General features: G+C 42.0%; 1 protein-coding gene across 1 annotated transcript; it reads left to right on the top strand.

Moving 5' to 3' along the window:
• Positions 1-24,618: 24,618 nt before the first annotated feature.
• On the top strand, positions 24,619-25,946 carry POU4F3 (POU class 4 homeobox 3; the record flags this gene model as incomplete). The annotated part of the gene is made up of 2 exons (XM_081291450.1): positions 24,619-24,738; positions 25,050-25,946. The coding sequence occupies 2 exons, from the start codon at positions 24,619-24,621 to the stop codon at positions 25,944-25,946; spliced, it is 1,017 nt and encodes a 338-aa protein (XP_081147576.1).
• Positions 25,947-65,949: the final 40,003 nt, after the last annotated feature.

Here is a 65,949-nt window from a genome sequence, read left to right as displayed (position 1 = left end):
CTGAGTATGTCTGCTCCTCTTGATTCACTTACTTCTTTCCAATGAAAAGAAATATTTTGTATGTACAACTTAATTTTGGATCATGTCTTCTCTCTCTCATTTTTTCTATAATAGCTTCCTGGTTTATTCTCTATTTAGGTTTCTCAAAGATCATTGTCCTCTAAAATATTAATCAATTACTTTAAAATAATTTTAGCACTCAAGTAATTTATGTTCACTGCAGAAAAATCAGAAACAGACAAAAAAGAAACAAAAATGAAAATCCACAGACAACCATTTGATAATTTTTACATGTCTTCCTCTAGATTTTCCCCTATGTATAATGCATTACATAGACGTGCTCACAATTTTTTAAAAAGGAAATGTACTGATCACATTGCTCTCTTTATCTTTTTCATTCAACAATGTTGTCTTTTCCCATAATTATAAATATTTCTTCTATATTGTCTTCATACTTTCAACGAATATCATACGTCAATATTATTTTGTTTTACTTGTTCATTTTGAGACAAAGAAAAAACAAGTAACCACATTTCTTATTTCCCATTTAGTGCCTTCATTTTGATATCCCTCTTTACATGACCGTTAAATCTAGATTTTTCTGAAGTAAGTGATAACAACAAAATGATAGGGCTGGGGATATAGTTCAGATGGTAGAGTGCTTGCCTTGTAGGCTCAAGGCCCTGGGTTCAATTCCCAGCACCACAAACAAACAAAAAATGATAAACACAATAGTGGTTTTAAAAAAATTAATTTTCTTGAGCAGTAAAATTTCCTTTGTGGATGTCCAGATGTGTTAAAGATCTTCAAGCACTTGGATGCATTTTTTTTTTTTTTTATGTGGAAGAAGCTAGCTTTGCTGTTCCATTTTACTCTTAAGAAAAAGGAGGCAGACAGTATTAAGGCCATAGGAGAAGTCATTGGAAGAGCCCAAAAGAGAACTTGAAGTTCTAATGGCCCAGTCCTCTGATCAAACCACAAAGCCACACTGCTTCCCTTTCCGCTGCTTTGGGGCTGGGCTTGGAACAGAAAGTGCTGCCTCCCAGCAAGAGCTGAATGGTGATTTGCCATTCACAGTCCTGGTTGCTCAGTCAAGAGAGCACAGACTCCCCAGCTCTCAATTGTGGGTGAAAGCTTCTTATCATGTGAAGGACCCATTGATCTGTTTCGACAATGACTCCTGAATTATATGGCCCCTAAATGTTTGCTGCCAGAGAGATCTATACTGTGGATGCAGTGATGGGTACTTACTGGAAACTATTGCCTGATAGATGAGTTTTGCTGTTTTGTCTCAATGAAATATCCCTGCGTGCTTACAGATTGCTTTCCTTCCAACTCTTTCCCTTGTCTCCAGTATAATGAATTGTAATAGAAAACAGTGAACTCAAATGATTTTTACATGTCATAATGTTGAAAGTAAAGCCGTGCTTGTATGTGAGGACAGAACAGCAAAAGTTTTTCTGAGGATGATTTGTCAATTCATGGAAAAGAAATAAAGAGATTTAAAAATGTGCACACCCATTTACCCAGAAATTGTGCTTTAAGTAATTTATTGAAATCAAACAGTGGTGGAGGAATTCAAAGATTGAATTACAAAGGTCTTCTCTTTAGTGTTATTCACTTCAGTTAAAAAAAAAAGAAGCCATTTCAAAGTTAGATAATAGGAGATTGCTTAAATGAGTTGTACTTGACTGTATAATGGTGTTATATACTATCATTAAAATTAACCTGTACTAGAGTTCATAATGACAAGGAAAGTTGTTTATGCTATTGTATTAATTTTTTAATTATTAGACAATTTGGGTTTGATACATGCTTTACAAAAATAATATGTGTAGACATACTATACATACACACACACAAACACACACATAATGCAGAACGTTGTTCCTTCCTATCTTACTCAGTCTCCAACTATTCTCCCCCTTGATTCTCTTGATTTCTTCTCTCTGTTATCGCAAGTCCATTGTCCAAGAAGTTCCCTCTTCCTGAAACATCTTTCTTCTTTTTCAGGGACACATCTTTCAGATACCAGCTCAAACATGCTTCCTCAGGAAAGCCTTCTCTGACCCCACATAGGGCTTGAATCTCTAATGTTCTTAGAGTCACCATATCTGAGACAGACATTTTCTGAATAGACAGTGATCGACACTAATCTATCTTGACACTACAGGGTAGCCTAAACTCTGGAAGCAATATCAGTCTCTCACAAATTGTAATATTAATAAACTAATTGTTATATATTTTCTTATGTTTTCAGGCTCTGTGGACTTTTTCAAAGTTCACAAAGGTACTTTTTAAAAGACAGTTGCTAGAAATTTAGTCACATTAAGAAATTATTGATAAATTTTTTAGGTATGATATTTTGTGATTATATTTTAAAATATTATTTTTTTTAGGTGTAGATGGACACAACACAATGCCTTTATTTTTATATGGTGCTGAGGCTTGAACCCGGGTCCCACCCATGCTAGGCGAGTGCTCTACCACTGAGCCACAATCCCAGCCCCTTGTGATTATATTTTAAGGAGCCCTTGTCCTGGAGAAATAAATTCTAAAATGCTTACAGAAATAACCCAATCACTATTTGTCCCCAAATAACACAGGAGATAGGTTGTGGGCAGTGGTGACCAGGACTGCTACTATATTCTGCATATAGGGGAAATACCCAGTACCAGGTATATGGGGGTTCACTGTACTAATCTGGACTGTTGAGTATGTTTGAAATTCTTCCTAATTCAAAAACCGAAAATGGAATTTGCCAATGTCTGACCTGCCACTTTCCCTTATAGGCTCAGTGGAACTCTTTCCCCTGGGTTAATCCCACAATTTGGGGAGCACTCATTTATAAGTCATCCTGTTCCCTAGCACATGGCAAAAACAGGACTAGGCAGAGTCAGGGGTGAAGGAATTCTTTGATGCAAATCCCCATCCCATAGTTAGGTCATTCTCCTCAATGGCTCAGTAACTTGTGGCCTTGAGCATTCCATAAGGATGACCTGGACTTTGGTAGGTCTGAGCACTCAAGGGCCAGTTCCACTCTTGTTTGTGCTTATGTTTGCTCCTGCTTGACTGACCCTTGTTTCTGAATGCCCTGCTCTGGGGCTGCTGCAGGTCAGGGAGGCCACAGGCATCCACGAGTCCCAGCCAGGCCAAGGCTGGAATCAATCGCTAGCCAGCAACACTGCTGATGTGTGAGTGGGACTCAAAAGAAGATCCAGGGATCTGGCTAGCAAAGCTGTGTCCAGCCCCTGATCATACCATCTCAGCTGTTCCACCCTGTACACTTGATTATTCTTCCAGGCACATGACTGGATCATGCTTCCTTGCTTCCTAAAGTTATGTGGTCACATACCTTGTTCTGGTCTATGAAACAGGAGCAGAAACGACAAGTATCTGTTTGTTGTAGAAACCTTTAAGAAAACCTTTAAGACTCTTCCCCCTGCACCTGAACTGCAAACTGTCTTATGGGAGAGACTCCTTCACTTATCACTGAGTGAAGGTGACCTGGGCAGAGACCACTTCCTGCCCCCACTGACACATGATGTGCATGCATTGTGAGAAACGACTGTTGGTTTGTACAGGCCATTCAGATTTGGTGGACACGACCTCTACATAACCCAGTCTGCCTTGCCCCATGCACACACTTATCATAGCTGTAGCTTTATATCTGCTATTGTAATTCCCCCTGTCTGTCTCAACTGTGGTGCCTGGGTTTTAGGGGACAGACATTGTACTAGAACCTGGAGGCACAGCAGCAAACAAAGTCAATAAAGCCTCTGCTCTCATGAAGTTATCTGCCCACACACCAAAAAAATATAAATAAATAAGTAAATATGCAGAGACCCGCATGAAAACGAGTCATATGCCATCTTCGGAGCAGACTTCCTGACAGAGGGATGAGTAACCTCCTGTGGGGCCCTGCTCTCCTGTGTCCCAGTGGGAATGGGTAATAGTAAGGAGATAGTATTGCAGGGGCAGGGCTTTGTAGGCCCTGGGAAAGTCTTGGGGTTTTGTTTTGACATGATGGGAAGTTACTAAAAGATTTTGAACAGGGGTATGTTGTGATGAAACTCTTTAAAAAGATCACTCTGGCTAATGATTTAAGAATTGACTAGGCAGGACTAGGCTATAGCTCAGTGGTAGAGTGATTGTTTAGCATGTGCAAGGCCCTGGATTCAATTCCCAGAACTAGGAGGGGGCGAGAATTGACCTTGGAAATAAGGAGGTAAGGGCAGATGTTGGGAGGTCAGTTTGAAGGCAAGAGAAGTTGGAGACCTGGCCCCAGGCAGTGGCCTTGAAAGTACTGAGATTTTGGAAATATATTGAAAGTGGGAATGTCAAGATTTGGCAATGGATTGAACGTGGAATATGAAAGAGAAGAATCAAACATGATTCTGATACTGTCCTGAGTAAATGGACCAGTGGTAGTACCACTGGGGACAATAAACATTGAGAGCAGAGAGAACTTAGGGGAAAGGTAGTGGAAATTAATAGTTATATGAACAAATAGGAATATTCAGAAAACTATATTGGAATGATATATACTAAAATATTAGAGTAATTGTGGGGTGCAAATTACTTTTCTTACCTCTTCTCTGAGGCTTCATAATTTCTGATGTTTTTGTAATAAACATGCAAAGAGAAAAAATATTTTTATGGAGAGAAGTTGTATTTCTCTAGCTATAACTTAGGGCTATGGAAGTCCAGCAAAGTTCTCTGGTGGTCTCATATAATTAAAAAAACAAACAAACAAACAACAACAAAACCCCACAATTTTCTTTTTACAGCAGCACAGTTATGGCTGTGGTTTTATTACATATGATTTGGTGGGACAAACAAGCACCAATTTTAAAAGATACATTATTACTTTTGTGACATTTAAAAATTCAGAAAATACAAATGAATAAAAAAATCATGAAACATTCTTATAATGGTATAATATATAGACATTTAAAGGCTAAGGAAGAGCTCTATGTATTGATATGGCAAGGTGCCCATCATGGCCCCTGTCCCACCCCAATGATGACAATTTGCTGGTGGTCTAAATGTTTCAGATACCAAGCTCTTTGCAAGTACTCATTACTTTTTTTTTTTAACTCTTAAAACAACTCTATTATCAGGTATGAAATATTATACTATGAATACAGACAAATTATTCTTTGTAATTTTCCTTCTCAAGGATAGGACTTTCTGGCCCTTAAACTTGACCTGAATTTGGTACTGAATAAGTGAGCTCCATCTGGCCATACTGTCCATTTAAAAGTCCCTGTAATTGTATGGAGGTTCCTCAAAAGACTAGGAATGGAACCGTCACATGACCCAGTCATACCACTCCTTGGTATTTATCCTAAAGAATTAAAGTCAGTATATTTAGGGATAACGTGTACTCTTATTTAGAACAGCGCAATTCACAATAGCCAATTTATGAAACAAGCCTAGGTGTTAATGGATGAATGGATAAAGAAAATGTGGCATATACACACAACTGTTTTATTCAGTCATAAAGAAGAAGGGAATTATGTCCTATGCAGGAAAATGGATGGAACTTGAGCATTATATCAAGTGAAATATGCCAAACTCAGAAAGGCAAGGGCCGTGTTCTTAATTTCATATATGGAGGCTAGAGAGAAAAAAGGACAAAAAGGGTGGGGCAGATCTCATGAAAATAGAAGGGAGGCCAGAAGAATAGAGGAAAGAGGGAGGGAGGGGAGAAGGGAAAGGGAAGGTTCTAGGGAATGAAACTGACTTATATTGTTACCTTGTGCCATGTAGAGATATATAACAACAAATCACTATTATGCTATGGTATATAATTATAATGCACCAATAAAAAAGAAAAGGAAAAACATGAAAAAATGCTCTATCATTACTTTGTGGACAAAAAAAAATGACAATTTTTTTTCCAGTACTGGTGATTGAACCCAGGGGTGCTCTACCACTGAACTACATCCCCAGTCCATTTTTTATTTTTATTTTGAGACAGGGTCTTACTAAGTTGTCTGGGCTGGCCTCAAACCTGCAATCCTACCTCAGCCTCCCAAATTGCTGGGATTACAGGTGGGCACCACTGTGCCTGGATCAAAAGGACAATTTAAGTTGTGAAACTGCAACACAATGTTTTGAAAACTGTAAATATAATGGGGCTGACAGTTCAACACATTTTATACCAATGCTCTATGGCAGAACAGTTCTTTTTGGTGGTCTAGACGGGCCCAAGCGTTTGCACTATATATAGACTGTAGCTAGTTCTTAAGAAGCATATGATGGGAACTTCTTAAAATTAATGTTATTTACCTGCTAGGATGTAAATGCTAAAAGGATGTGGTCTACATTATGGACAAGGGCTCTGTAAAATGTGATATTAGAAAATGGAAATTTTATGAGTTCTGGGAACAGAAACAGGTGATGAGAGTGAAATGAGGGAAAACTATAATTTTTGCTGCATTGTTAGAACTTAATAATCCAAAATACATACTTTTAAAATCATGAATAATAGAGCTACCACATTTCAGGGTTAATTGTGCTTATTTGGTTCTATCAAGTTGCCTGTTCCTGAAAAATAAACCTTCTGCTTAAAACAAAGCAGGTTCATACCAGTGTTTGTGGGGCTGTAATCACAGAATGCCAAGCTACAGAGGCACTCAAGGCTGTCAAATCCAACTTCTAGACTGGGTAGGAATTCTCTCTTGTTGGGTGGTTATATCTTCTCGGGAGAGATTCTGGGGAATGAAATTGGCCAGATGATTGGCATCAGAGTGTAGTGGAAGAGACCCCCATAGACCGACCATGCCCTCAAACGGCCCTCAATATCCTAGCTCTGTGGCCTTGGATATTGCTTGGCCCCTTAAGACTTGGCTCAACTCATCTCTAAATGAGAAGAATTGAAGTTCCTACCCAGAGGACTGTTGGAAGGAGTAAATCTGAAGAAATCTCAGTAAAGTCTTTGGCCCAACACCTGATACAATATTATAACTACATCTTCATCATTATCATCATCAATGTCACAGAAAAGAATAACTACAAGAGAGCTGTCATAATGTAGGGGACCAAGGAATCCTGCTCTTGAAGAAGGATCAAGGTCTCTAGGCTATGTTTGATCATAAGGCACTCACCTTTTCTTGAACTGAATTCTCATGAGCATTCTGTTCTCACTTTTAAGAAATTCTTATGATATTCTCCTATTTTGAATATCCATTGACATTGGAAAAGCTCACTTCATGCAAGTGTTTCTTTCATTAAGATGGACAAAACAGAAAGATAAAATCCTCAATAAAGGAAAATAAGTTGATTGGCCACCTCCCTGATTAAAGCCCTATTTTTTGAGTGCAAAAACCCACATAATAGTTGTAACATTCTCTTAATACATATATGGAAATTTACAGTGTTTTAAATACTTTCTCATACTTTATCTCATTTAATACCAGCAAACTTGAGCAAAAGGTAGAGCAAAGCACATATTATTGTTCGTGTTCAATAGATAGGGAAACAGAGAGAGGGAAAGCAACGAACTTGCCTAAAGTGTTTCATTATTAATGACAGAAACCAAACCAGCATATCTATGTGTTAGTCAACTTTTCATCACTGTGACCAAAATATCTGACAAGAACAGCTTAGAGGAGGAAAAATTTAGTTTGGCTCAAGGTCAGTGGACTCCACTGTTCTCAGCCCGAGTCATGGCCAAAGGGTTTGGCAGAGGAGTGTTGCTCCATTCTTGGCGACCATGAAGCAAAGAGAGAAAGGGGAAGGAGCCACAGGGAAGACGCACCTTTCTAAGGCACACTGCTAGTGACCCACTTCCTCCAGGCAGTTTCCACCAACCAACAGTTACCACCCAGTCAGTCCATTCAAACTAGGACCGACTGAGTCAGCGACAGCTCTTAAAACCCAATCATTTCACCTCTCACATGGACACGGATGCTTTTTGGGGACACCTTGTATCCAAACCATAATACTTTGTGTATAGGTTTCTGTTGTCTTTTCACCACATAACAGAAAACAAATATGTGCAGCCACTCTCTCTTTCTTCTTCTGTAACAGTCATTACTAATCAGTTACAACGGTCTTTCCCACCACCTGAACCCATGCTCGGGATCATTCTCATCACAATGCTCCAGATAGCCATGGCTAGTTGAATACAAGTAGCTCAGGAGTCATAACTTAATTACTGGCCATTTCTGGATGAGGCTATCTGTCCTTCATCATTGATAGTATTATCTAGTCAATTTAGTATATCAAAGCTGGAAAAAAAATCTTTCTCTTAGAACATTATACCAGATCCTGTTTCTAGTGGGTATGTGGTCAACATCGATTGTGTACCCCTCCAGGGAAGAATATGAGTCATTTTCATATTCCACAACCTAGAATGGAACCTGACACAGATAGATACGAAACTATGTTTTGATGGATGGATGGATGGATGGATGGACGAATGGATGGATGAATGGATGGATGAATGAATGGAGTTAGTGATTGAATAGGCTATTAGAGGAAAGTTCTCAGTGGAAAAGAGCCTCCTCCTCTGCTTTTGGTTTTATAGACCTTTCACTTCAGATGATGGCTTGATGCCTTTCTGTCTCCTAGGATTGGACTTTAAATCTGGAAAGCACCGTCCACCTTCCAAACACCATTTATCTCCATTAATCAGAGGATATTATTAGACATTGTACTGCTGAGGTAGCAAGTTAGTTAGGGCTTTTAGTTCTGGGTCTGTGATAAGGACTTAGGGAAGTATATGCTGCTAAGGGAGAAGGAACATGGTTTCTGTATTACTCTGGACTGATGACAGCTGCTAGCACTCTGCTGAATGATCAATAACTGGCTGCCAGTCCAGTTACTCCTCACTGGCTATTTTAAGGAGTGCCACAGAGACCTACCATGGACTCATGAGAAAATATTCTGAAACGTTGAAGTCCATCATTCCTCCTCTGGATGGGGGTCTTAGTTTTGACCTTGGTCATGGAACCTAGACATGCATGCACATCCAGGCATCCCTCAAAGGGGTACTATTGAAAGCCATTTATGACAAGGCAAAGGATCAGCCACTCTCTGCACTTTACCATTGACTGGGGACCAGGTTCACTGGTGCCCAGACTTCGATATTATTGGTGAGAATCTGAGGTTCTAGATATTTCTGCCTTCCCTGCATTGCTTTCCATTTTAGTTGCCCTTTCTCAAATAAAGATAAAGGGACAGTTCATGGGGGCCAACTAGCTATCAAATGGTCCTAATTAAGGAAAGGAGTTCCTTTCACAAGCTCAGACTAATAGAAAGAAAAAAAAATCATTTCCTTTCTTCACTTTTTTGTTTTATATTCAGAATCCCTAGGAAGAACTTATAGGACTGGGGAAAGTTTTTGACCCAATAAAATTTTTTATGAGCTTGGGGGTTTATTTACCCTGCAAAAATGTGATAGAATTGGTTCCACAATTCACTCCATTTCCTGTACTTTCTTGGAGAATGGGTGTTAGAAACTCTTTTATGGTAATGATGGCTAATAAAAGGTACTCAGTGTAGACTTCAGTTGACTTTTTAAAAATGTGAAATATTTCTAATATATAAACATTTAGAGGGCTGGGGATGTAGCTCAATATTAGAGACTTTGTCTGGCATGTGTGAGGCCCTGGGTTTGATACCCACCATCCCCCTCCCAAAAAAAGCACATATGTGTGTGTGTGTGTGTGTGTGTGTGTGTGTGTGTGTGTGTGTATGTGTGTAGAGACAGAGAGAGCAGAGTGGGAGACTAAGCCCATGTAAATTACCATAAAAGTATCTCATGAATAAAGGAGCCAAATTATGTTGGCCAGGAAAGAACCTAAGTTATCAAACTGACAACAACAGTCCTACCTCACATGACATATTCACATCACCAAAAATCAGGTCCCTCTCAGGTGTCGACAGATGTGGGGAGAAAGGAATCTTACTGAAGATTCCTTGGTAGGCCAGGTGATACCCAAGTGCAGAGAAAGGGGGATTTGTGTCATTTGGAGTATGCATTCTTCTATTGAAGTTACCCCGTGCAGACGCTTAGGACCAGGCTTGGTGCAGACCGGCCCCATAGTCACTAAATTATCACTAACATTTCCATAGAATTAAAGATAATTATTCCTAATGGTTTGGTTAGTATGTTCCAGGCATGGTCTCACTTAATCTTCTCAAAACCTGAGTTTTGGAAATGGAGATGGAGCAAGAATGACAGCTAATAAGGGTGAAGCTAAGGCTTACACCCACCTGTGTCTCACTCGGAAGTCCAGCTCCTAATCACCCACACCACATGACCAGCTTTGGGCACCAGACCTGTGCAGTTGCATGAGGTCCTGTGCTGAGAAGGGCCCTGCATTTGGTCAGGTGCTTCAGTTTGCTATCTGGAAATTTTTGGTAAGTTTGGGCAAAGGTTTCCACATTTTTCTAATGCACTAGACTATGCAGGGCATGAGCTGTTCCTGCCTGCACCCCTGTGTCTGGTACCAGCAAAACAGATGTAGTGAGCATCCTGATTTTTCATTGGCCCTGTGTGAAATGCTGTAGGCAGCAAATGCCAGAACAAACTCCTTTTCTTAAGATTTGTATCCTAAAGTCTAAATATATGTAAGTCTTTTTCCCGATGATAAAAGGCACACAGACAAGCATTGATGGTGGTTGTGAAGGTTGTTTAATATACATATATTTTAGTTGCAGTTGAACACAATACTTTTATTTTATTTATTTATTTTTATGTGGTGCTGAGGATAGAACCCAGTGCCTTGCACATGCTAGGTGAGCGTTCTACTGCTGAGCCACAACCCCAGCCTGTATTATACATCATTTTATACATAGTAGAGTGAGATTTTCTGAGGAGAAAGTTATTTGTTTTGAGTATATAAAGTTCTGTTTTCTGTATAAATGCTTGTATTCTGTTGAGAATTTCCCCTATCTTTAGAATAATTTTTTTCTGACTCATTCTAAAATAGATGCCTGAACAGAAAATCCAAGAATTTGTATCACCCAGGGAAATCTTGTTATTCTAGTATTTCACTTTTATTCAATTTTATGCTACATAAGCATCTCTGAATTTTTACAAAAATATTCGTATATATCACCTGTGAGCTCTCCCTAGACTATAGGATCTATAATAGCAGATGAGGTTAACCCTATGTGTCATGGAATCTCCAGAGCCTGGCATACAGGTGGTCCTCTAAATACATACTAAGTGAATGAATAAATGAATGAGTTAGATAACTAGGGTTGGCCTAGAGCTGAAGAGTAACCGATTGGCACTGCCCCAGAAACCCAATTCCAAGTCCCCTCCTCCAAGTGAAATATTTTAATTCTTCCTGATAAATGTCCACCTCATTAAGGAAGGGTGACTTAGTCGGGAGTAGGGTGTAGTTCAGTGCTAAACAGGGCCCTGGGTTTGATCTAGCTTAGTGTATACAGGCCCTGAGTTTGATTTCCAGCACTGCAGAAAAAACAAAAAGTGACTTAGTTTATATCTTGTTCATTACTTCTGCCTTCTCCAAATCCAGCCCATCCACCCTCAGCCTCCTTCCTTGAGCTAACGCTGAAATTAGCCCAAGTGCAGTTTACCACTTGATCTCTCGTGCTGGTGATCCCGGGGCCCTCTCTTGCCATCAAAGGACTCATATTGTGGAGGTTGCAGTATTGTGGCTGGTCAGGTAACTTCTGTTACTTAGCAACTTTCTCCAGCTTTGTTAAGTTGGACTGTTCAATCTCCTTAATGAATAAGAGCATCAAGCCAGGTAATTGATGCCTGGACGTTTAGCTCATGAATAATTGACTGTCTGGGTAATCCTAGATACATTTCCTCGATCAGATTGTACAATGGAACAGTCATGTCATAGCCAGTGTCAAGTTTTTTTTTTTCTTTTCATCTTAATCAGTTTTATGATGTCAGAAATCTGCTTTCTTGACCCAAAGTCTCAGGTGAACAATGGAAGCAGTGATCCTCCCAAAGCCAGGACATGCTTTCTCTTTTCTCCACGAGAGCTCAGCATTTCCCCCTTCGATGGGCTTAGAAAAGTTCCAGCTCTTCTTGTTAATCGTTTCAGGTATCTTTTCCCACATACATCGGGAAGGCAATGTGGTCTAAAGGGGAGGAGGGGAGGGGGAATTAGGTTTCCCAGGCAATGCCAATCATTTACTCTGCAGCTCCAGGCTAACCTCGCTTGTCGGCTGCCCTCATTCACTTTTGCGTTCATTGGGTGCACATTTTGAGCACTCCTTCTGCCAGGTACTGAGGATCCCATGGCACAGGGGATTAACCTTGGCTGCTTTTATAAAACTCATATTCTAGGGAGATAAGTCAAGCAGTAAAGGAACAAGTTGTTTTCAGGTAGTGATAAGTACTATGCTGAAAAAAAATAAGAGTGGTGTCATGGGGTAGGCATGACTGATGGGAGAGAAGGGCCAGATGGAAATAATTTTAATTGGTGGCCAGGGAAGTCCTCTCTAATGAGGTGACATTTGAACTAAGAATTGAATGTCAAAGAGAAGTCAGTCATGTGAGGGATTGGAGAAAAGAAGATACGAGACAGCAGAACATAAAGACAGAGGTTTTGAGATGGGAATGGGCTTAGCAAGAATGATGGGGACCAAGGTATGATAAGACGCAGATGTCCACATTGGCACTCACCTTTGACACCTTCCAAGACCAAAAAACAAACAAACACCCCTTCAACTGTAACCTCCTGTCAGTTGTTGAGGGTGTGAATGAGAAGATATGAATAGAGCTAAACTTTAAAAAAAAAAATACCTCCCCAATGGTACAGGCAGTGACACTCTTCATGTATGAAAATCACATGATACCAAAGCTCAACTCAGGTGAACTCATTTATTCAGCACATACTGATTGAGCCCTGGTCAGAATTTGTGGCAGAAGGTATACAGTGATGATTAAAGTCAAGTCTCTTTCTCACTGGGCTTGGGTTGTGTTAGGAAAATAGACAGTAGACTAATCAATAAATAAGATAGAGACTGGGCATGGTGGCACATGCCTGTAATTCCAGCGGCTTGGGAGGCTGAGGTAGGAGGATTGAGAGTTCAAACCCAGCCTAGCAAAAGTGAGGATGCTAAGCAACTGAGTGAGACCCTGTCTCTAAATAAAATATAAAATCTGTCTGGGGATGTGGCTCAGTGGTTGAGTGCCCTGAGTTCAATCCCTGGTACCAAAAAAAAAAAAAAAAAAAAAAAACAAATAAAAATTTAAAATAAATAAATAAATAAAATAGAGCTATAAGGTATGTAACATGATAAGTACTATGGAGAAAAAATGAAACAGTAGGAAAAATCGGAAATATGGGAGGGGAGATGACTGCAGAATTTAAACACTCAGGGAAGACTGCACTGAGGTGGCATTTGAGTTGAAATGAGCCCTACGGCTATCTGGGAGAAGAACATTGTAGAGAGAGGGAATGGCAAGAGTGCCATTTTTTTTCCCTTGGAAAACCTCTCTGCCACCTACCTGCCTAAGTCTGAGATTTATCCCTTTGGGTGAAATTTTTATCAAAATTTTTATCACTCTCCTATTTAAAACCTTCCACTGCAAAGAAAAATGAAGGGAAGGGAGAGGAGATGGGAATAGAAAACACCGTAGAATGAATTGGACAGAACTTTCCTATGCTTATGTATGAATTCACAACTAATGAAACTCCACATCATGCACAACCACAAAACGGGATCCAAATTAGAATAAGCTACACTCCCTGTATGTATAATATGTTGAAATACATTCTACTGTCATGAATATCTAAGAAGAAGAAGAACAACAACAACAAAACCTTCTGTGGTGTACGGTGACACATGCCTGTAATCCTGTCTGCTTGGGGGGCTGAGGCAGGAGGATCTCGAGTTCAAAGCCAGCCTCAGCAAAAGCAAGGCGCTAAGCAACTCAGTGAGATCCTGTCTGTAAAAAAATTATAAAATAGGACTGGGGATGTGGCTCAGTGGTACAGTGTCCCTGAATTTAATCCCTGGTACCCCCGCCAAAAACCCTCCAAAAACCCTTCCACTGTACTTGGAGTTAAACATATATTACATGCACTGGCTTATAAGGTCACACTTAATTTCTTCACCTCTCAAAATTCACCTTTGCTTCCCACTGTTCCAATGGCTCCAGCCATAGCAATCTTCTTCCTTCTTCTTGAACATGCAAACCCATTTCTATCCAGGACTCTGCCTAGATTGTTCTTCCCAGAGCTTATCATGTGGCTAGTCCCTTCTTCCCATAGGTCTCAGCAACCCCCAGATGGCTTCCTTGACTCACTCAGACCCCAAGGCCACTCTCCACCGCATAGCCACTTCCACTCAGGGCAGCCATCAAGGTCTCTCTGAATAGGACCTAGGGCCACTTGCCACTTACTCACAGATGATGCAGGCATTTCCTTCTGCAGTGAAACTGCCTGGTTATGTGTAATGTGCTCTTTGTAGAAAAAGATTTTAAATGTGAAACGTAACAGAGGACACATCTCCCATGTTGTGAGTCTTGCAGCCCACTTAGAATATGACATTCATTTCAGGATTCGTCTATTTACCTTCAGATCTGGCTTTAAATTTTGAAAGATTCAGTTGTCATGGTTAATGAAAAGGAATTTTCTATTTCAAAGCAGTTAGTAGAGAAGATTTTGAATATTCTGAACATAAAGAAATGATAAGTGTCTAAGTAATGGATATAACAATTACCCTGATCTAATCATAACACATTATAGACATGGAGTGAAATGTTATGCTGTATCCAAACTAAAATTTAAAAAATATATTTAAAAGACTCAGTTGCAAGTACATGAATAAGTTTCTACACTGCTCAGGAAGTAAAATGAAAGAGCAAAGAAGTGGATGAGGACTCAGTGGCAGAGCGCTTGCCTAGCATGTGTGCGGCATTGGGTTCAAATCTCAGCACCATATGAAAATGAACAGATAAAATAAAGGCATTCTGTCCATCTACAACTACAAAAAAAATTAAAAAAAAAAAACAAAAGAAAAGAAATGGATGAGCTGGGCATGATGACACATGTCTGTAATCCCAGCGGCTTGGGAGGCTAAGGCAGGAGGATCACAAGTTCAAAGCCAGCCTCAGCAAAAGCAAAGCACTAAGCAACTTGGTGAGACCCTGTCTCTAAAAAAAAAATGTAAAATAGGACTGGGGATGTGGCTTAGTGGTCGAGTGCCCCTGAGTTCAATCCCCAGTACCTCCCTCCCCCCAAAAAAGAGCCTCCAGGTTCTCCGTATTCCCACTGTAGTAGAACTCATATGTTAAACCCAATGATAGGGCCCTATCGGCACTGTCCTGTTTGTTAGATTAAAAATAAAGAGAGAGAGAGAGAGAGAGAGAGAGAGAGAGAGAGAGAATAAATTCTAGATAAATATACCTGGGAAGGAATGGGTTAGGGTAGTAGTTGCTTATAGTATTTTGCTTTGTTTGTAAGGAGACAGTAACTGTAAAACCCTACCAAGTAATGGTATGCCCTTGTATGTCCAGGGCAAGGTCAAACCATGTCAAAATCTTTTACTCCATCCAGTCCATCCCAAATTGGATAGACCAGACAGACGGTGAGGTCTCCCCCATCTCCACCAGAAACATCACCACCAACACCTCCTCTCCAACTCCCCAGATGAATTCACTAGGTCATTTGCCCAGGTCAATGGATGGAACTAGAGACTATCATGCTAAGTGAAATAAGCCAATCTCAAAAACCAAAGGCCAAATATATTCTCTCTGATTTGTGGAGGCTAACCGGAACAAGGGAGGTCGGGGGAGGGGAAAAGTAGAAATAGATTGGACTCAAAAAAGGGTAATGAAGAAAGGGAGGGGGGGAAGGAAATAGGAAAGATAGTAGAAGTAATTGGTCAGAACTTTCCTAGGTTTGTATTTGAATACACGACCAGGGTAATTCCACATTATGTAGGACTACAAGAGTGGGAACCTAGTAGAATCAGTTATACTTTATGTATATATAGTCTGCCAAAATATATTCTACTGTCATGTATAACTAAAAATTACATATGTATATATATGTGAAAAAAATTTTTAAAAGTCTCCATTCCCCAGGATATCAGCTCCTTCAGTTGTGCCATGTAGAGGGCCATAAGATAAGGAAGGAAGGAAGGAAGGAAGGAAGGAAGGAAGGAAGGAAGGAAGGAAGGAAAGGAGGGAGGGAGGGAGGGAGGGAGGAAGGAAGGAAGGAAGGAAGGAAGGGAGGAAGGAAGGAAAGAAGGAGGAAAAAGCACCGAGTCAATTTTAATGATGCAGTAAAGAACCACTAGGTAAGTTTTTGGAGCCCCATTGTTTGGTGAGGATGGGAAATGAAAGCACGTTGAAAGGAGAGCGGAGTGGTCTCTCCTCAGTAAGGCCTGCTCCTGGTTCCCAAGGAAAAGAGGAGTGTATTTAGAGGCTCCACCTCCGGCTGGCAAAGGCTGCCCAATGTGGCCAGCTGGAAGGACCCCAAGAAGGAAGGAGGGACCCCGTTAATTGCTTTTTGTTCCCCGACTCTCCACCCACAACCCGCTAGGTGAACACACCTCTCTCTCCCAATTTCCAAAGGCCCATCCACGAATGAATCATTACTGTTATTTCCAATTTGGTGCATTTTCTTTTTTTCCTTTTCGGATTCAGGAGATCCATCAATTATTCAGTGCTCGGTGATGATCTCAGGCAGTGACACCTCGGTCGGTCTGCGCGGTGCGTCTGAAGGGAAGCCATCTGGCCTTGCTTAACGTGTTCATCCCTGGGCCCGCTCCCCTCTCCTAAGGTGTGGCGGCCGCGGAGAGAGCCAAACCATCAATATTTCACAGCGTAATTAAAGTAAGCCGAGAGCTTCGGGCCTCTTGCAACTGGCTCCCTTTTCCAAAACAAGCACCTGGCATCCTGGGCAGGGGCACACCCAGGGAGAAATGGGTGACTGGCTCAAGTTGGGGTGGGGGAGCCAGGGAGCCCAGGATTTCATCTAAAGGGACCTCCCGGAGTGTGGAGAGACAGATTGCATGGCTGGAAGGACGGATGTGGGGCTGGCCTCTTCTCGGGGATCTTTTTGGAGTCCTGACCAGGAGTAGGAGTTGGTGGGCGGCTGGGAACCACAGCAGGGCTGCAACCGCTGTCGAATGCACATGAACCTGGGGTCCCCGGCACAGGCTTCCCACACCAAGGGAGGGGGCGTGAGCTGTGGTGTAGATCCCTGCGCTGCTGCTGTCTCCCCTTTCTCCTGCCGAGGTCCCTGAGTGCCAAGGCCCGCGCCACCATCCAGCCAGGCGCGCAGAAGAGCTGGGAGCCTAGCGATTTATACATCTATTAATTACCTCCAGCATGGAAGAACTGCCTATAAATACAGTGGCACTTTAGATAAAACTTTCATGCAGCTATTTAGATCCTTTAAAATATAAATGATTTCCTCTAAATTTTTTATCGTAAATCAGGGCATGGAGCTAGGCGACAAGACGCCGATTTCCCCCCTGATGGGAGCAAAGCCTTCACTTGTTTTCCCTCTTCCTTTTTCTTTTCTACCTTTCTTTTCCTATTTTCTTAATTTTTCTTTTCTTTCTTTTTTTTATTTAGGAAGGGTGATTAATGGCTTTTTTTCTTTTTTACCGATTCTGGGGCCTAAGGGCAAGCAAAAAAGTGGCAGGAAGTTTCACCCCCTTTTTCTGGAGGTTGCTTGGTGTGTGGGGAAAGCTTATGGTCTGGGGTCAGCAGACCTTAGTTTAAATCCTGTCTGAGCTACCTATTCCTGTGTGACCTCAAAGAACATGCTTAACTTCTCTGATCCTCAGTTCTTCTTTCTGTGAAAAAGAAGTAATAACAGTTCCTGTTAGTCAGGATTAACTGATATAATGCCCAGCCAGGCTCTCAAGTGAGAGCTGTATACTGGTAGACAAGTCATTTCATGTCTCTGAGCTCCAGTTTCCTTTTCTATAGAAAGGAAAAGGGTGAGGGGATAATGCCTGTTTCTGAGAGTTACTGTGAAAGCAGAGTAAGACAGCAGCAGACTCTTAAGGTGTCTTAAAGTAGGGATGATGGGGGTCTTGTTCTTCATTTTATCCCCAGGCCTAGAATGTGCTAGTGTCTGAGGAGATGCTCAGGAAGCCTCTCTTGAATACCGGAAGCAACAGAGATCTTGTGCAGTGGGCCCTACAGAACCATCAGAACTTGAATTCCATTTATGATGATGGATTTGGCCACCACCCTCTTTCCAAGACCCATACTTTGAGCCTTGAATATCTACACAGGGAGGGGATAAGGAGCCTTTCTCCCTAGCCTTCTAGTAGTGATTAAGAAACAGAGACCATGAGTGACTTGTCCAGGGTGACAGCAGCTTGGCTATATATCCACATGTAAATCCTGTGCTCTGTCCACTGTACTACTCCCTTGCTACCTCTTCACGAGAGAGCTGGCTAGAGAAGTGGCCTAAATGTTTGGCCGTGAAAGAGAGGGATACCAAGTAGGCCACAAAGGATTGACCTCCCAATTTTATACTCTAAGATGCCTGGGAACTGGAGACGGAGGAAGGCAAAACCAGTCCTTATCTACCAGGACGAGGGCTCTGTGATGGTAGAGTCCAGAGAGCACAGAGCTGGCCATACTGCTGCCACCCAGGGATCTCCGGTGTAGAGCTCACCGTTGAAGACACGGCAGGACCTACAGTACAATGGGGGGGCTGTCAAAAAGCTAAGCACCGAAGGTCCGAAGTTATTAGAAAGGGTCTCCTAGCAACAGCACCTTAGATCCAAACTGTCAATCGGGATTCCCCATGAAGCACTAGCCTCAGCCCCCATCCCCCAATGGGGACCTCTCTTTTATACTCTGCATAGCTTCAATCCAGTTCCTGCCAAGGCACCAGCAAGGTCCTCTGAGCTGGACCTCACATGCTATCATCACCCTTGGCCCCCTCTCTTCTCACAATAGCTCCTGGCCAACCCATGTCTCTCTGTTCTCTGTTTATTCACTACCTGGTGGCCCCACCCAAGCCTCTTCCCCTTCCTGGAACACCCCAGGCTTGTTCCCACTTTTGTACTTACTGATCCTTTTATCTTCCCTCTTCTCCCTCAGGCCTTGGCCTCAAGCTCACTTCTTCCCTTTCGCCCCTTCTATTCTGCCCCCACCACTCTGGGTTATTTTCTCTGTAGCAGTTGTTTACTATCTTATTTATTCCTTCCCTTCTGCTCAAGTGACAGCCCAGGAGGTTGATTCATGGGTATGATGGGGGGAAGTGCTGCTTTTTTTTTTTTTTTGCAGTTAAATTCCTATATTCTGTCATAGTGGCTGCCTAATATAGGTGCTCAGTAAATATATGTTCAGTGGAAAAAAATGTGTTTGGGAAGTGCTCTTAGAGATCCGCCTGGCTCAGTCCTTTTTCAAATGGAGAAACTGAGGCTGAGAGAGGCAGGAAGTGCCTGTCCACAACGGGGGTGGGGTGGGGGGAGGGCTCCTGTCGCGTGCCCATCAGGCAGATCAAGCATCTAGGATGCTTGGCCTCCAGCTCCTGAGTCCCTCTGGGCATCTCGGATTGTCCAAGCTGGAGCAGACAATGAGGGGCAGCGGCCGACAGGCGAGTCCAGCAGCAGATGCACAGGCGGCGAGTACATGTGAGAAGTTTGTGAAAAGAGATGAGAGAAAGGGAGAGGAAGACAAGTCAGGTGGCTGTGAACACCTGACCAGGCAGCCATGCCAGCTGCCTCCCCTCGATGGCATCTTGAGTTCGGGAGTCCTATCCAGGAGGCCATCTCCCATTCCACCCTCCCTGCCCCCTCCCCAATGCTCCAAGGTGAGGCTTGGCCAGAAAAGAAGGTGGTTGGGGGTAGCTGCTGCTTTTCCGAACCTGCTTCTGCCGGAAGTGTGCTTGGAGCCTGTCCAGCCTCGGAGTCTTGGAAGAAGGAGAAAAGTAAAACCCTGCTCACCCTATTGCCTCAGCCCCTGGGCTTGGGTGAAGGGTAATGGGTGCCAGCCCAGGTTGTTAGTTAAGAGCAAGGGCTGGGGAGTCAGATAAACCTGGATTCCAATCCCCACCCCATCAGTGCCTAACTGTATGGTCTTGAGAATGTTAATCTCTGTGTGTCTCAGTTTTCTCATCTGCAAAATGGGCACAATGATATAGGCTTGGTACAGAAATTCAGTACTTCTGAAGCACCTAGCTCAGAGCCTTGCAAATAGGAGCCACTCTATAAAAGTCTATTGTTGTCACCATCATCCCCTCTGCTAGAGTCCTGGGGAGAACATTGTTCATGTATTCATTCATTTGACACAAGTTACAGTAAGCTTCTACATGGTGCTTTACCCATAGACACAAGTATTGGAGACAGAGAGAGAGAGAAAAAAAAAACTTATTTTCAAAGAAGTCCCAGAGTTCTTCAAAGAGCAGAGGGCACAAAAATCTCACATTCTTACTAAGAAATAATAGAGGAAGATTCAAAAGACATTGGGAGCTCTTAAAAGGAAAACTCTGAGTCTCCAGGAAACTCACATAATTAGGCAGGGCCACCCCTCCCCCAACTACTGGGGCTTGAACCCAGGGATGCTCTACTACTGAGTCACAAACCCAGTCCTTTTTATTTTGAGACAGTGTCTGAGTTGCCCAGGCTGGACTTGAACTTAGGATCCTCTTGCCTTAGCTTCCTGAGTTGCTGGTATTACAGGCATGTGCCACCACTCCTGGCCTAGGACAGGGCTTCAATCAAAAACAATATTGAGTCCAGTGATAGGTGTCCTGAGTAAGATTTGCAATTTGTGAGTCCCATCTGCATTCAAATCATGGATATCTCTTAAAGAGCCCTTATCGTCAAAATCTCTGGGTATGAGGCTGGGACGCTGTAGTTTTAAAAGGCTGCAGGTTATTTTTATTTATACTAAAGTTGAGAGCTACTAGCTCATAGGAAAATGCCACTGCACCCCCTCCCCATCCCTTTGTTCCCTACAAAGCTAGTCCTTCTGGAGGATTTAATGCTTTGTACCCTCACTTAGAGTTTATGTGGCAATTCTGTGTATCTGCCCTCTTTCCCCACAGAACCTACTTACAAGACCCAGCCATCGGCATCCCAAGCATTCTGGAATGCTGCTATAATAAAGGATATGGCCCCTTTAGTGACACTTGCTATAATGCCCATGTGGTCCTTACTTGGAACCTGGACAAATTTTGTTTGGCCCATGTACACGGTGCACATGTGGGAGTGTGTGTGTGTGTGTGTGTGTGTGTGTGTGTGTGTGTGAACTGTAGTTTAATGCCATGGGTTGAGCATGCGCTGTCCAGTTTATCATCATTCAATCTCCCTTTCATGTACCCAACTGGAGTAACTAACTTATTTTACCAGATTTGCCTTTAATTGAATTTAAGTTTGCAAATCCTGGAAGGTGTTGTTAATTGTGTTCTAAGGCTCCCCTTCCAATTGTGTTCTGTATGGTCTGTCTCTTCCAGGCTGTTTTATCTCCAGGACCTTTCCATGAAGACTAGTCCTTAGTGATGAATATCAGCTTACTGCTGGCTGCAGAGAGCTGCTAGTAGACCTTCTGGGAGGGAAGGATGGGAGAATGTTTTCCGGTTTGTGATCCTAATGCCTGGGGGTGGTGGTGGTGGAGGTGGAGCTGGTGAGGTAAGGGTCAACTCTGAAGACAGAGCAGTTGTTGGTTTTGTTTTGTCACTGACTGATACTTGACTGTGATCCTGTCAGCATCTCCAAGGACCCTGAGGAAACAGAGCAGAGAAAGAAGATGGATGTGGATGGGCCTACTTTTCCTAGTTTCTGCAGATTCAGCTTCCCAATTAGGGTATTATGGAGTGAGTGTGGGTCCTAGGGCACCACAAGGCCAGGCATGATGCAGATCCCAAACCCCACTTTCATTCTCCTTTTCCCTTTGGGCTTCCAGCATTGGATAGAAACAAGACTTAGTGATCCTAAATAGTAAAAAATTACTGCTCTGCTTTTGGGAAACCGATGGATCTTGAACAGAAATTCTGATTTGCTCAAAATGTTTTTTAAATTAACCATTTTTTTGATTGTTAAAGTTGGAAGCTTTTTTTTTTTTTTTTTTTTTTTTTTTTAAGTTGGAAGCTTTTAGCAATGATCTCCTTATAGGTAAGCTGAGGTCCAGCATCAGAGTGCAGCTCCAAACCTAGGCCTCTCTGAGGCCTGTGTATATCTATCCTCCATCTTCATATATATATATATATATATATATATATATATATATCCTCCATTGTGAGATATATATATATATATATATATATATATCCTCCATTGTGAGATATATATATATATATATATATATATATATATATATATATATATATATCTCGCCATCCTTATTTCTTGCCTTGTTCCTGAGTATACAATTTCCTGCTGTGGATTTTAGACTGGCCACTCTTTGAAGGCAGGGCTGGAGTCTGATTCACATTTGTGTTTCAGTCCTTGGTATTCTGGCATAAAGCTGGAGCTAAAGAATAGAGAGGAAGGAACCACAGTTTGCACCCTCAGAGGAAACATTCCCCAGGGATATAACCCCAGGCCATTCCCACTCTCCATCACTTTCTCTTTAAGTTGAGGAAGAAGAGAGGAACTAACGTTTATTCTGATTTCCAATGTGCCAGGTACTGTGTCAAGTCCGTCTCTCAGAGTGTTCCTCTCAATAACCAGCGGGGAAGAAACTATTATCCCCATTTTACAGATGAGGACCCTGCAGTACAGAAGTGTTGAGAAGATCTAATGGTCTCTCCGCCAGAGAGGTAGAGGTGCATTTTGAGGGAGTCTGAGGGAGGGTGCACAAGGCTGTGAGGAAGTTTACTCAACACTAGTTTGAGTAATGCGCAATGCTTTCTTGACTACTCTAGCTCAAAACATCTTCACTGGAACCCAAGAAAGCACACGTGAATGCAATTCCCACTTTAGAGCGGAGGAAAGAGTCACAGAAGTTTAGCAAAAGCGCTTGCGCCTGGCCTCCTCCGCCTGGATTCCGCCCCCGCACCTCCTCCCCTCCCTGAGCTGGCGTGGATGGAAAGGGATTGAGGGTGTCAAGTGGAAAGGAAAGTTGGGCGTAGGCAGGACTTCCTCTTAGGTCAGGGTGTGGGTGTGTGGGAGGGTCTCGTCCATCGTCCCGCCCCCATCGCGTTAAGATTCTGGGGAACGCGGCACACGCACTCTGAGCTCAGGTGATGCGCCTAAAACCCTGAAAACCGCTCCCTTGGCGGAAGCGGAGGTGGCTGCGGAGACGCAGCTGGGCGCGCGGGGTTTCTTTCCCAACCCTGAGCGCGGCCGCAGTCCCTGGATTCCCCATCCATTATTGAAGATGTTTACCAGCTTGGGGGGGGGGGGGAAGGAGAGAAAAGAAGGGGGAAGAGAGAGCAGGAGACACTGGGTGGGCGGGGAGAGGGAGGGAATCCGGGCAGGATCACCCGGGGCCCTCAAGTCTCGAAACTTCTGGAAGACACAGAGGCTAAGTAGTCAAGAGTCCCGGAAATCTGTTGTGGGGCCGGGCACACAGTAGGCTGTTGGAAATATTTGGGGGGATGGATAACAGAGTGAGTAAATGGCTCTATTCAACCATGTAGTCTTGGGCCAAAAGCCTTAACCTTCTGACCTTTGATTTCCCCATCTATATAAGGGGATCATTGCATCTGCCCCATAGGATTGAACTCTAAATGGAACTCTATATGGCTTAGCACATATTAGTAGCTCAAAAATAGTAGCTGTTGTTAGGGGAAATGGGGTTTGTAAGCAAGGATGGCCCAGCAGAAGTGCACTGACCTTAATTAAGCAGGCCAGGTGGGCTGTTCTGAACTGTCACTATTCTAGAGAACTTTCAGAAAGCTTCCTTCCCTTGGAAGATTGGAGAAAGCAAGAAAGGCAAGCATGTGGGGGAAGCCACAGGCCTCTTGCACAGGAAAAACAGTTACTGCCCGTACCTCCACCCAGGCGGGCTCCTGGGTGGGGGAAGGTCACCTGGGGCTCATTCTGGCAACCTCTCGCCTTTGCCGGACTTGGTCTGGGTTCTGGAGGCGCCTCTTCTCTGAGCGGCGGTGCTGGACTCTGGTGGACTGCTCGGGCGTGGGGCCAGGAGCGCCCTGGAAATGGGCAATTTGGCGGCAGCCCGGCCGACTGTGGTGTGTGTGTGTGTGTGTGTGTGTGTGTGTGTGGTGGGGTATCGGAGTAGGGTCAGCTTCCTGCCCCTGCTCAGCACAAGACTGCCTTCGATCCAGGCAGTGCAAGTTGGAACCGGACAGAGAGGTTCGGGACTTTGGGGAGGGGGAGGGAAGTCCAGGACGAAGAAGAAAGAATCCGTAAGGTCTGGCAGGTTGGAGCCAGGCGGGGCGGGGCGGACAGGGAGAGACCCGGGCAGGCCTGGGTATAAATGCGGTGGAGGGGGCGGCCTCGGCGGGCACTGAGAGGCGCGCCGTGAGCTGCTGTCTCGCCTTGCCTCCCGGGCAGCCCCTGCGACTCCCGGGCGCGTGTGCACGCCTGCGCGCGCCCGGGCCCTTCCTGGCAGGCTGCTTGTAAGATGAGTGAAGAAGCAGGTGGGGGAGAGGGGAGGCAGCAAGCGAGAGGGCGAGGGGAGCGCGGGCGCTGATCGGCGCTCACTTGGAGCGCGGCGAGCAAGCTAGACAAGCCTGATTCCATGTCCCCCGCTGCCTCCCTGCCAGACGCGCAAAGATGATGGCCATGAACGCCAAGCAGCCTTTCGGCATGCACCCGGTGCTGCAAGAACCCAAATTCTCCAGCCTGCACTCCGGCTCCGAGGCCATGCGCCGAGTCTGTCTCCCAGCCCCGCAGGTACGTAGTGGAGCATAATTACCGCTCTAAGGCACAGTTTTTGACAGGCACTAGCTTCATGTTTATTTCATGTCGCCCAGAACAATCGCCGCTGTCTGAACCCCTCTCCTTGTCTCCCCTGCGCTCTCTCCCGGCGCTCTCTCTCATTCATGTCTCTGATCCACACGTCTGTTCCAGCAGAGCTGCTGCCTCCGTATTAATTTTTATGACCTGGGCTTTGAGGAGAGGCATCTCAGTTGCTTGAAAATGTGTTTTAATCCTGAGTTGACAGTATTCCCTACTGACCGTGCTGTGCGCCTTCTCGCTTGCAGCTGCAGGGTAATATATTTGGAAGCTTTGATGAGAGCCTGCTGGCACGCGCCGAAGCTCTGGCGGCAGTGGATATCGTCTCCCACGGCAAGAACCATCCGTTCAAGCCCGACGCCACCTACCATACCATGAGCAGCGTGCCCTGCACGTCCACCTCGTCCACGGTGCCCATCTCCCACCCGGCAGCACTCACCTCGCACCCGCATCACGCGGTGCACCAGGGCCTCGAAGGTGACCTGCTGGAGCACATCTCGCCCACGCTCAGCGTGAACGGCTTGGGCGCGCCAGAGCACTCGGTGATGCCGGCTCAGATTCACCCGCACCATCTAGGCGCCATGGGCCACCTGCACCAGGCTATGGGCATGAGTCACCCTCACGCCGTGGCGCCTCACAGCACTATGCCCGCTTGCCTCAGTGACGTGGAGTCAGACCCTCGCGAGCTGGAGGCCTTTGCCGAGCGCTTCAAGCAGCGACGCATCAAGTTGGGGGTAACCCAGGCGGACGTGGGCGCGGCTCTAGCTAATCTCAAGATCCCTGGCGTGGGTTCACTCAGCCAGAGCACCATCTGCAGGTTCGAGTCTCTCACTCTCTCGCACAACAACATGATTGCTCTCAAGCCGGTGCTCCAGGCCTGGCTGGAGGAAGCGGAGGCTGCCTACCGAGAGAAGAACAGCAAGCCGGAGCTCTTCAACGGCAACGAGCGTAAGCGCAAACGCACGTCGATCGCCGCTCCTGAGAAGCGCTCACTCGAGGCCTATTTCGCCATCCAGCCACGTCCTTCATCCGAGAAGATCGCGGCCATTGCTGAGAAACTGGACCTTAAAAAGAACGTGGTGAGGGTCTGGTTTTGTAACCAGAGACAGAAACAGAAACGAATGAAGTACTCAGCTGTCCACTGACTGCGGCGGGGCAAAGCATCGGGAGTCGGGAGAGCCTAGGGCTCATCGCCCCCTTCTGATGGGAGGGACGGTTATAGGAAACCCCAAAGTGTTTCCTAGCAGGTCAGGCTCTCTCCCCCGAAGCCACAGACTTTCCCTTTTATCCCGCCTAGTTGCCTCCCGGCCTTCTCTTTTTCTTTTTTTCTATTCCCACCAAAAAAGTTTTGGCGCTAGGGAAAAATGCAAAAGTGGCCGGCTTGGTGGGACTTGTGCTGTCCGTGGTGCTGAACCCCGCACTCGCACGTTGGACAGCGAGACCTCAGGGCAGGAGCCTCAAAGCAGAGGATAGTGGATTGGTTCCGCCGCCCGACGATGGGGTGAAAGCGCCACTTTGCTAAGAGCAATTAGGCTAGGGGTGAAGGGATGGAAAGGAAGTGATAAATAATAATATAAAGTATAGGATCTAAGTGGAACACAAACGTAATGGAGATTATTATTAGAGTATATAAAATACACTTATGTTTCCAAAGGATAGCCTTATACTCCCTTCTCCGCCTAAATTCTATCCATCTTATCCTTTGGTTTGCAGTAAATTCTCAAAAAGTAGCATGGATTAGGTTCAGGGAAAGTGTGCGGAGAGTTGGGGGCTCTGAGCTGTTGGTGGTAAGTAGAGCTCGGAAAAGTGGGCCCAATCCAGCGACTGAAAATGCTGGGATCCCTTGGCTATTTGTAAGCAGCAGCCACACCAGCTCTTGCCATCCTTCACGACCTGCTGGCGTTTGAGGGATAACTACCGCCGGGTGGAGGGAGGGATGGGGAGGAAGTGTGTGTGGGGATGTTGAGTTGGTAGTATTCTGACCAGACTGAATGAGGACTCTCCGACCTCAGCTGCTGTTCTTGCCAGACTGCCTGCTCAGTGCTCCAAAGTGACTGTAACTTCTCCGAATCATATGCAAGTCCTTCCAACACATCTAACCTCTTTGCGCTTTTATTACTGTTGTTGTTGGCATCAGTTGATTCCAATTATTTATTTAACTCTGCTTCTTTCCTTCCTCTTTATGTGAGTGTCTCTCGTTGGAGGTTCACTTATAGTTTCGCGCGGGAAAAGGAGCAGGACCACCGACCTGGACTTTTCCCATCCTAGTCCCTCTGACCCCATCATGTTTTATTTTTTCGTTGCTGCTTGTAGTTTGTGTGTTGCGTGTGACCTTTGGTTTCATTCTCTGAATTGATGCAAATAAAATATTAAGTTTTTTCCTCTTTCTCCCCCCTTGAATTTACTTCTAAAATAAATGCTTTATTTTTCAACCCGAATCGCAGTAGTTTTCCTTCTCGGATGCTAAGGGTACTGGTCTTGGGAGGATTTAAAAGTGAACATCCAAAAGGGTTGGACTGTCACTTCCTGCCAGCCAGCCCCCCAGCCATCTCTTCTCTGCATCCCTCTCCCCTGCAATCTCTCACTCTTACCGGGATCTCTTCCGGGGAGATCTGACTATTCCTCTCCAGACCCCAACATTTAAAGGCACTTTCTTCCGCACTGCCCATCGATCTGATCAGACTATTCTCTGGACTTAACTTCAATTCCAAACTTTGCACTCTGACTGGTGGGAGTTCCGGCTCCACTCATTGGCTAAACCATCTTGAGGCTAGTTTCCCAACTTCTCTAAGCCTTCTTCATAAGATTCCTTGTCTACAGAATGAAGGTTTAATACCTGTTCCCCAATGGTTATTGTCAGGACTAGGTAAGAGGGTTTACTTAAGACATCTGGCAGGTGATGCTCGGCACTCGGTAAGAAACAAATTAGTTTAAAAGATTCAAATGACTGGAAAGAAGATGAGGGGATACAGGCAAAAAGAGAAAAAAAGTGGTCGTTGGGGCAATTTGTTGGGATCCCTTCCGGGTCTCCAAAAATTTATTTGAGATAGTTATCCAAATTATTCTCTCCATGGTTTAATCTCCAAAAGGTCTATCCCTCCCTTTGTGGAGGGACTGAGCAGATATGCTGCAAAGCACCTAGTTTATTGCCCTGCACACAGTAGGTGCTCAAAAGGTGTCAGTTCCCTTCTCTTTTTCTACTCCCTCTAAAGGGCGGAGGGAGAAACATTTTTATTTGTGAACCGCAGAAACGCTGTCGTGATTTAAAAATTAATGCTACAGGTCCAGGAGTCGTCTGAACATTTCCCCTTAAAGAGTTCTGGGTCATTAGACCTCCGCCCGAAATTAGGAGTAGAATAGTTTCCGTTCTGGGCAGTGTGGCGCCCCCCCATCCCACCCCCACTCCACGGGGAAAGCAAACTTGTGGATAGCCCCTGCTTTCCGGGCCTCAGCCCCTCGCCTCCGCCTTAAGCAACAGCCCAAGCGATTTCTCCACCTCCCTTTCCATCGGGCGTCCTTTAATAATAAATGCCCTTATGCCATTACATTATATTGTGGGTTTTGAAAATTTAAAATACGGCTGATGCAATATTAATTGCCTATAGTGGTATAAAACACAGGGCCGGAGCACAGCCGGGCTGCAGAGGAGGCGGCCATGAGCATCCCGTGCCGAAGCGAAGCGCTCCAGAAGGATGCGCCTTTGCTAGGTTTCCTGCAGGTAAGAGCCTTCGGATTTTCGGGCTTAGGAAAAAACCCAATATCTAGCTCCATTCTCCTTTTTGGAAAAGTTCCTTGGTGTTGTCTCAATTTTTAAAATCAACAACCTCAAAACTTTGGGAGACTTTTTTGGAGAGGTAGAGAGAGGAGTCGCCTGACTGCAACGCACTTGGTAACAAGTCTGAACTTCTCCTTTGCGCCTCATCCCTTTCAGGCGCCGGGGACCTCTGGCGCGCGGAGTATTTTGACCAGTTTATACTTTCAGGCCCCAGATGCCGCCCTGTCCCCGAAGCGCTCCACCCTCTCCCTCCCTCTCAGTGCGCCGGGTCGGCGCCGCTGCCTCTTTCCTTGGGCTCGCTCAGGAAGCCAGGGGAGATGTGGTTTCCCCAGGATTGTTTAGTCGCCTCTGCCACTCGTCCGGCGGAGGCACAGACCTCTCTCTTGGGGGAGGGGTACCAGCAGGTTTGGGGTTCATACAGACCTAGTTTGTATCCATGGTCCAGTTCCTAACCATGTGACCTTGGGCAGCTCACATCACCTAAGCCTCTGCTGACGGCTGTAAAAAACAATTTTTTTTGAGTAATTGAGGATTATTTAAGAGCACCTGGAGAAGTTTTTCCTTTCTCAGATGCCACCAACTTGCAATAGTGACCATCCAAGACTTAACTGGGTGTTTCTTTAACCAGTATAGAGAACAAAATGAGGCCGATATTCTGAAGCTGCCTTGGGCCTCTACTGGTAGGCCTTTGAGAGTCCTCTGGGAACTCGGTGGAAGGTTTCTAGGCACCTTCCTGGCTTGAACTGGGCTTGATCTGGAATGAGCCAGGCATATAACACCCCAGCAGGGCTGAAGTCCTGGCAGGCAGAACTTAGAGGCCGGTGTCCTGGGCTCTTGAACTGTGTGATCTCTGACTAGTGGCTTCCTCTCTCTGTGTCTGAGGTAGTGCCAGTTTTGTTCAATATTTCATGCCCAGCTCAAGAGTCTGACCCAGAGTAGCAGGCGATAGATAAGTATTGAATGAATTAAGTTTGGGTTTTGTAAAGTGAAAGCACCCTTTCCAGCTCAATGGTCTTGAAATTCTAGGCACTATAGAGAAGGACAGAGACCATAGGACATGGCAGCCTCCCTGAGAGTCAGGTTCAGGGTCAAAATGCCCAAAAGTTTTCATCCAAAGGCAGCCAGTTTACTTCCTGCTTATATAGAAGAGGGTGTGCCTCACTCTGGTGAGCATCAGGGTGCTTCTGTGACATGGATCCAAGAAACTAGAAGAAAGTTTCCAAGAAACTTGAAGAAAGTTTCCAAGAAACTAGAAAAGGTCAAGGAGGAGGACCAGAGAGTGCCCTGTCCTGTTTGTCTGGCCCACTCTTGGCCCTGCCTTTTTGCTTGGGCTCTTTTAATTTTTTGCTGAGATGGAAATAGCTCTGGTTCTGGCATAGGCAGATTCAAGGCAGAATAAGTACACCATCTCTTATTTAAATGACCTTATTACTCTAACCCTTAGTGCTCTTATCTGTAAAATTGGAGAAAAAAGACTATCTCAGGATTGCTCTGATGATTAAATGAGATCATGTAAGGTCAGGGCTTGACCCATGATAGGAGTTAATGGGTAGCTAATTGCTTTCAAACATTCTTCATATTCAGAAAAATGAGAGATAGTGTTGAGGGCAAGTTCAGGCCTTGAAGTCAGACGGATTCAAGGTTTCTGCACTGTGAGCCACATCTGATCAAAGGAGGGTAGTGTCCCCTATCAGCTCTCTGAGTGGTTTTCAGGGGCAAGAAATGTAAAGTGTATTTTGGGTTCCTGTTACAGAGGAGACCATGAATGGGCTAAGGAGCCTTTGGTGAGAATATGCAAAATTCCCATTGAGAAGTTTGGACCCAATTGGTGGCTCCTTGAACCTCGGACTTTTCCAGCAACCAACACTGACCCCGACTTCTATCCTTCCAGAGAAGAAAGGCTCCGGTGGGTAAAAGAGGAGCAGGATTGGTGTCTTGGACTCTTCCCTTCTCCCTGTGCCCTCCGTTTGGCTCTGGCGCCTGTTCCGGAATGCCTGGGCAGTAGAACACTTTCACCTTCCTCCTTTCACTGAAAGAGAGGCTGAGGCCCATAGAGGGAAAGGGACTTAGTTGACCCCTTCTACCTAAAGTAGCCTCATTTTCTTTCTTAGTCCTTACTACTCCCTGAAAGCACCTTGTTTACGTTAGCAGTAAATGCGCTCTGGGTGAGCAAGTCGCCCGGTTCACCCGCTCCCTCAGTGAACCCAACGCAACGCAGGACCTCACACAGAGTAAGCGCCCCATAAACGTTTGTTGGATAGTCGAATAATAATTATCTAAAATGTATGGAGGCTTTCCCCTATGCCAGGTACTGTTCCAAGCGCTTTATCTGCAATTTTTTAAAATCCCGACGAATAGGTATATTTAAATCCCATTTTACAGATGAAAACACGGAGGCACAGAGGGTTCCTGTAACTGTGCCCAGGACACGTCGTGAATGCAGCAATTTGGTGGAGAAATCTGAAAAACTTTGGTTTCTCCGCCTCTTCTGTCCCCAAGTGAGACCCAGAAGAGGCGGTGAGAGCCAGGCAGGCCCGCTGTCTTCGCCGGATTTGGGTGTCCTCGGCTCTTTTTCGTCCCGCGCCACTTCTAGGTCCGTCTGTTCACCTGTGTCCCACTCAACCCCCTCCTAGATTTTCTGCAACCTCACAGATCTGAAACTTTGACCTTACAGTGCAGAAGCGACCTGGGCGCGGGGAATGTTCCCTTCCGCCTCTCCGCTTTTCTGCAGAGCGGCGGGAGCCCCGCGGTAACTGCGCTCTGGCGGGCGGACGGAGCCGGCGAGGACCCCGGCGGACGAATTAGTCTCCCCTTCGATCGCTGTTTTCCGATCAGGTCAGGTTTCCCTCCGCCCCGCGACGGCGCTTCCGCGGCAGCTCCATTTCCCAGGGCTCCCCGTGGGGTCGGGGCTCTCCGACTCCTCCCGGCGCCTCCGGAGGGAACTTCCCTTCGGCCGCGTCCAGGCCGGGGAGCCCCCCTGGACCGCGGCAGGAGCCGTTGTGGGAAGACACCCGGGCGGCGAGACCCTAATCCTCCCAGAGAGCCCCCCAGCGCTGCTTCCCGACGCAGCACGTGGAGAACTGCACTCCACAAACCCTGCACTCCACTACTCCGCCCCCTCCCCCAGTTCAGCCCCGCCCAGCGCTGCCCCGACTTGTGGGGACAAACTGGGACAGAAACACCTCCCCCCTCTCTCACCATGTGTATCTTTTAATATTTAAAAGATTTTGATTTTTAGGATTTCTCACACAAATCCCAAGTGTTCATCCTGGAAAAATTTAGATATTTTTATTGGATTTTTTATACATATTTAGTGTTTAATGTCTTTACTTTGAATTACACAGAGAGGGTGCGCCACCGTAACTTCACCCTTTGGCAGAATCCCTCCCCCAATCCCATCTTCTCCCTTTTCTCCACTTTGCTTTCCTCTCTCTCCAGGACACACGTCGGCCCTGCTCCAAATCCCAACTTCTCTGCCTGAGACAGACCCCCGCCCCCGCCACCGTGCCTGAGGCTTTGCTAGGCAGCTCACCTCTTGGCAGATGCAGTTAATGTCCAGCCTTCATAAATCAAGACCATAAAAAGCTTACTTTCATATGCACTCAATTTCTACCAAACCTAAACTAATTGCATAAATTCCTTTAGGCCACTCAGAGCTGCTCTCTGGGTTGGGATCTGATCAATTAGTCATTAGGCACTCCATTAGCTGGGGTTTAAGCTGCCTCATATAAATGTCTCCTGTCAATTTGCTTGTAATTGAATGAATAAAAAAGGGTACAATTATTAGCACAGAAGATCAGAATGAGGAGAGGTCAATTTTATTCAAATATTCTAAAAATGTCTTAATTCTAATAATAATAATAACAATAATAATAATAATTAGAAGGCATTTAGTTGTTAGCTGCTCCAAAATTCCTGTTCAAGTGGAAGAAAGTTGTGCCCTAAGACTCAGCAATCTAAGCATGTATCTGTGCTCTGCCACCCGGGAGTCTCTCCCAACCTTGGGGCCTTAATTTCTTTACCTGTAAAATGAATTGGTCAGAAGTGATTTCCTTTTCTTTTAAAAGTTAGTTTTATATTTTGTCGGAGTAATTTAAAAGTTGAGTAACAAAGAAGAGCAATTCGACCAACTCTCATCTTCAACCACTTTTATGTTTATTCTAGTAGTTTAATTACATATCTAAGTAATATATTTTTGCCACTTTTTTTTCTCTTTTTAAAATTCAAGTTTTATTCATTAACATTTTAATTCAATAATATATGATTTAAATCCAAGAGAACTAAAAGATTTGCAGTTAAAATTTCCTTCGAATGGCCCACATTACCCAGTTCCCTTTGTTAATGGTAAATAATGTTACCAATACTCCAGAGATATTTTATTGGCTACCATTTCTTGATTTGCCATTCTTAGTCATTGTGCTTAATTGCTCAGCTATGATATCATAAAAAAGTGAGAAATGCAATAACATTGAATTCTCTTCACACACCAAGGACCCTAGGAAGTTTTATATAAAATCAGTAATATTTTTAAAAATCAACTGAATGGGTAGTTGAAAATACTGTGATTCTGTTTCTTTTCCTTTCTTTAGAATGAATCTGGAGGTACAGATACCACAATTGCTTACTCACAAAGATAAGAGAGTTTTTAGATTGATTTGAGATCTGTCCTACCTCCAACCAAATAAAATTTAAAGCAGCCTATCATTTTTACAGAATTAGATGCTATGTATATAAGGAAGGTAACTTTATCTATTGGATATTTCAGTGTATATAGTGCCAAGTTTTATTGAATTTCCTTAAAAAAAAATCTATTTTTATTCCTTTGCTTTTTCCAAGTGAGCCCATTTCTCCAGTAAGATAAGTTTTTGTTTGGTATACACAGCTAAAACAGGACTGGGGAAGATGCTGATGACATAATTTAATGTTTAATAACTACCTGGGTTTGGGAATGGAGCTTCACACTGCAGAAACTGCAGCTGAGCACTCAACCAACAAGGAAGTAGAGAACCTCCAAATGCAAGGTTTATCTTTAATTGAATATGATCTTGATTTACTTCTGGGAGTTCTGGAGTTGGTTTGTTGATTTGAACCCTGCATGCTATCTCAATGAATTCCTCTTATATTAAGTACAGGATTTAGAGAAGAGGGTTAACTGAGAGAAAGGAATAATTTCTGATCAGAATATACTGCCACAGAAGCTTCATAGGGCACTGAGAAAGAACCCGGCCTTATACTCCCTTTATGTGACCTTGACAAGTTTATTCACTTCTCAGTGACTCAGTTTCTCCAACACCAGTGTGAGGAAACTGAACTAGATAGTAGTTCAGTTTTGATGAGATTCATAGACTTTCTTTTTTTTTCTTCCTAACCCAGAAAAAAAAAAAAAAACATTTCTGTGCACTCAAAATTTTTCCCAGCTTCAATCATAGATCTAGATCCCTTGGATCCAGTCCAGGAGTTCATGCAGCCCAGATTAAGAATCCTATGGATTAGATGAGCTAAAGGTCTTTCCTTATGTGACTATCTGTATTTATGACCAAATACCCATAAACACTGAAATCAGTTTAGTAAACTGGGCAGAACTTCATCAAAAGTAAAAATAAAGTGCCAATTAGACAAGGAGCAAGTTGCCAATGAAGACTCCAAATGGCAAAATTATTTTTCAGATCAATAGGCTCCCAAGAGAGAGAATGGTAGAAGGAAAAAACCCACCACATTAGGGCACATAATCTAGGTTTGCCAACAACTAGAGCTGAGAATTTGACTTGGGAATTTCCCTAATCTTGTCCCCTCTTGCCCTGTTGGGAAATGAGGTGCTGGAGCAGAGGCTCTCTGAGGCAGTAAGCAGCCACATTATGTGAATTTATGTGTAAAGGCACTGATGTGTCTTGTCTATCATATTTGGTTTGGCTTATTTTATTTTCAAAAAGATTGTTGTACCATCAAATAGAGCTGGTGCTTCTGGACAGGCTGGGGCAGTCAGATCACTTGAGCTCTGGAGTTTTGAGGCCACCCTAAGTAACAAACAATACTCTGTCTCAAAAAGAATAAATAGATAAAATCTGGAAAAGAGGACTAGGGGCTACCATGTATGGTTTCTCCTGTTTTTTTTTTTCTTTCTTTTTAGCATTCTGATTCTAAAACCATTTTGTAGAAACATGATCCCACACCCCCAATAAAAAAGTAAAAACACCAATAAGGTGAATATAGAAGGCAGGGATGAAATTAAAACATTTTGTTAGACTAGATAGTCCTGTTTCTGCCCTGCCAGATCATCAGTGGGTCTGAGGAGACCCAGTTGAGGACACAGAAACTGAAGGTTGCTGAGGGCTGGACAAGGTGGTCCCAGGCTCTCATGTTTATCCCAGCTCTGACTGGAATCCACAGACATGAAAATGACAAAATCTCCTTCTGACTTGGATTAACCCTTGCAGCTGTGAGCTCATTTAACCTCTGGGGCCTGAATTACTGGTCAGATTGTTCTGGTGAAATGATTAAAACACAGACTACCAGGACTACTCCTGTCTGTTCTCTGCTTTTTATTTACTTCTTGATTATTTTGCCTGTGGTGTTTTACTGTTGCTTTTGACTTTGTGTAGGGTGATCCTGTCTCTTCTATTAATGCCCTTAGGTTGGTGAGGGAAAGCCCTGTTTTTCTTGGCTGTCACAGACAGGTCTTTCCATCTAGCGAGAGACTTGGAATTATGTTTTCTCAAATGCTTTGTATTATTGCAGTTGGACACATGGAATCATAGATGTGAGCTGAGAAGGGTCTCTTAGAGGTCCTTTAGCTGGAAAATATGATCATATAGTTCCAGGGCCCATAAATCTGTATTTTTCACAATTTCCCTGCATGATTCTGATTGCTTGCCCAAATTGAGGAAGATATTTCTTTTTTAAAAAATTTTTTAAAATATTTATTTAGTTGTAGATGAACACACAGTATCTTTATTTATTTTTATGTGGTGCTGAGGATCGAACCCAGTGCCTCATACATTGCGAGGCAAGCACTTTACCTCTGAGCTACAGCCCCAGCCCGAGGAAGATTTTCTTTATTTTTATTTTTTAAAGCTATTTCTCATATTTTGATTTGATTTTTTTTCAACCAAAGGGCCCTATACTGAAGTCTGGGTATATAGTCAGAAACACAATTTTTTTCCAATTATTATTCATGGAAGGCGGACCATGCTTTGAGGAAGTATGAGACACAGTAAGGGGGTAGGAAGGGACAGATAGTAGTGCCATTTGTTGTTCAGCAGGAGACACCTTGTAGGCTGTGGAATTGTGAAGAACATGTCTTTCTGAAGTGACGCCAATTTGGGGAACATTCTAAGGACTACTGATTTGCACTTTCTCAAGGATGGCAGTGGTGTAGAGCAGGATCTTATGACTTCAGGTTTGTGACAATTTTTTCAAGATAAATTACTTTTGAGAAAATGCTATAAAATGTTTTTTTTTTAAGTCAAATTGAATCAAAATCTGACATGGACATTACAAGAAAAGATAATTGCAGGTAATTCTTCCCCCAGAATAAATGCAAAAACTCTTACCCAAAATGTCACAAACCAGTTCAATAGTATATAAAAAGAATAGCACATCATAGTCAAATTGGGTTTATTCTAATGATGAATGATTAAAAAATCAATGTGAGTTATTATATTTACAAAGCAGAAGAAAGAAAAATGGATCTAAACAAACATAGTAAAGGCATTTATTTTAAAACAAAGATGGCATAAATTTGGCATCCTATTTCACAATACACATGACTTGTGATACAAACACACATACTCAGCTTGGGCTGCTATAACAAATTCCACAGAATTGGGTGGCTTAAACAACAAACATTTATTTCTCACAGTTCTGGAGGCTGGGAAATTGAAGGTCAAGATGCAGATTTGGTGAATGCCCTCTTTGGTTTACAAATGGCTGCCTTCTCACAAAGTCTTCATATGGCCAATACAGGGAGAGATCTCTCATGTCTCTTCTTATAAGGGCACTAATACAATTTATGAGGGCTCCTTCTCATGACTCAATTACCTCCTAAAGACCCCACTTACAAATATCATCACAGACAGGTCTTTCCATCTAGCGAGGGACTTGGAACGATATTTTCTCAAATGCTTTGTATTATTGCATGAAGGATTAGGGCTTCAACATACAAATTTTGGGGGGACACAGACTTTCATTTCACAGCACACACACTTCTGTGTATCATGGAGAAAACTGATACAGCATCCAGATTCTTTGGACATGCTGTCCATAAGAACAAGTAGCCTAGTTTGAAAGTAAATTCTAATGCAACCTCTTTGTTGTAGGGCAGAAATGAGATCTAACAACAGTTTAGCAAATACAGTCATCCCTCAGTATCTATAAGGGACTGATTTTAGTAACTCTCATGGATACCAAAATCTGTGGCTACTCCAGACCCTTGTGTAAAATGGAATAGTGTTTGTGTATATGCTATGCATATTTTCTCGTAGGTTTTAAATCATCTCTAGATTACTTGCAACACCTAACACAATGTAAATGCTAGGTATATGGATGTTGTATCATTTAGAGACAATTCCAAGAAAAAAAAAATGTACGTGATCAGATGCAGTTTTTTCATCAAGTATTTTTGATACACAGTTTGTTGAATCCTGGATGCAAAACTCACAAATATGGAAGAGCAGCTGTTCATAGTAAATGACAGTAAAAACAAGCAACATCCTGATAATTATGTTTAAGGAACAGATATTTAACAAGTGTGTGTGTGTGTGTGTGTGTGTGTGTGTGTGTGTGTGTTTTATGGTGCTGGGGATTGAACCCAGGGCCTTGTGCATGCAAGGCAAGCACTCTACCAACTGAGCTATATCCTCACCCCAATATTTAACAAATATTTGAAATTGAGTCAGGGAATGAGCTATTCTTGCTTGTTCTCCCCACCACATCCCACTCCCCAAAAGGCAAAGGTAAGAAAGGAATTTTAAAAAGTGTGTAGTAAGTAAAGTATATGTATTATAATCCATATTTTACAAATGAGGTATCAGAAAGGTTTAACAACTTGTCTGAGTTCATGTAACTAAAAATTATAGAATCTAGCAGTTTAACCCAGAATGATCTGCCATGAGAGCTATACTCTTTCTGCTATGCCGTGTTTGCTCCTGTAGAAGAAAATGGAATTATGTTTTTAGAGGTGAAAGCAGAAGGATTTTTATGTGAAAGAAGGCTTACTCTATTTTTTTAATATATTTTTTTTTGTATTGGGGACTGAACCCAGGGGCACTCAACCACTGAGCCACATCCCCAGCCTTGTGTGTGTGTGTGTGTGTGTGTTATTTAAGACAGTTTTTTTTAATATTTATTTTTTAGTTGTAGTTGGACACAATAGCTTTATTTTATTTATTTATTTATTTTTATGTGGTGCTGAGGATCCAACCCAGAGTCTCACGTGTGCTCGGCGAGTGCTTTACCACTAAGCCACAACCTCAGTCCTTTGTGTGTTTTATTTAGAGACAGGTTCTCACTGAGTTGCTTAGGGCCTTGCTAATTGCTGTGGCTGGCTTTGAACCCAAAATCTTCCTGCCTCAGCCTCCCGAACGGCTGGAATTCCAGGTGTGCCCCAAGGGGTATAACAAGTTAGGAAATAAAAGTCACATAGAAAAATGTTTTCAGCCCCACACAAGGAAGAAGACCCTGGCAGTGAACAAGGTTCAAGGAGACCTGCACTGTCAGTCCCTGTCTGAGAATGGATGATGAGATGTATAGATGGAGAAGATGACATCTCATTCCAACTTGAGAGTCAGTGCTGCTATAGAAAATCTTCTATAGATGATCAGTTCTAGTTCTCTCCAGTGAAAAAATGTTAGGTGCTTTCTGACCAAAAAAAAAAATAAAATAAATAAATAAAAAAAAAATAAGAAAAATTGCCACTTCCTTAAAGTAGCATGAAATGTAAGTATTCTAATATTTTTTTCACATTTGCCTTTGGAATACCAAGAGAAATACTTAATAAAACCAATAATAATAAAATTATGAGACTTTGTTCTTTTATCAATTTACTGTAATAGAAAACTCAATAGTTTATAGTGTTAACATAGGGATCCATTGAGACTACAGGGGAATGCAAATATCATTTCGGAGCTGTCATTTAAAATGATTTTTACAGTAGGAACTACATTGAGGAACTATATTGACTTTGTCTACTAGTATGGGTTTATCTTCTCTTTATTCTTCCTTTAAAAAAATAAAAGCTCTCTCTTTCTCTCTCAGTCTCTTCCTGACTCTCCTTTTTCCTGATTATACAGTGTCAAAGTGCTTTGGAAGGTTGGTGACTGTTTTTAAGGTTTTCCTTTGGGCCCTTCAGTGTTCCAGAGGCAACAGACTATATAGGAAGTTCTAAGCAGATTAATATGCAGCCAGGGTACTTGCAAGGCCAAGACACCCAAAATAAAAGTATTTTGAAATACTTCAATATTTGGTATTTAAGTAAATAGCATTTTAATAGTCAAATTCTGAATTGTATTGGAATTCCTCTAATATATTTTCTAGGATTGTGTTTTTAATTTTAAAAACAGGATAATAAGGTACTAAGGTATTCGGTGCCTAAGGCTTCTGAAGATCTTTGTTGGACTCAGCATAAAATGAGTAAGATGATTATGAGTGCCCTGAACTGTGCGTTTATTTTATTTTGTACTGATTTATATTTTATAAGGCTCATAGTCTCAGGGTTTTCAGTCTATGGTTGGTTAGCCCCATTGCTGTTGGGCTGTGGCGAGACGGAACATCATGGAGGAAGCATGCAGTGGAGGAGGCCTATTCACCTCATGGTGGCCAGAAAGTGAAAGAATTTATGTATTTATTTTAACCAACCAAAAATTGTATATATTTATGGTATATGACTCGATGTTTTGAACTATGTATACATTGTAGAATGGCTAAATCGAATTAAATAACATACACATAGCCTCACATACTATCAGTTTTTGTGATGAGAATCCTGAAAATCTATTCTCAGTGATTTTTAGAATACAATACATTGTTATTAACTATAATCAGTACTTTGTACCACAGTTCTCTTGAACTTTTTCCTCCCATTTAACTGAAATTTTAATCCTTTGACCGACATCTCCCCACTGCCTGCCAGCTCTCGGTAATCATGGTTCTATTCTCTGCTTCTGTAAGTTCAACTTTTTAAGATTCCCCATATAAGTGAGATTATGCAGTGTTTGTCTTTCTATGCCTGAATTATTTCACTTAACATAATGTCCTCCAGGTGTGTCTTATGTTGTTGAAAATAATAGGATTTTCTTCACTTTTAAGGCTGAACAGTATTCCTTTTTTTTTTTTTTTCTGCTTTCCTCTGTTGATAGACACTTAGGTTGATTCGGTATCTTGGCTTAATGTGACTAATGTTGCAGTGAATGTGGGAGTACACATGTCTCTTTGATATGCTGCTTCCGTTTCCTCTGGATATGTACCCACCAGTGGGACTGTTGAATCATATGGTGGTTATATTTTTAATTTTTTAGGAACTTGTCTTTCTTTCTTTCTTTCTTTCCCTCCCTCCCTCCCTCCCTCCCTCCCTCCCTTCCTTCCTTCCTTCCTTCCTTCCTTCCTTCCTTCTTTCTTTTCTTGTTTTCATTCTCCAGAACAGTTGACCAAAGAACTGAAAAAAAAAATGGGTTCTCTTCTGATTTGGGGGGTAATACCCAGCTTTAAAAAGTAGTAGGTATGATTTGGGAATATAATAAGCTAATTCAAAAGTATTTGTTATATTATTATTTCATGACAGGCCCTGATCATGAAATAATAAGAAATTATAATCAAATAAATAAACAATACAATAAATAATAATAAATTATAATGAAATTATTTTATTATCATGAAATAATAATGAAATAAGATACTGGGAACTCAGAAGAGAACTTGGGATCCAGTCCCTGGCCCCATGAGAATGGCATTTCTTGGAACTCAAGACCAATGCATGTGCTGACCAAGTTAGCTTCATCTCTACCTGTGTAGTGTTTGGGAACCAGTCCCAGACTTTATGAATATCCCTGTTAGCATACCATGTAGTCTATGAATACTGTCCTCCTCCTGCCCTTCCTTTCCTTTCTTAGAGAAAAGCAAGGAAGCTAAAAAGAGAAGATAGTCTCCAAAGCCCTGTGATTTAGCTTAATACTGGGTGGTACCAAGTTATCCAACGTGACTATGATTTTTTTTTTTTTAATGTCAGGAAGAAGTTAACAGTCAACTGGAGAGGAAGATTTGTGTTCCCAGCAACCAAAATAGACTGCTACACTGATGGAGCCACTCCCTGTCTCCCGTTGGCCAACAACTGCAGGATGGAGTCTCCATAGGTCTTCCTCTTTGTGTGTGGAGTGTTGAGACAGACGCATCTTCTCCAGAGCAAACCAACTGCTGACCTGTATGTAGCTGGACTGTGGTTTCACCGGGTAGGGAGTAAAGAAGAGTTGCCTCTTTTCTGAAGAACGATAAGTTTCATGCCAACAAGAGATTTGTCACAGGATGTGTTATAGGATAGAAGGTTAGAAACTAGGTGATGTTTGTGTTATTCCCACGGCAGGATATACGTTCTGTATCATTTATTCTTAAAATCAAAGTTATATGTGTTTGGAGTTTAAAGATTCAGATAATTGAGCAAGGTTTGGTCTCAAAAAGAACTGTTCTCCCATCCTCCTCTTCTCACGCCTCATTCCCTGAGGTCATTACTTTCAAGCCTTTGAGCTGGTTCCTTTGACATTGACCTCACTCTCTCCAAATATCATGAGCATATTGCTACCTCTTGATCATTTAATGCTAGGCATTCTGTTCACTTCCCTGCAATGAAGGTGAGGATAGAGTTCTCCATCCCCAATTCCTGTCCCCTCACCATTCCAATGCAGTCAGATCTTAACTTGACGACAATATTCAGTGACCATGTTTTATGGGCAAACACCATTTATTGCTGAGCCAGGTAAGATGCTATGATTCCTTTTCCTTTCCTGCATATTATTTTATTTTTCTGGGCATTAATAATTATGGATTTTTTTCTTTGCTTTGTTTTCTGTGTATTTATTTTAATTAACCCCAAACTCTCCCCATTTATGCAAATCTCCCCTCAACACATTCAAAAGCATAAATTGTTCTATTTAATTTCCTTGAAGAAATCTCCATTGGAGCCTTCTAACTGTTTCAAGTTAAATGAGTTTCTTTCTAGGCCTTGTGACAGCCATTCTCATTCTTGATTTTTATGGGAAATCTGTTTTCTTTCTCTGGAAGCTTATAAGATATATCCTTTTTGTTTATTCCGATGAGCAATTTTCATAATGAAACTTACAGCTTTCATTCTGGAAAATGTTTTTGCATGATTTCTTTGAAGTTTTCTGCTTTTATTTTTATATTTCATGTTTCTGGAAGGCCTATTATTCTATTGTTATTATTGGTATTATGAGTATTAGGGTTTGAACTCAGGGGTGCTTTATCACTGAGCTACATCTTCAGCAATTTTTATTTTTTATTTTGAGACAAAGTCTTGCTAAGTTGCTGAAGGCCTCACTAAATTGCTGAGGCTAGCCTTGAACTTGTGGTCCTCCTGCCTCAGCCCCCTGAGTCACTGGGATTACAGATGCATCACTCAATGCTTATTATTTTGATGTTGGACCAACTGGTTTGATTCTCTGATTTACTTATCCTTTGTCTATTTCTTCCTCTTTTTTTTTCCTCCTTTTCCCCCTCCTCTTACTCCTCCTTTGTCTTCTTTTTTTGGTCTTTTTTGAAGTTTTTCTCAATTTTTATCTTCTGTTCCTCCTATTGAAATTTTTCCTCTCCTTTTTCTTCTTCCCAGGGGTCTTTTACCACTGAACTACATCCCCAACACTCTTGATTTTTTATTTTGAGACAGTCTCACTAATTCTTTATTTTTGAGACAGTCTCACTAAATTGCTGAGACTAGCCTTGAACTAGTGATCCTCCTGCTTCAGCCTCCTGAATTGCTGGGATTACAGGCACGTACCACCACAGTGCTGGCCTACTTCTTTTATTATTTTCCTTTTAATTTTATATTATTTTATATTACATTATATTACTATATTTATATTATACTTCTATTTTACTATTTTCTTTTATTATTATCTTTTTCCTCTTTAAAGTAAAAGCCGTTTTTGTTATATGAATACTATCTTCTCAGTTCTGAGAATATTATTTATGATTTCTTTAAAATTTCTTTTTCCCTCAGAGTCTGTTTCTTCCAAGATGCTTTTATTTTCAGTCTAGTTTTTGGTCTCTACCCCTCATATTAGATACTGCTTAGTTAATTGGGTAAGACATTTATTAGAATCTCTGCACATGAGCTGGGATTTTGTTTTGTTTTTATTCTTTGCCTTTTGCTTAGGGTGATCTGACTGGGTTGTTTTCTTGGGGATTCCCTCAGGTAGTATTTTTTTCTTTTCTTTTTTTTTTTTTTCCTTTGGACTAGTCAGATTCCCAGAGCCGACTTTCAGTTTCCTGCTTGGAGGATATATGTCTGGCTGCTCAAGTTGGAGTTGCTGAATGGGGGAAAAGGAATGGAGTTTTCAACATGTAGAACACAGTTTTATTTAATCCCTGTTCTCAGTATGGTTTCTGACTTTTAATATGGTTGATGTCCCAACCATAAATGACTTTTGAAACACAGTTGCAGTGAATAAATTCCTAGTATTCTTCCACACTTGGGGAAAAGCAGTTGCCTCTATGCCCGGTGGAGGAGATGGCAACCTGGAGATCCAACTGCTTCTTCTTCTTTTTTTTTTTTAATATTTTTTTAGTTGTAGATGGTCACAATACCTTTATTTTATTTGTTTATTTTTATGTGGTGCGGGAGATAGAACCCAGTGCCTCACGCATGCTAAGCAAGTGCTCTACCACTGAGCCACAGCCCTGTCCCCCAACTGCTTCTTAGAGAGATGCTTAACCAACCCCACTGTTTTGTAGCCTCAGCTTAACTCCCGCTTCTGGAGATGTGTGGTACTGTCACTTCATGTCTTTTAGGAAATTTTGCTGTGCATTTCGGGTTGCTTATAAAGACATAAACCTGCACAGAGCTAAAATGTGTGTCCTTTCTCATTATCTTTGGCTTCTGCTTTAAATACCTTTTACTGGTAATTTTAAGGTCAGGTTTTAGGAGAGAGAAGAACTGTTTATTATAGAAACTGTTTATTATATTATTATATTTATATTATACTTCTATTTTATTATTTTCTTTTGTTATTATCTTTTTGCTCTTGAAGGTAAAAGCTTTTTTTGTTATATGAATACTGTCCACAATACTGTATGTGTCCATTCTCCTAGTTTAGCCAGAAGTCTCCAGAGCAAGGACTCTGAATGATGGTTGGAGGACTTCTGGAAGGTCCAGGGATGTACATTGTGGGTGTGGATTATGTGCTTATGTGTTTTCTCACTGTTATTGAGTCTAAAAGTTTTATCAAATTCTCAGAGCACCTGTGATCTAAGTCCCTTGGATCTAAGTGCCATTTTTCAAGGGGCCAAATACATTGTTACAGTTTTTCATGCCTGCTAATTGATGAAGGTTATAATCTCAGGCTCCAAACATTCCTTCAAAACTAATCCATTCCCATTTATTTTGTTATACTACAGTTCCCCTTGGTCCAAAGAAACCCTACAGTATCCTTTAAGCAAGAACACTCATGTTTGCAATCATAGGAGGTCCCAGGTCTTGGCCACTGCCAAACTATACAAGTAGGCAGAGTAGGGACAGGGAGGAGGATGTAGCAGAAGGGGTAGGGCTGCAAGGAACATTTCACTAGTTTTTGGTTTTGACTGCCATAAATCTGAATTTGATCTTATGGCAACTTGAAAATGGAAGAGTGAGGAAGAGGCTGACTTTGGTGATAGGCAGACTTGGGTGGGAATGCCAGCTATGTCACCTACTAGTGATGTGACTCTGGGCAGGCCACTCAGTCTGGCTTCTCTGGCCCTATCTGGGAAATGGCAATGATGGAAATGGTAATTCACAAGTATTGAGAAGCCACTATCTATCGCCTGAGCCCTGCACTGGGATCTGAACATGGACACTTATGGTTCCTGCTCAGTTGAACTTAGATCTCAGTGGGGGATGGGGAGAGACAAGGCATTCAAGGAGATTAGAGTAAACAAGTTGGGATACACACACGAAGGAAATCAGAGGTGGTATGAGAAAAAGTAATTGCCAGGATTGATGGTACCCACTTAGGGTAAAAAAGGGAAGGACTCTCTGTGGAAGTGACATTTAAGCTGAGACAGGAAGGAACCAAGTAGCCAATTTCTATTGAGTCCTTATCATGAGCCAGTCACCCATCCTTAAATGCAGGACCTCATTTAAGGAAAAAGCTTATCCTATCCTGTTTCATGAGTGAGGAAAACAGAGGCCCAGAGAGGTCATATAGCTAGGGAGGGGCCAAGTAGGGACTTTAACTGGAATTTTGTGACACTAACCCCTCTGTGCTGAAACAGAGGTAGGAATCCCTGTGAAGTGCTCAGCCTGACATACAGCAGGAGCTGCTTAAAAGCAAGGTGTCAGGGCTGGGGTTGTGGCTCAGTGGTAGAGGGCTCCTCCAGCATGTGTGAGGGAGGCACTAGGTTCGATTCTCAGCACCACATAAAAATAAATAAAGCTATTAAAAAAAAAAAGCAAAGTGTCAGTCCTGCTCTTAATCCCCCTCCACCACTCTCCATTTATGTGATCCTTCAGGGTGACTTCCCTGGGGCTCAGGTTAAGGGACCAGAGAGCACTCCCCTCAAGCTTCCATCCTGGAGCCCCCTGCGGGTTTCTACATTGAAATACAAGAAACGACAAGGTTCCACAGCTAGGACACACCCCTTCCTTGCCTGCATCGCAGCAGCAAACACACCAGGGAAGTTGGGGTCTGGGGCCGTATGGGGGAGGAAGACTTTCACTAGACTAGGCTTGCAGGTGAGCTCACCAGAATGTGGACATTGCAGCGACCCTTCTGGGTCTCCTAAGGCAGGTTTTAGAAGCCTGTACCCCTCGCCTACCTCCCCTTCCCATTCTGGCGCGCTCCCTGGTATCCCTCTCCGCGTCTCCCGAGAACTGGTGCCTTGGAGATGAAAGCTAAGGAAACGCAACAAGCCATCGGCGGCGCTCACTCAATTGATTTTTACACAAAATTTGCCTTCATGCACGAAGGATGGAAAAATGATCCCATAAATAATGGATAACAAAAACAAATGCAGGGAGGAAATCAATAGTCACACACTTGATACTGCAGGGAGATGGGAGAGGAAAATATGGAGCCCGTTCCAGCCAAACGGCACCCCAGGGAACCCCTTCTAGCACTTCCTGCTAGGAGGGAGAGGCACAGCTTGCCGCAGGGCCCCCAAACAGTGAGCTGAACCCCCGGGGAGGAGGCTGCAAGAGTTGATTCTTCTGGTGCTTCTGGCTTCAGCAGGGGTCTGAGGGAGTATGCGTTTTTCCCAGTGTTTTCATAGTCTCAGGACATAGGAACCATCTGCCCCTCAAGGGGGCCCCTCCTTTCACTGAGCCGCCTATAATCTCCAGAAGTCTTCTTTCAGAGCTGTCAAAAGGCTGCCCTGCTCTCTGAGGTTCCTCTCTTTATTGAATCACAGCAAGTTGTTCCCCAGATCTGGCTACTCTGGTGCCCACAACAGCTACCAGTGTGACATAGGGGGTCGGGGTTTGAATCCTGGTTCTACCTTTTACTCTACTTGTGAAGTCACTTCTCTGATTTTCAGTTTCTTCATGTGTAAAATGGGACAAATATAATCTCCTATGATGGTAAGAAGGATTAAATGACTTGAGGTATATAAGATGCCTGGCATATAGAAGATGCTCAAAATAAAATGGATAAAGTCACCCACAGTTGATGTCTGAAATCTGTGCCCTTCACCAAACTCTCTTCCACTGAACTCAGGGCATCATCACCCCACGACTGAACATGTGTAGGAGCCTCCTCAATAGTCTCCCTGCCTCTGGTCTTCCTGAATTTTTGCTCCCTGGAGTCCTCACTTTGCTGAAAAATATGTCTGATCATGTCATCCTTCTTTTTCTTTCATTTCAATTGCAAATTCAATTTGACTCCGTGTTACATTCACATAGTTGAAAAAGGAGAAGGTGCACAATGGTGTCCAGTGAACATCATCCTTGAACTTTTCCTGTCTATCCAGAGCTTTTATCAATTTCCTATTTCTCAAGAGAAACTTTACTAACTATAAGCATATATATTTGCTTATATACATACATGTGTGTGTATAAATATATATTTATATGTATGTGTTTTTTCCCCATAGTAGCAAACTTGCTGGCATTTGTATGCTTTTCTTATTATATTTAATATATTTTGGAGTTTATTCCCTGTTGGTGTATAAGTAGTTTTCTCATTTTTTAAAAAACAGCTACCCACTGTATTCCATTCTATCCATTTATCATAATTTTATGTAACCAATCCCTATTAATGGAGTTGAGTTTTGTTTTTCCTAGCCTTTTGCTTTTACAGGCAATGCCTTGAAAAGGAGCCCTGCACATATGTAGTTTCACAATACATCTATAACATAAATTCCTAGATGTGTAATTGCTAGGTCAAAGGGGATGTGCATTTTGCTTTTGGTAGATATTGCTAATTTGGGCTCTATAAAGTTTATATCCTAAGTGCACCTCCTGAGATTGTGGGAGAGCAACCTATTTCTCCCTACTCCTGCCAACTCCCCAGGAAGTCTTCAGTATGCCACGCAGATTCTTTACCTATCTCTTTAAACTCCACCCTATTTACACTCAGCAGGAACTCTCTGTTCCGGGTATTCATAGGTATCACCAGTTCCCTGTTCTGTCATATTCTGCCCTGCTGTTGAAGCTCCCTTGCTACAACAATGGAATTATCCCTCTGCCTGGATAATTCCATTCATCCTTCAAACCCTTGCTTAACCGCCACCACCTTTGTGTCTCTTCCCTAGGCAGAGTCCATCTGTAGCTCCTCTCTCTGTTCACGCACACCTCTGTGTACATGCCATTGTCATAACACCTGTCCTGCTGACGCATTGTGTATGTGCTTACACATCAGGTCTTCTGTCTCTATCCTCTGAGAACTATAAACATGGAATTAATATCTACTGGATGGATGTGCAAGGTGCTAACTAAACTCTGTTTGGGGAACAATGATAAAAAAAAGGGGATTCTTGCTCTTAAGGAACTTGTAGGCCCTTTTTGCAACTCTGGATAGTAGGAAACTGTTCATTTCAATAGTTTCTGTAGCTGTCACAGAATTTACATGAACCTGGTCATAAATTGTACACAGAGGGGAGGGAATGCATATGCATGCCAGAGAGAAAAGAATACATACCAAGCACCTTCTTTTCCTAAATAAGTTTACTTTTCTCCATTCTGCCACCCTTGGGGTGTTGGGGATGGAACCCCCAGCCTCATGCATGCTAAGCAAATGCTCTACCAATGAGCTACAGACCCAGGCCTGCCTACCCTCTTGCCTGCCTGCCTACCCTCTTGCCTGCCTACCTTTCTTCCTTCCTTCCTCCCTCTTTCCTCCTTTTCTTCCCACTCTACTCCCCTTCCTCTTTTCTCCCCACCCCCCTCATCCTCACTTTCTTCTTTTCTCTTGGAACAAGTATGGAAAAAAAAATGACTTTGCCAAAGTAAATAGGAAACTCTGAAATAGCAAGTCCAGGTCTCTGCTTCTCAGAGAACTGAATCAGATGGTCAGAAGCCAAGATGTGAGAGCAAACACAGTTTAGAGTTCAAGGAATCACACAAGGTAAAGTTAAAAGGGAGAGAAAAGGTTGAGATGAGAAAGAAGTCAATACTGAAAAGTTAAGCTTGTGCATGCCGGGACCAATCACTTAACTGAACTAGAAGAGAGTATTGAGCTTCCCATTCTCTTGACTACCCGATTTGAAACCCCAAACCTATCAGAGGAACTTGATCCTTAATGTGGATTATTATTTTATAAATTATTAAGAAGAGCAATATCTCTCCATTTACTGAATGTCATAACAAAAGAGATAGGAGGGAAACCAAGACATTGTCTACCCAAAGAGCCCAGCATTTGGACAGTGTAAAGTCATTAAATAATTCAGCAGCTATTTGAAAGTATAGTGTTTTGTAATTTCGACAGAACCATCTTAGTCTGGCTCTCTGTAGTGCAGAATTTTAAAAAGATGCTCGCCTTCCTGAAGATCTATTTCTAGGAGAAACAGGAGTGGTAGAAACGCTGGTCAGAAGGAAGAGGGCTGTCTAATTAGAGAGCCTTGTGTTTACTCTGATTTTAAATTTTCATGAGACTGCCGAGGTCCAACCATTTTTTTTCCTCTGTGCCCACATGTCTGTGCTCTGATTGTACTTACCCGTGCCCGTTGTATGTCCAAGGGAAGGGAAACTTGTGTATGAGATGGCTTTCACATGTTGACAGAAAGGATGGAGAAAACAAAAGTAGCCACTGTGGACTGTGGCAGTGAGATTGATTGTGTCCTGGTCTGGCTTACTCAGAGAAGTCAGAAACACCAACTAAAAGAGGGTGCACCCGACAGAGCTGGGGTGGGGTAAGGCAAATCAGGGAAGTTTATTTTTTTGTGTCTGACATGATTACAAAGAAGACTTCCTGCAATTTACCATGGCACATAAAATTCAAACTAAAGTTCTGAGAGTGACTGGAAATCAGTATGTCATTATAAGTAAGAGACCACCTGGATTGATATCTGGGCTCTCCCAGTCACTGCTGCATGAACTTGGGCAGGTGTCAATCAGTGTGCTTCAGGTTTTTGATCTTTAAGGTATGGATAATAATCGTGCCTACTTCTCATGTTGTTGTGAGGATTAAACCAGAAACAATGTAAAATAACAGAACAATAACCGACACGTGGTAAGTGCTTAGTATTATATCAGTTACTATTATTCCTTTGCCCTCAGCTCCTCTGACCCCCAGACTTAGGGTAGGTAAGTAGCTAGTCAGAGAGAATAGAGCTCTGTGTTTAATGTGGCTATTGAGAACCTTCTGCAAGTACTTATTGGCAAGACAGACTCCTGTGGATGAGTTATGTAAGTGGCATCCCAGAGGTCCCGGCATGGATGCAAACCAATTAAGTTAAGCACTTACCGCAATCACAAGTGCAACTCATAGGTTTAAAAGTGGGAAGAGAGTATATGTGAACTTGGCTTTGTAGTACTTTGCTTTGTCAAATTTATTAGAAATATAGCCTACGAATTCTTCACTCCAGTTCTTTTGGATTCTGGAGCATTTTTTTCTTTCTTTTTTTTTTTTTTTTGTCTAAAGAAGCATAGAATTTCAGGTCTACCTCTTACCAGCTATGAAACTCTTATTTATATTCTTTAAAGATTCCTATTTGCTCATCTGTTTAAAACAAACAAACAAACAAACAAAACTTCAGTGCTGGAAACAGAAACCATCCTTGGAAATTTGAATGGCAAAGGGATTTAATATTAGGAGCTAAGTACTTATGAATTTATTGGAAGGGTTAAAGCATGAACTCTAGTTTGGGTGATTCCTGAAGCATTCAGAATACCAGGGGAGCTACTATTGTCATAGTGGAGATTATAAGCAATCAGCAATTTGCCTTTGGAGCAACTAAGATTGAGAACATCCTATCTACCTTGGCCACCTTTAGGACATCAGAAAGGCTCCTTTGTCTCTGCAATTGTCTGAATCCTGGACCACTGAAACAAGCAGCCACTACAACAACTGCTTCTGGACAATGGAGATCAGAAATTAGTATCTCCACTCTTTTTTGCTGGGTGAAAATACCAAACATAGCAAGAAATCACCCCTCCCCTTATTTCTGACTTCTAAACCTTGCCTAGTTGTTTCTACTGCATGGAATCTATTTCCCATCTATACCTAGCTGCGAGGGAGTCTGGGGATGAGTTGGCTTTCTAACTTCTAAAAAACAGGAAGGTATCTCAAATTGAAGCTGAGTACCAATTCATAATATTCATCCCAGAAAATAATGACTGTAATTATAGAGTCATTGTTGGGATTAAATAAAATAATGAAATTGTTTTTACTACTATTACTATTACTACTGCTGCAATGAAATTCAGTGTTTCAGCTTCTCTCTTTGACTGCTGGGCCGACTTTCCTGCTAGTGTGAGAGACTCCCCACCTGGCTTAATGTCTCAATGGCCTCAGTGCGCCTTCCTACCTAATGTCATTGCTACAAGTGGCTACGAAAGCCCACTTTGAGTGCCAGTGCCTCCGGAAACTTTCTAGGCAATGCTTCCTTGCCTCCATGCAAATCCTCCTCTATCTTGGACACTAAGATTCTTGTCTAACAAAGCAGGTTGGTCTGAGGAAAATACAAAGAAAATTTCTTCTTTCTTTCTTCAGTGTCTTCCTAGCCCCAGATTGTTGTAGTTGTTGACTATTATCCATTTATGCATTAAACTTGGGAGTTATCTTTTGACTTGGGAACATAATAGGCATTCTCAACAGAGTTTATTTATTCTATGTTTCATTTTTTCCAGGATCTTACAAAGTAGTCAGTTAGTTTAGGGCTTCTCAAGGCTGCCTGGGCCTTAGCTCAGCACAGTTCAATTGAATCAGCATCTCATGGGCAAGGTGAGGTCCAGTAGCAATATTTGAAGAAACTGAGGACAATAATTATGATATACAGTTAGAGCTGGGAAGTATGGGGTGAGACAATCTGATGACAAAACTAGAGTTGGCTTATGAATTGGCAAAGGTCCTAATATACTGCTCTTATTAGGGCAGTTCTATTTCTTTTTCATAGGTACCACTTGCAGACAATGCCTAACTCAAAAAGTAAATTCGTGATTGCATCTCCAGGCCCCCAAGCATTATAAAATATTAGGTAAAGTTTTAAGGTCAGAACAATATTTTAGTACTCCTTGGGTTATGTCATTCAGATAAGGTAATTTTTCCACCTATGCTGAAAGCCAGTCCTGGAAATTAATATTTAATTCTTAGTAAAATATATTTTATTCTATAAAATGAAATAGGGTTTCATTCTGCATTCTTCCGTGTAATCCTGTGCAAATTAATCTCTCTTAGTTCCTACTTTTTTAAAAAAATAGGAAGAATAATAGTAGCTACCTCAGAGAATTATACTATGAAAATGATATGTAAAGTATCTGGCACATTAGAAGTGAAAAATAAATTTGATCTGCTATTGAATTATCATTTATTCATTAGGATGGTGTTTAGAAGCCATCTGGAAATAAGGTGATGTCAGCAGGTAAATAAATTAGGCATTCTTAGTTCTGTGATCAGTGGAAGGAATTAAAATGTGTCCTCTGCAAAAACCCCTGGAGTACTATTCAGCATGGAATAACCTTCAAGGAAATTTCCAGCAAGGATGGCAAGTTTAGGGTTACTTACTTGGTTTGTATATCACAGTTGAACTACCTTGTCAGTTGCTCAGCCAAAGGAATAGGTAACATTTTCTGAGTTATTTGCTCGACTTAGTCTTCATGTGAACTGGATTGCTGAGGTAATGGATGGATATGTGAGTAAGGCCAACAACGATGCAGAAGGAGAAGAGATGATTGGAAATGTAAGATATTCTAAATACCATTGTCATCATGAATGACAGCCTTGAAAATTTGGAAACAAGTCACAAAAATGCCAAAGTAAACTATGAAGTGTTGGCTTATTGATTTAATGAGTAATTATGAGCCCTTGATCCATGCCCAGGCATTGAGCTAGTGTTATAAGGAAAAAGATAAACAAGGCAGAGGCCCAGCAATCAAGAGGACAGGGAGGACAGGGAGCCCTGGGGAGACTGCAATGAAGGGGTAATTATTAAACAGTGCTACTGAAAGTAATGGTTTTAGGGCTGTTTTATAACATTTAAAGAATAAGGAGACATTGAGTTAAGAAGGTAGGATATAACGTGGTATACAGAGTGTAATTCTCTTGATATTAAAATATGCCTAGAAAAAGATTGAAAAGAAGCACAGTATATAAAAATGCCAGCTAGTAGGGTTATTAAAGTGGTAGAATTATAATTAGACTCCCTTCTTCAGTTCTCTATTTTCGAAATTTTCTCTATTTTTTGTTATGGATTTTCTTAATGAGGAATTTAAGCATGAACTATCTTGAAAAGGAAAGCCCATTTTAAAAAAAGATGTTCTGAAATTAAGTTAGAAATTATCTACCTTCTATCTCTTTGCTATTTTCAGCTTTATGTCTGCCCCAGTTTAGATGTCCAGAAAGTAAAGACCGAGGCTCAAGCTTGGATGCAGGTGTTTTCTTTAGAAAGAAACTCCAGGAAGCCTGATTGAAAGAATGAGAAAAGTGATGCCGGGCATAATGGTGCATACCTGTAATCCCAGCAGTTTGGGAGGCTGAGGCAGGAGGATTGTGAATTCAAAGCCAGCCACAGCAGATTAGTGAGGCACTTGGCAACTCAGCGAGACCCTGTCTCTAAATAAAAATTAAAATAATAATAATTTTAAAAAGGGCTGGGGTTGTGGCTCAGAGGTAGAGTGCTTGCCTAGTATGCACGGGGCACTGGGTTCAATCCTCAGTACTCCATAAAAGTAAAATAAAGATATTGTGTCCAGCTATAAATAAAAATTAAATATTTAAAATAATAATAATAAAAAGAGGGCTGGGATGTGGCTCAGTGGTTAAGCACCACTGGGTTCAATCCCCAGTACCAAAAGAAAAAAAAAAGAATGCGGAAAATGAGACACCCTGAAGAAAGGCTGTCAAGTGCAAGGTTCATCCTTGAGTGGGCTACCAGTGGCACAGCTAGAGTTCAGCCTCCCTGGGGACTCTCTAAGAAATAGGGAAACTGTGCCTCTATTGAATTTTTTACTCAGAAGTATGAGCATTTATCCACTGACTTCTATGGCCCTTTAATTGAGGATTGCTCTTGGAAACTTGAAGGCTTCCCAGCTTCCCAGTTGTGCTGTGCCTGGACTAAGTGGCCATCTGTGGCCTTGGAGAAAGCCTGGAGGCAGAATAGTGGAGAGACCAGAGAGGGCACTGTGGTGAGATGTTGACTGCACAGATCTGTCCAATGTGCTGATGTCAGGTTGATCAGAAGGCATGGGCAGTGCACACAAAGTCCCTGCAAAATCCAAATATGTCTCACTTTAAGAGCTCTGTCCTCATTTCTCCTGCTTAGTGTTTATCAACAACGCAGGGTCCTGTAAGGCAGGCTGATCACATTTGGGAACTGTATGGAGTTGAGAGCGAGAACAAATTCAGTTAGTACCAAGTTCTGAAAGACCTCAAGAGGTTGGGATGATGAATCAGATTTAAGAGTGGAATTTAAATAGGGAGAAATGCAAATTAAAAATTTATACCCCGTTGCAAACAATTGCAAAGGCAGAATATTGGAAAACATGTCTTAACAAAAGAAAATTTCATGTCACAAAACACATGTGGGTTTGAGCTTCTGTTTCTGTTTCCAGCAGGAATTTCCATCCATCTCACATTGCAATCTCTGCATTGCGTGAAGGGATATGAGCACATGTGATGAGTACTCAAATGATAGCCAGGAACTTGCACAAAAGAGGAATCTGGTTAACAAAAAAAAAAAAAAAAGGAATTTGACTTGGTCTCTGTGGCCAAAATTTTTGACCACTAGAAATTACTGATTTGAGCTTAATGTACTGAATACCTGTGATACAATTAGAGTGGTCCAAAAATTGAATAGGCTGCCTTCAGAAGAGTGAGGTTTAGGACACTGGCTACAGTCAGTCTGATGGTCTCTAGATGAACCTTTGGAGGAGATCCAGGATTTCTTCAAGCCTTCTGCATCTGGGGTCTTTACTGGGCTTTTCCTGACCCCTGGTACACCACTGGCGCTCAGTCTAGAGTCAGCAGTGGTGAGGGTTTCCAGGGGAACCAAGAAGGGTTCAGAATTCTGTGACTGAACACTGCATCCCAGAGGAAAGAAACAAGCACTGAAGCAGTCTCCCCAGTAATAGTATGCATTTTTTTAAACTGTCTAATTAAATATTAACCCCAGAGACAGCATTAATGGGTCTCCTATGTAAACTTTGTGCATCTCATAATCATCCCGGAAAGGGCTTAGGTAGAATACTCCAAGAGAATTAAATCTATATGCACATCTTCTTGCTCTGTTCAATCACTGACAAATGGCACAGAGGCCCGCCCTGAGGTCACCTCGCTCTCTCTATCTCCTTTAATGACCAAAATGGCTCTTCTACTGGTGCTTATGGTGAAGGTCTGGTAGGGTGTTAAAAGGGAGGGCCTGGGGTAAATGACATCTTCTGTCCTTTCTTGCTATTCCTTCTTGCCTATCTTTTTTTTTTTTTTTCCAACTTCTGTAATCTCAAAGTATTGAATTCCCTGCTGGGGATGGAGGCAAGAGGCAATGAAGTGGTTCCAGGATTAGAGAACAGACAGCATTTAGTGGAACAGCTAGGAGATGCAGGCTTTTGCCTTAGCTTTGTGATCCTGGACAAATTCATTGACCTCTCTGGGCCCTAAGTTCATTTTCTGAGAAAAAGAACATGATTTGAATTATATTTCATTAATTTTAAAACACTTTTTAGTTGTAGATGGATATAATACCTTTATTTTATTTTATTTTTATGTGATGCTGAGGATTGGACCCAGTGCTTCACACATGCAAGGCAAGCACTCTACCACTGAGCCACAACCCCAGCCCTACTTCATTAATTTTTTAGCCAACATTTCAAGGATCTTCTGTGTGCTTAGGGCATTGTAATGAATGAAGCCTTGTATCTACCCTTGAGGAGTTCATAGTATCTTTGAGGACCTGAATCTGGGGTCCTCACTGGTTAAAATATGGCCTGCCTGGAATCTGTGAAACCCTTTCATTTACACCCCAAATTTATGTGTATTGTTTGGAGGGGGAAATTCCGTTACTCTCAAAAAATCTTATTGTAGGGATTTGTGACTCTCCAAATAATTAAGGATCCTTGCAGTGCTTCCCAAATCTGTGTCATTTGTGTGCTCTTTATCATCTTTTGTGTATATTTTAAATTTTTTCTTTAAAATAAAATTGGATGCAAGTTCATATCTCCTTTAACAACAATATTAATGAAATTGTGGGTGTGATGGTCTATAATATATAAAAACAGCCCTTAAAACAAATGCAGATGACACTTTTAACAAAAATAAATAAATAAACAAACAGGGCTCCTGGTACAGCACTCCAGATACTCTCCATTACCCCCGACTCTGCACATCTCATCTGTGGCATTCCTCGGAAAGCCCTGGACTGGTGGTTACCCCCAAAACCATTCCAGCTGTAGGCACCTGAGGAATTTTCCACGCACCTTCTGTGTGTACCACTCCTAAATTTCCCCTCTAGCCAGTGGAGGGGCAGATTACTTTGTCCTGCTTTTTCCTATTGTTTGACTTTGTGATCCTTGTGGGAGGCAGCTGTCACACCCCAGGGCTGTCCCCTGCACTCAAGCTGGCAGCAGAGGACCCCGGTTTCCACCTTGAGCGTCCCCTCCCCGCTGCGGAGTCCTGCGCTGCTGGCCTTGCCGCCGCCTGGCTGACTTTTCTCGTGAATGACAGGGGCTGGCAGAAGGCTGGCAGTGAGTGGAAGCAGTCCTGACATCCGAGCTGTGTGCGGCGCGCTAATTACACTGGTGCGGGGTCTGGGCCGAGCGGTCCTTTGCTCAGAGGAAGGACGCGATGCAGGCGCGGGGAGCGAGCGGCACTACAGAGGAAACGGGAGGAACAGCAGCACCTAGGCGCATCCATAATTTATAAAATGCCAGCAGCAACAAAGGCAAAGAGGGACCAGAACTAGGAGAACAGAATAGCATAAAGCTTTTTAATGGTCTTTTTCTATTAATGTCAGATGGGCGACCGTTTTTTAAGTGGGTGGAAGGGTTCCAAGGCCCCCACGGTTCAGTCACAAAAGCTAAATGCTGCCATTTACCCACTCCTCCCCGAGCTTCATGGAAGAGCTTGGCTGTCCTGTAAGCCAAATGTAATATTGGGGGTTCAAGTGGGCATCCGATCCTTCTAGAGAAGCTGCCTGCTCTTTAGAAGAGTTTCTAGCAGGAGTTTCTAGCTCATTCTTTTGTGATGATAATATCATCAGCTACTTAGTATCTCTCACATTGACAAGAAGGCCCCATAGTGAGAATTTCAAGATCACAAGCTCTGGAGTTGGATTTACCAGTAGTGACATCATGGAAACCTACTTAATCTTTGTGCCTCAGTTTTCTCTCTGAAAAGATGGAGGTGATGAAATTACCTACCTCTTGAGAATGTTTGGATGCTTGGGTGATAATGTATGTAAACTTGTGGAACAGAATATGAGGTATAAAATAGAGTATGAGACACATATTTATCAGAAAGCTTTTTAACACTTTCCAAGTGTTAGTCCTGTTTTCTGTTATTCACATTCTCCAAGTAACCCATAAATTGAAGTTATGTGTATCTTACCAATGCACATCAAAATTAATTGCTGTAAGTACTCTTAAATAAGTCCATACTTTGAGATTTGTCCATGTTGCTACATGTAGTTGTGGCTCATTTGTTAACTCAGTTGTACATAGTCCCATGATTGATTCTTCTGTTTTTCTATTGCTATTCAAGGTGGGTATTAACTAGGCCTTTTTGATTTCTTTCTTTTACTCATATCCCCACCCTGTCTCATTTCCCTGTATTCTTTCTATTACAGATTTTCCCACTTGACTTTCAAGTATGGCACCTACATCATGCCCTCAGAAGTATCTTGCCCCTTGGATCAACATACTTTAGGCATTTGAAGTAGGAAAAGTCTGTCCTTGACAAATATTTTCTTCCCCCACATTTACTACTGAAAAGTTTTCTTCAAGGGTTACCTATTGAATCTAGAAACACCTTGGAATTAAGAATTCCTCTTATGCCTCATGTTTTTTTCCCCATTAGCAGACTGAGTTGCTGAATATTGAAACTGGAAAAATAATCTTATAAATTAAGGAGAGAAGAGATGGATGTTTTCAGTTTTATGGAACAATAACTAATCACAAAAGGACTGTATGAATGTTTTAAGATTAAAAGAAATTCAAGGGCTCAGAATTATGAATTAGGCCTAAAAAACAAAAGAATGGCAGAGTTAAAAAAGAAAAAAAAATCCAGGATGACAAAATGTAGAGAAATTGATGTCAAACAGATTTAAAATATCTACCACCTTCTGATCATTGATCTTTACTTTGAATGCACAAATGACTCATTCTAATGTGTATTAGTTTGCTGGGGCTGCTATAACAAAACACACAGCCTGGATTGCTTAAACAATGGAAATATAGTGCCTTACCATTGCAGAGGCCAGAAGTCTTAGAACAAGGTGTCAACAGGGTTGGTTCCTTCTAAAGGAGAATCTGTTCCAGACTTTTCTCTTGATTTCTGAAACCTTTGCCATTCCTTGGTTTGGAGATATATTACCCTCTGCATTCTCCCAGTGTGTACGCCTCTGTGCTGAAATTTTCCCTTTTAACAAGGACACAGTCATCTTAACTTGATCATTTGCAAAGATCCTATTGACAATTAAAGTCATAATCACAGGTACTTGAGGTTAGCACTTCACTATCTTTTTGTTTTGTTTTGTTTTGTTTTGTTTGAAGTCACAATTCAACCCATAACACAATGTAAATTGTGTTCTTTTTATTCTCATCTTCAGTTTCTTACTCCATGTTTTCCCATTTGGTCCATGTTAAAAACTGGATAGATCTTAAGTCAAGGCATGTGCAATCTAAACAAATGACACTGACACAGGCCAGCACAAGTGTGCCTCAAAATAAAAAAATAAAACTCTGTCTTTTGAGACACAAGAACTGACTCTAAAGACACAAGAACACATGCCCAAGGATGTTAACTGAATCATGGTTTATGTTAACAGAAACCAAGAACCAACCTCAAGTTCCAGCAAAAGGAGAGTGAGTAAATCTATTATGTGATTCTGTGTAATACATTAAATAAATGTATCACTGTTATGTATAGCAATACAGATAAATCTCCCCCAACACAGCATTGTGTGTGTGTGTGTATATATATATATACATTTATATATATTAACTTCTTTTTTATATATAATAACTTCTTAATCTACATTAGGTTAGTGGTTATTTCAGGAGGCTGGAAGGAAATCAGACAAGGTTTGTGTCCGCTGTAATATTCAGGTTTGAGACAAATATGTTAAAAGTATTGATTTGTTAATAGTATGGTATGCCCTTGGTTTTATTATATTTATGTGCTTTTCTTTCTTTTGAAATATAATAATAAATTTAATCTGCATTATGGGAACCCTTTTAGAGACCTACTATAGAATAAAAAATTTTATTTTACTTTTTTTTAAAGGATTCAACAATATGTTGACACAAAAATGTGTTTATAGTGGCACTATTCAAAATAGCCAAAAAGTGGAATCAACCCAAATGTCCATCAACTGGATGGATAGACAAATAAGTTGCATTATACCTATATACTGGAATATTATTAAGCCATAAACAGTAATGAAGTACTAATACATGGTACAATGTGGATAAACATCATGCTATGGGAAATAAGATAGAGATAAAATATTGTATGATTCCATTAACGTGAATTGTTCAGAATAGACAAATCCACATAGAAAGTAGATTAGTGGTTGCCAAGAGCTGTGGGGAATGAGAAATGGGGCCTCCTAATTAGTAGAGGGTTTATTTTAGGGATGATGAAAATGTTCTGAAATTTGATAATGGTGATTTTTGCACAATTTTGGAATATGGTCAGCCTTTCTTATCCTTGGATTCTGCATTTACAGATTCATCCAACTGCAGATCCAAAATATTGAGGGGATAATTGCATCTGTACTGAACATGTGTGGACTTTTTTTCTTGTCATTAGTCCCTAAACAATAGAGTATAACAACAATTGACACAGCACATACTTTGTATTAGGTACTGTAAGTAATCTGGAGATGATTTAGAATATAGACAGTCTCTGACTTATACTGATTTGACTTACAATTCTTAATTCGATGATGAAAAGTGATAACATGAAAATGATCTGCATTCAGTTTGAATCTTGTTCTTTTTCCAGGCTAGTGACATACCACAGGATACTCTCTTGGGATGCCGGGAAGTGGCAGTGAGCCCCAGCTCCCTGCCTTGGGATCACCAGGGAAAACTACTGTGTTGCTTAGCTATGATGTTAGGTTGGGTGGGTGTATTAAAAGCACTTTAGACCTTATATTTTCAACTTACAATGGATTTATTTATTTATTTTTTATTTATTTTTTTTTTAGAGAGAGTGAGAGAGGAGAGAGAGAGAGAGAGAGAATTTTTTTTTAATATTTATTTTTTAGTTCTCGGTGGACACAACATCTTTGTTGGTATGTGGTGCTGAGGATCGAACCCGGGCCGCACGCATGCCAGGCGAGCGCGCTACTGCTTGAGCCACATCCCCAGCCCCTTACAATGGATTTATTAGGATGTATCTTCATCACAAGTTGAGGAGAATCTGTATATGGGATGATTGATGTATACAGGTTATATGCAAATTTTGCCATTTTATATAAGGGAATTGAGCATCATGGTATCTGTAGGAGTTCCTGAAACCAGTTCCCCTCAATATCAATGGGCAGTTGTTTACTAAAAACTACTGAACTGTGTACTTTAAAAGGGTGAATTTTATGTTATTTGAATTATATATCAATAAAAAATCTTTAAAAGGATTCATGTAAGCAGAATTCCTTTAATTAACACACTTTCTCCCATATTTTTATTGGTGCATTTTAATTACACATAATACTGAGAATTGTTGTTACATATTCAGTCATGCACATGATATAGCATATAATTTGGTCAATATCATTTCCTCGTACCTCTCTGTTCCCTCTCCTTCTCCCTTCCCCTGGTTCCTTCTCTCTACTCTATTCATCTCCTTGTTTTTCTTTCCACCTTTCTTTTCCCTTTTGCTCTCTAGTTCCATATGTGAGAGAATACATATGACACTTGACTTTCTGTTTGGCTTATTTTACTTAACATAATGCACTGAAGTTCCACCCATTTTTCAGCACATGCTTTAATTTCATTATTTTTTATGACTGAATAAAACTCCACTGTATTAACACACACTTTAAACATATTTTGCACAACTAAATGTAAGAAGGGTATCAGTATGTGTGGATGACATTGGATGTGAGGGATAACTCTGTCAGTGCTAAGATTAGAGGTGACTTCTTAGTCTTTAATTCTTTATCCTTTTTCTATATTTTTCAAGTTTTCTTTCTTTCTTTTTTCTTTATTTACAGTGCTAGGTTTTGAACACAGGGCTTCACACATGTTAGGCAAGCACTCTACAACTGACCAAATTTTATACAATAAACATTTTACATTTTTGCAATGAAGCTATTTTGGAAAATTATTTTCAAGTTATTAATTGCTTACATACCTGGAGAGTACAGAAATTTGAAGAATCAAAGGTAATAATAACTATTAAAATGTATTGGGAGCTTACTTTGAGCCAAGCATCAAGTATTGGTGTGCATTGCTCATTGAAACAAAGTTAAACCCCCTTTTACAAACATGGAAAGTGGGGCAGGAAAACATTAATTAGTGTCTCCAAGGGGATATAGCTAGTAAAAAGTGGAGTTGAGCTGGGTGCTGTAGCACATGCCTGTAATCCCAGTGACTCGGGAGGCAAAGGCAGGAGGATCATGAGTTCAAAGCCAGCCCAGCAAAAGTGAGGTGCTAAGCAAACTCAGTGAGACTCTGTCTCTAAATAAAATACAAAATAGGGCTGGGGATGTGGCTCAGGGACCAAGTGCCCCTGAGTTCAATCCCCAGTACCCTGACCCCCCAAAACAGTGGAGTTGAATTTGAACTCAGGCTGATTGCCTCAGAAGTCAGAATATTTTTATGTTTTTATTAGTTCATTATAGATACATATAATAGTAGGGTTCATTTGGACATAATCATACATGCATGGAATATAATTTGGTCCATTTCAGTCCCCAGCACTTCCTCTTTCCCTCTCTTTTCTCTCCTCCTGTCCCCCTTCCTCTGTTCTACTGGTCTTCCTTCTATTTATTTTATTATTTTTTAAAATTGATGCTTTCTAGGTATACATCAAGGAGGAATTCACTGTGGTATGTTAAAATAAATAAATAAACAAACAAATATATACATATATATCTCTATATCTCTCTATATATTTATAATCCGGTCAATTTCATTCTTCAGTTTCTTCCCTTTCTTGTCCTTCCTCTACTCCACTGATCTCCCTTTTATTTTCATGGAGCTCTTCTCCTCTTCCCTTTATTTTGCTCTAGCTTCTACACATGAAAGAAAACATTTGGCTTTTGACTTTCGGGGTCCAAGAAGCCAGATTATTATATGGCTACATTATTATACTTCTAAAGAGTGAAGTTTAGGCAGAAATGAAGTCATTCTATACTCATTAGCCAGTGGAAAAATGGATATTGGTTAATTCAACAACCACCAATGTAAAATCCTCAAACCATTGATAAATTTTTTTTGTTTTGTTTTGTGTTGTTTGGGTGGTGCTAGAGATTGAACCCAGGGACTCATACATGCTAGGCAAGTACTCTATCACAGAGCCACATCCCTAGCCCTGACACGTATCTTTTCATAAACACACTCTTTTGCCAAATAAGACTTCTTTAAGAAGAGTCATATAATCTTCTGCAACTATTTCTCCAAAATTGAGGTAACCAGAAAGAGCTTGACACTTCTTTTTGCACACAATTAAGTGGACTCAGATTCATGAAGGACAATTCTAGTCTGAGATAACAATGAAGAGTGCGAGCTTATTTAACTACAAAGGCATTAGGATTCCCAGCTTTCTACATGTGCCTAGCACAAAGAAAGTGTGTATTTGATTGCTCTCCAGTTCCTCTGTCTGGGGATTCAGTCAAATGGAATCATCCAGACTCAAAACATACTTTGGGGTCTGACTTTTCTATTTCAGCTGTCTTCACTAATCAAATGAGCCAGGTAAGGGAGGTGCACAACTCAGAGGCTTCATCCATCAACGTCCCAGGCTGAATTTGGGGATTTGAAAATTTAATTCAGAGGAAGGAGGAAGATTGGCTAGAGAGATGGCAGCAGCCTGCTGTACTGTACTGTATGAAGATGTGTCTGTTTCAGCCTGGGAAGGAGAGAGAGGGTGAAGAGACAGGGTAGAAACCAGCCAAAGATAAAGGCTGCTGGCAAGGAGAGGACACTGTAGGGAATCTTGGTTTGAGTTTTTATTATTCAAGTCTCAACTACATGAGATCTTGTGTGCAGCTAGACCTTGAATACTAGCTCTTGGCTCCAGTACTTGAATCTCCAAAGGGCTATGGTGAGCATCCAAATGCTATTTCTCCTACTGGCTCCTCAGTTTTCCTTGAGGGAAATCCACTCCAATCTGATGGGATTGTCAGTTAACATGCTCTTTCTTCTCCTGGACAAAGGTTAGTTTACGACTGAAGGTGAGCTGTACCCTGGGTGTGCCAACTTCAAAATATGGTTCTTACTAGTTCCTGCCACGTGATGCCAAAAACTGCTTTGGTTTTTGCCTTTTGACTGTGTGTGTGTGTGTGTGTGTGTGTGTGTGTGTGTGTGTGTGTATGCGTGCGCGCACTCGCGCGCTCCCTGAAGCCTTTGGGTGCATCCTTTGTGGAGGATTTCTGTCATCTAGCTGATGAGTCCCTACTCTGTTTCATGATGCTAGGTTTCCATTTCATGATGCCTCAGTGATTAAAGGAAAACTTGAAGAATTTGGAAACCATTCCAGATGGCTCACAAAAATGATTAAAGATGATTGATTTCAGGAGCCAAAGTAAAGAAACATAATTCATTTCAAGAAAGGAAATTTGAGATGAATTAGAATGACTGTCTGTCTGAGTCTGTGCTCTTGGACAAGATGGAGGGTTGAAGTCACTATCTTGAAAATATATGTGAAAGTGTTTTCTTTGAGATATTTTGACACATGGGACCAACATAATTTGTGTGAAGGTTTGCCTCCAATTCTTTTTTTCCCCTTCACGTGTAGACATAAAGAACTTGCTGCTGAGTGCAGTGGTACCCACCTGGAATCCCAGCTGAGACAGAAGGATTGTAAATTCAAAACCAGCCTCTGGCAATTTAGCAAGGCCCTAAGCAACTTAGGACTGTGGGTGTGGCTCAGTGGTGAAGCCCCCCTGGGTTCAATTCCCAGTACCAAAAAGGAAAAAAGAACTTCTTAAAAGAATTGCTTACATTTGTTGGCTATAACTTTTCTTTCGTTCTTTCTTTCTTTCCTTTTTTTTTTTTTTTTTTTTTTTTTGTACCAGGGATTGAATTCAGCCCTTTTTGTATTTTATTTAGAGACAGGGTCTCACTGAGTTGCTTAGGACCTTGCTGAGTTGCTGAGGCTGGCTTTGAATCGTGATCATCTTGCCTCAGCCTCCTGAGCCACTGGGATTACAGGCGTGTGCCACCGTGCCCAGCTGTCTATAACTTTTCAACTCCTAGTCACTTCCTAATTCACTGTGGTCTCGTTTCTGCTTTCATAGCTCAGATCTAGAGTGCTCCCTCTAGGCCTCAACTTATGAGGCCTCTTGGCCATAGTTGGCACTGCTGACCCCTCCTTCCTTCATAAAATATGTTTTCCTTGGCTTCTGTGACTTAAATTCTCCTGATTTTTCCCTCCTGCTTCTTCCCAGCTTTTGAGGGCTCCTTCCTCTGCCCATCCCTTAAATGGTGTTCCTCACAGTTTTGGCTTAGTCTTTCCTTTCTTTATCTGTGGCACAACTGATGGATTGTTTTATCCATTTCCCTGGATTCAATAGCCCTACATTTGCAGATAATTCTGCAAGTGTGCCCACCCCCTCCTAGTGCCACCTCTCTTTCCCCTGCCTCCCCTGTGCCTCAGGCACCACGACCTCTCAACCTCTGCTTTCTCTCTCCTGCAGCTTTCACATGGGTTCTCACTGCCTGGAACACTTTTGTCCCTCCTTTTCACCAAGCTCCTGCTCAACTTCTACATCTTTTCTTTCTGGAATCCTTCCATGAGCTCCCACCCCCCTCACTTGGGTTAGTGAGTGTTCATGTGACTCTTTTCTTCCCAATCACTTTTTTTCATAGTATCCTGAGATCACCTGTATTAAGCCAGATGCTAATAAAGTTGAGGAGAACAAAGAGCATGGTTTCCTCCTCTTGAATGTCTTGTACCTAGCTGACAGTCAATACTCATTATACATTTCTTGAATGAACTAATTAATGACATAAAAGAATATAAGGAAGCTTGCCCCATTATCCCTTATCACCATCAAGTATCCAAGGAGAGGGCACATTTAATTAGAAGCAGTGGGAAGTTTGATTAAGCTATTTGGGAAGCATTTCTGTCTTTGGTTTAATCAACATCAATCTTGCTCTCTCTGTAGAATTGAGTCATTTCCTTGTTGAAAGAGAGTCTCACCTGCTAGGAAAGCAGACAGAAGGGACTAAGTGACATCTGCAGACCTATGCTGGTGCTATAAATTCATGAAAAGCTTGCCAAATTTGGGATAGGACTGACTCAAAGTGCTTTTTACCCACTTCTGTGTTATAAGATTACATCTACATCATAAAAATACACATTATTAAAAGAAGAATGGCTTAAATTCTGAGATGAATTGTTATAATCATTCCTATGACTATGTCTTCAAGTCCCTTGTTCTTCACATTCTACCACCTCCCTACTCTGAGCTGGCATCCATGCAGCAGAATGTGCTGGAGAAAAATCCCATAACCACCTTGGCAGGGCTCACTTTAAAAGGACGGCAGAAACTCAAGTGGCCCCTTGTGCTGCCAGGCAACCTTACGATTTGTCTTTGATTCATTCACTTTCCTATGTCCCAGACAACTATTTCACACATTTTCCTCTCCAAGTCTCCAATGGCTCCTTCCCGTTCCTCATTTTCAAGCGGTAAGTCAGTTTTCCACTTCATTGAGAAAACAGAAGCAATCCGCAGCCGAATCTAAACTTCCCAGTATTTTCATCCACCTCCTCTGCCTTCCTTCTCGTTTCCGTAGATGAAATTTCCACATTCTGTCTAAAGTCAGTTCTTCTTCTTCTTCTGTACTAGATCCTTTCTCCTCTCACCAACTTCAGGAACCAATTCCAGCAATTTGGTCCTCTTTCCTCACAAAATCAATTTTTGTGCTTTCTCTAACAGATGGTTTCCATCTTATAAAATCCTCTTCACCCCATTTCCCTATGGCTCCACTATTTGCTCCTCTTACATTAACACTTCTCAAGAGTTGCTTTTGCTTTCTGTCTTCAGCTCCTCTTCTCTCAATCTCTCTCAAATCCAATCCAATCAAGCTCCACCCAGACAGCCCTTCTCATGTTTCTGCATAACCCCACTTGGCAAAGCCAGTGGTTAATAATCAGTCCTCATCATCCTAACCCCATAAACAGTATTGGACCCGTGGT

Source organism: Spermophilus citellus (assembly GCF_964194105.1).
Source record: "Spermophilus citellus genome assembly, chromosome: 1".
Lineage (NCBI taxonomy): Eukaryota > Metazoa > Chordata > Mammalia > Rodentia > Sciuridae > Spermophilus > Spermophilus citellus.
The sequence above is the reverse complement of the archived record's forward strand: the minus strand, read 5'-3'. Positions and strand labels throughout refer to the sequence as shown.